We start from the raw sequence: 72,089 nt of genomic DNA, 5'->3' as shown, positions 1-72,089 counted from the left end.
TATCTAGCCATAAGAGAACGTGTTAAAGAAAAGAAAGTGGTTATTGAGCACATTAGCACTGAATTGATGATCGTTGATCCTTTGACTAAGGGCATGCCACCGTTGAAATTCAAGGATCATGTAATGAACATGGGACTTAGTTCCCTTATGTAGTTTTTATTGTACAAACTCTTATTATGATGTTTTCTCATATTGATGTGCACCTTTATTTAATTTTGAGAAAATTCAACTTCATTGGACCAAGAATGAACATAGGGTTTATTCATTAAGTAATATTGCCACATAAAGTAAAATGTTAAGAAATGAATACATTGTAATACATGGAAGATAACACTCGTTATATAGAGGATTTATCGCCATGATTCATATATTTGTTACTTAATGCGGAAAAATGATGATCTAAGATAGGACATGAGGTTAAAAGTGTGGACCAAGTGGGAGAATGTTATCAAATCACCCACGTTCCGTTGCCTTGAAGTGGTCTAACACTTGGCCACGTCCTTCATCATGTAGCTGCTGTTAAGGAGCACATTTCTCTCAACTGCTCATCGTGTGGCAAATCAGAGAAACGTGGCTTTGATGGGAAGCCACGTTTTCTTTGTATTTTAAAATATCGGTCTTGGTCCCGAGCTCCTCTCTCATGCTGCTGAAAATCTTAAGAAATTACACCATCCATAAGGAGAGATAGAGCTTTGGAAACCAAAGACTTTCAACCCAACAATGGCTGGAGGTAAGTATGGCATAAGTTATCTCAACTGCTCATCGTGTGGCAAATCAAAGAAACGTGGCTTTGATGGGAAGCCACGTTTTCTTTGTATTTTAAAATATCGGTCTTGGTCCCGAGCTCCTCTCTCATGTTGCTGAAAATCTTCAGAAATTACACCATCCATAAGGAGAGATAGAGCTTTGGAAACCAAAGACTTGCAACCCAACAATGGCTGGAGGTAAGTATGGCATAAGTTACATTCTATATGCATTATGAATTGCCTATAGCTATATGAAGTGCTACTTCATTATCACAGAATAACATTGCTGGCTACTTGTGTTGAATTCAAAAATCTTGAAGAAGAGAAATTAATCAAACTAGGACACAAGTAACATTAGTCATTGCTTGATACTCTGCTTATACAATGCTTTGCTTCTTTGATTTCCATGAAATCAGTCTCTCTAAGAAATACACAAAAACCATTAGTTGATCTCCTCGTTTCTTTGTACGCAACCCAATATGAATCCGCAAAAGCATTTAGCTGAACTGTTGAAGAAGAAGAGAAATAGAGACCCTGCCCTACAGTTCATTTGATATATTGTAAAACAAATGTATTGCTTGAAGGTGAGTTGTCCTTGGATTTACATAATACTAACTAAGCCGATTCACTGCATATGACAAGTCTGGCCATGTAATTGTCAATATAAAAGCTTTCCAATGAATGATTTGAGGATGACTAAGTGAAACCTTTCTTCAATAGCACACTCGAAAACTTGGCAAATCATTGTCTTGAAGTTTGTTTGAGGCCATAAATCGACTTGTGCAACCTGTAAACAGTGTTAGGAGGAGAAGTCTCCTCCTCACGGTGATATCCTTGAGGTAAGCACATCTAAACCTCTTCAGTTAAATCACCATGAAGAAAAGTGTTGTTAACATCCAATTGGATGAGATGCCACCCATGAATAGCTGCTAAAGCCAACAAAAGTTTAATTGTTACCAATTTAGCCACTGGGGAAAATGTATCTACATAATCCACACCTTCTTGTTGATTATATCATTTTGTAAGTAAGCGTGCTTTATGATGCTCAAGTGTACCATCATATCAAAATTTTAATTTGTAAACCCATTTACATCCCACAGCTTGTTTATCAGGAGGAAGGGTGGTTAAGGACTATGTATCATTCGCCTTAAGAGCTTGTAGTTTTGTCTGCATAGCTTGCTGCCACTTTGGAATTTCCATAGCTTGGGTGAAAGAAGCAGGTTCAACATGTGAAGAGATAGCATGAACCAAGGCACAATGATAAGATGAGATTTTATCATAACAAAGCACATTGGAAAGAGGATACAAAATAGAAGTGGGTTGTGAAACATTGGCATAGCAGTGGTAATCTCAGAGATAGGAGGGTGGCTTTGTGACTTGGGAAGGACGAGAAGGAACAGTAACAGGATTTTGCTTCAGAGAAGTAGGAGCTGAATCATTGACCAAAGGGAAAGGTGAAGAAAATGTGATCCTATGTGCAGAAGGAAGAACATTGTTAGAAAACAACTCATAAATATAAGGTTCCTGGTTATTTGTTTGAAAGAAAACAAAGCTTCATGAAAGACTACATCCCTGCTAATATAAATTACATTAGTATTAAGGTTTAATAGTTTGTAGCCTTTATAACCTGGAGGATAACCAAGGAACAGAAGCCGAATTGCCCTGGGAGAGAACTTATCATGATGAAGAGTGAGTGTAGATCCATAGCATAGGCAACCAAAGTAAGAAGAGGACCATAGGAAGGAACCTTATGATATAAAGCTTCAAAAGAGGTTTTATTAGATAAGACAGGGGAAAGTATCCTGTTTATGAGATATGCAACAATTAAAATGCGATCACCCTAATATGCTAATGGGATATGAGATTGAAACAATAGAGCTCGGGCTACATTCAAAAGATGCTGGTGCTTTTGTTTCACAATAGAGTTTTATTGAGAAGTGTCAACACAAGAATGGAAAGACATTATTCCTTTGTCACGAAAGAAATGTGTGAAAGCTAATTCAAGTGCATTATCACTACGAACTGATTTGATTTTGACACCATATTGTGTGTGGATAAGATTATAAAATGCAGGAAAAATGCTAGCAACATCAGATTTAGCTTGTTGGGATTTTATTTCTCCTGCATCTTCGGTAATAAACCAAAGACGTGATTCGGAACGTGGTCCACATCATTCCATCGATTTAGGAATGAGGATTCATGCTCCAAACCACGTTCATATCACTACCCCATGTTCTGTGCATGTTCCAGGTAGACTCAGTGACAGAGAGAGTCTTTTAAAACGAGGCAGAACACTAACGGGAGGGTACCTTAAGCCTGCAATCTCTTTTTCGTTTTCAAAACACCATCTAAGTGGAGATTGTGAAAGTTTAGAAGCACCTGAAACCCGAAAATAGCAAAACCCATTTTAACCTGTAGAATGGCAATGGCGGGAGGTATGTTTTCCGATCAGTCTATAATTCCATTTATGATCTAATTGTCATTTAATGGTTTTTATGGCATGTTTAGATTATTAATTAAATGTCCATCAGTTGGTATTAGAGCCTTGTATGCCTTTGCCTTGTTCATTTTACAATCTGCATTTTTCAATCAAGTGAGTTTTGGTATTTTTGAGTTTTTGGTTTTAAAAGTTTTTGATGAAAAATATTGTTAGAAATCATTAGGAGATGAGATTTCTAACATTTCGGTGTTTTTAATCATCATTTTGGTGTCTGGAATACCTGGAAACAGTCGGGTTTCATTTCGGGTTGCAGATGGGTCAAACAGACCCGGCTGAAGGCAAGGGACAACTACAGGGGCTTATCGTTTTGACTGTCAATAAGATTTAAATAGGTAAACAAGTAATCAGAAAAGGGGTAGTAGCCTAGTTGGTCATAGTCTTGTCCTCATTCATTCATTGCACAGGTTCGAGTCCTCCTGGCAGTAGCCTATAAACTTTTTTTTTTTTATAATCATCTGGATTTAGTGAATTGTAATAATAATAGATAAAAAATCATAAAATTTAGTGTTTTTTAAAATATGTTAATTTATGGATATTTTATGTGATAGATTATTTATTTTTGCTAGTTGAATGCATATTTTTATTTTTAATGGTTTATTGTGCATACAACATTACATTAGATAATTTGCACATTAAATTTATTCTTAAAGGCTTTTATGGTTTTAATTTTATATATTAATGTGCTTATAATTTATACAATTTCAGAAAATTTTCACATTGATATTGAGTTTTGTGTAAAAATTGCTTATGGCTTCATGCAATTTATATAAGTTTTCTTGTGAATTAATTAAATGTCAAGTGATCCATATAATTTTATTTAATTAAGGAGTAGTCACAACATCTTTAATTATGCAAAATTATATATTAATTGTTTTAGGATCACATATAGGAAAATGACATTATGGGTAATTAATTATATTTGATATAATAAAATTTTATCCCACAGGAATGTTTTATTAAATTTGTATAATTAATTAGGGTGGAATATCAAATTATATTTCTTAATTACCCACAGGAATTAGGAAATGAAACATAATTTGCTAGTTTTATCATAAGGTTTTACATGGATCTAATTGAATCAGAACTTTAGCTCACAGACAAGTTTTATGTCACTAGATTCATAATTTTTGAACATGAGTTACATTGGTAAAACATGATATTTGTTCATTAGTCTCAAATTTGAATTATAAGCAAGTATGTTTAATTTTTGTGCAGTCATGCAACCTGAGAATTTCTCTAATATAAAATGTGACATTCCCGAATTGAAAGGTGATAACTATAAGGTTTGGAAGGAGAGAATTCTCCTTCATTTGGGGTGCATGGACATTGATTATGCTATCAGGAAAGACAAGCCAACCATTATTGACACCAACACTACAGCAGAAAAGGCTCTTTATGAACAATGGGAGCGATCAAATCGCCTTAATCTGATGTTCATAAAGACCAAAATCTTTGATGGTATTCGTGGTTTTGTGGATCAGCATGACAATGTCAAGACATTATTGAAGGCTATTGATGAACAATTTGTGACTTCAGATAAGGCACTTGCCAGCACCCTGATAATGAAGTTTTCATCTTTAAGGCTCACCAATGAGTGGTGTGTGAGAGCACATAATGCAAATGAGGGATATTATGGCACAATTGAAAACACTTGAGGTTGAAATGTCTGACTCCTTCCTTGTGCACTTCATTTTAAACACTCTTCCACAACAATATGGACCCTTCAAAATCTCCTACAACACACACAAAGATAAGTGGTCAATTAATGAGCTTCGGACCATGTGTGTTCAAGAAGAGGGAAGGTTGAAAATGGAATTGGGTGATAATGCATTAATGAAAATGGAAGGAAATGATCAAAATCAGGCCAAAAAGAAAGGGAAAGGTAAAATACTGCCCCAAGGTGGAATCAAGAAGGTTAATAGGTGCTTCTTCTACAAGAAGAAGGGGCACATGAAAAAGGGTTGCACCAAATTCCAGAAATGGCTTGAGAAGAAAAGTAAACCAATTTCATTTGTTTGTTATGAATCAAATATGGTTGATGTTATTTATAACACATGGTGGATTGGTTCTGGTTCTACAATCCATGTTTCGAATACCTTGCAGGGTATGCAAAATCTAAGGAAGCCAATGCCAAGTGAGCAATGCATTTATTCAGGAAACAAGATGCGTTTACATGTGGAGGCTGTTGGAACATGCAATTTAGTTTTAAGTAGTGGTTTTATTTTAAATTTAGAAAAGACATTTTATGTTCCAAGTTTCTCTAGGAATTTGATTTCAGTTTCAAGAATTGTACCTTTGGGTTATTCCTTTAGTTTTTATGAGACATCTTTCAGTTTGTTTTATAAATCTAATCTTGTTGGAAATGGTACATTGTCTAATGGTCTTTTCTCTATCAATTTGCAAAATGATACCACTAATAATACTATGCATGTTCACTTGGTACAAAATGATGTGTTATGAATGAAGATTCCTCTATGTTATGGCATCGGAGATTGGGACATATCTCCATACAGAGAATTAAGAGATTAGTAAATGATGGAGTACTTAGTTCTTTAGATTTTACTAATTTTCACACTCGTGTGGACTACATTAAGGGAAAGCAGACCAACAAGTCTAAGAAGAGTGCCAAGAGGAGCACAGACATATTAGAGATCATACATTCTGATATTTGTTGTCCAGACATGGATGCGTATGGTCAGAAATACTTCATCTCTTTCATAGATGATTACTCACGATACATGTATATCTACTTGCTTCATAACAAGAATGAAGCATTGGGTGCCTTTAAAGTTTTTAAGGTTGAAGTAGAAAAACAATGCGGAAAACAAATAAAGATTGTGAGAATGGATAGAGGTGGAGAATATTATGGTAGATACATCGAGGATGGACAAGCACCTAGTCCCTTTGTGAAGTTTCTTTAAGAGTATAAGATAGTTGCTCAATACACCATGCCTGGTTCCCCAGACCAGAACGGTGTGGCTGAAAGAAGAAACCGAACATTAATCGACATGGTTAGGAGTATGCGTAGTAACTCCAAGCTTCCTGAATCCTTGTGGATTGAAGCTCTTAAAACGACAGTGTATATATTGAACCGAGTTCCAACAAGGGTTGTCCCCAATACGCCATTTGAATTATGGAAAGGTTGCAAACCGAGTTTGCGACATATACGCGTTTAGGGATGCTCGTCTGAAGTAAGAGTTTACAACCCACAACAGAAGAAACTAGACCCAAGGACCATTAGTGTGTATTTCATTGGATATGCCGAAAGGTCTAAAGGGTATAGATTTTATTGTCCATCTCACAACACTAGAATTGTGGAGTCAAGAAATGCTAAGTTTCTTGAGAATGACTTGATTAATGGGAGCGATCGATTTCAGGACATTGTTTCTGAAAAAGATCATATAGATGCTCAACCATCCACTTCAAGTGATAGATTGATTGTCATTCAGAACGCCCCTCAAGTTCAAACGGGTGATAAACAACCAATCATTGAAGCTCCACAAATTGCGAATGACAATCCAATAGATCAAGTTGTTCAAGATTCGCCATAAATTGTTGAACAACCCGTTGAGCAACGTGATCCTCAGGAAAATGTTGATTCAATATTAAGGAGATCTACAAGAGTGAGAAAACCAAAAATACCTAGTGATTATGTTGTGTATTTGCAAGAATTGGACTATGACATTGGAGCCAAAAATGATCCTGAAACGTTTTCACAAGCCATAAGTTGCAAAGAGTCTAATTTATGGTATGATGCTATGAAAGATGAGATGAATTCTATGGCATCTAATGGAGTTTGGAATCTTGATGAGTTGCTTGATGGTGCAAAAGCCATTGGATGTAAATGGGTCTTCAAGACAAAGAAAGATTCATTGGGCAACATTGAAAGATATAAAGCGAGACTCGTTGCTAAAGGATTCACTCAAAATGAAGGAATTGACTACAAGGAGACTTTTTCTCCTGTATCTAAGAAAGATTCTCTTCATGTCATTATGACATTAGTTGCACATTTTGACTTAGAGTTGCAACAAATGGATGTGAAAACGACATTTCTCAATGGAAATCTAGAGGAAGAGGTTTACATGAAACAATCAGAAGGATTTTCTTCTAGTGGTGGTTAGCATTTGGTATGCAAGCTTAAGAAATCCATATATGGATTGAAACAAGCATCCCGTCAGTGGTATTTGAAGTTTCATGATGTTATCTCTTCATTTGGTTTCGTGGAGAACATTATGGATCAATCTATATATCAGAAAGTCAGTGGGAGTAAGATATGTTTCCTTGTTCTGTATGTGGATGACATTTTAGTTGCAACCAATAATAAAGGTTTGCTACATGAGGTGAAACAGTTTCTATCTGAAAACTTTGATATGAAGGATATGGGTGATGCGACTTATGTCATTGGCATTAAGATACAGAGAGACAGATTTCGAGGCCTTTTAGGTTTGTCTCAAGAGACCTATATCAACAAGGTTATAGAAAGATTTCGGATGAAAGATTGTTCACCAAGTATAGCTCCCATTGTGAAGGGCGATAAGTTCAATTTGGACTAGTGCCCGAAGAATGATCTTGAGTGGGAACAAATGAAGAACATTCCTTATGCTTCTGCTGTTGGAAGCTTGATGTATGTTCAGGTCTGCACAAGACCTGACATTGCATTTGCTGTTGGGATGTTAGGGAGATAGTAGAGTAATCCAGGTATGGACCACTAGAAAACTGCAAAGAAGGTGATGAGATACCTTCAAGGGACCAAAGACTACATGCTTATGTATAGACGGACTGATAATTTGAAAGTGATTGGCTACTCTAATTCGGACTACGCTGGCTGCATTGATTCATGAAAATCAACTTCAAGATATGTCTTTATGCTAGCCGATGGAGCTGTTTCTTGGAGAAGTGCAAAGCAAACTTTGATTGCAACTTCCACTATGGAGGCTGAGTTCGTGTCTTGTTTTGAGGCTACCTCGCATGGTGTATGGTTAAAGAGTTTCATTTCTAGGCTTAGAGTTGTGGATTCAATTTCTAGGCCATTGAAAATATATTGTGACAATTCAGCTGCAATTTTTATGGCTAAGAACAATAAAAGTAGCGGTCAAAACAAGCACATCGACATCAAGTATTTAGCCCTAAGAGAACGTGTTAAAGAGAAAACAGTGGTTATTGAACACGTTAGCACTGAATTGATGATTGCTGATCCTTTGACTAAGGCATGCCACCGTTGAAATTTAAGGATCATGTAGATAGATTGGGACTTGGTTCCTTTGTGTGATTTTCGTTGTAAGAACGAATGTTATTTTCAATGAAACTCTATTTGTATGTTTTCTCGTATTTGATTTTCTTTGTGTACACTTTTATTCATTTATTGAGAAATATCATTAATGTTTGGACTTAGAATAAACATAAGGTTTATTCATTAAGCCATATGGGCTAGTGTTTAAGAAATATGATGCATTGTGATACATGGAAGATAATACTCGATATTAGAGGACCTATCGCCATGATTCATATGTTTTGTTTCTTGCTATGATGAATAATGGAATATATGGACCAAGTGGGAGAATGTTGGGATTTTATTTCTCCTGCATCTTCGGTAATAAATCGAAGATGTGATTCGGAATGTGGTCCACATCATTCCATCAACTTAGGAACGAGGATTCATGCTCCAAACCACGTTCGCATCACTACCCCATGTTCTGTGCACGTTCCAGGTAGACTCAGTGATGGAGAGAGTCTTTTAAAACGAGGCAGAACACTAACGGGACGGTACCCTAAGCTTGCAATCTCTTTTCAGTTTTCAAAACTGGAAATTGTGAAGGTTTAGAAGCACCTGAAACCCGAAAATAGCAAAACTGTAGAATGACAATGGCGGGAGGTATGTTTTCCGATCAATCTAGAATTCCGTTTATGATCTAATTGTTATTTAATGGTTTTTATGGCATGTTTAGATTATTAATTAAATGTCTATCATAGCTTTCAACAAATACTCCCAAGTTAAACAAGTAAAATCATCCAGAATGGTAAGGAAATAACAAAACCCATCATGGGTTGGTAAATGGAAAGCACCCAAAATATCTAAATGCAACAATTCAAAAGTTGAAATTAACACAGAAGTAGAATTATGAAATGGTAAACATTTCTGCTTTGCTAAATAACAAATTGAACAATGAGGTGTTTCATTAATGAGTTGTTTAGAATGCAATACATTTTTTCAGAACATTAAGTCTAACATAAGAGGGATTTCCTAAACGAGAATGCCAAACTTCATGTTCTTTCTTAGAGACATTATTACAAACACCTGAGATAGGAAAAAGGTTGGTTGGGTCCAAAATGTAAAGGTTGCCCCTGCGTTTACCCAACTCAATCATCTTCCCCTATAAATGGTCTTGAATAAAACAAGATTCAGAATCAAATTGAACAAAACATCTATGGGACTGAGTGAGGGCACTCAATGAAAGCAGGTTGAATCGAAATTGGGGAACGTATAAGACATTCTCAAGCACAAAATGATCAAACAGTTTTATGGATCCTATACGGGTAATGACTACGGATTCCCCATTAGGAAGAGTGACATTGGAATTAAAAGATGGAGAAGTAGATTTGAATAAACTTAGAGTGCAACAAACATGGTGGGTTGCCCCGGTATCCATGACCCAAGAAATAAGAGGAATTGTACTTTGGAATTTTTATATTTTATATCCAATTTATTGGTATTTTTAATTTTTAAAACAAAAAGTAGACCAATGCATATCCACATGATATTGTACCTTGGAATAAAGTCCAAAATGTGAAAATCAAGTTTTTTCATTTGAACCATGTCAAGCAAAGTACCAAAATGGGAAAGGAATAAAGAAAAAAGATATATAAAGAGAAAAAATATATATATTCTCTTAGTTATATTCATATTCTTATGTGTAAGCTTTCTTTCTTACACGTTTCCTAAAAATTAGCACCTAATTTTCCTAAAAATTTATTATGATGTTTTTTTTTTTCTTTTTTGAGAAAAAAAGAAAAATGAAAAAGAGAAAACCATGTCTTAAAAAAGTAGTCATATTTTTGGAAAACCGAGCATTGATCTTCCACTATTCTACAATCTACTATTGTGAAAATAAATCATATCTTTTCTAGGAGTTATCATATACTTTTAGTTGAACTATTAGTTGCAGGGGAGTAGATTAGATTTTTCTCTCCAAAATACATTTTCTATGCAATTTTCTTGGCATCCAACCATAATTTTCTTTCCAAACTCATTTCACTGATTTTTTTTTCTCTTCAGTATAAAGATTAAATAATTTGAAAGGATATAAAATTTTAATTATTTTTTAATGATATTCACTTTATTTCCTATTTTCTATATATATATAGTTTCCTTTCCTTAATTCTTTTTTAGAACCAAATATATTTAAAGTTTTCATAGCATAACAAGGAATCATGTGCTTATCTCCGCAAGTGGATTGAGATTTTCATGATTGTTAGGTCTACAATAACGAAGCTATTGAATGTTTCAACCCACATAAAGGCATTTATTTGTTACCATGTCATATTGCATGTCTCACATTTTCATCTCGTTGTTCATGATCATGAATGTTGTCATGACCAATCCATTTTACAATTTCAGCAATATATAGAGAGAATTTGCCAACATCTAGGAAGTATATGGAGACAAATAAGGCTAATATAGAGGACCCTCAAGAAAGAAGAGGTGATACTCCTCAGAATCAAGGTAATTAACTGTTCCACATAAGCATGAGAATTGAAGGCTTATAAGAAAATTTCACATTTTTTTTTTCAATATGAGTCGGGTTCAAGTGTTAACTTATTCTACCCAACCCCCTTAATTAAATAAAAGGGTTGCCTTTTGATTACATACATAATTGAATAAAAACTATTTTATTTTTATTTTTTTGTTTTTCTTCTTTTTTTAACATATAAAATACAAAAATTTACTTTCCATAAAAGTAAATTATAAGATTTATTTATTTTGTAAATGATATTTACTTTTAATGTGACTTAAGATTTAAAAAATAAGTAAAATTAAGTGGGATGAGGCAATTAAGGCAACTAAAATTTTCATACTTGCCCCAACCCTTCTTATCCCATTGATTTTTTTTTTCCCCATTTTTTTTATAGGCAGGATGGGATTATATCTAAATAATTTGGATGGGTCAAGAAGGGAATGACATATCTTGAACCCCTCCTATTACCATCCCTAACTATACACATGTGATATGCAAAAGTGGATCAAAATTTTAAAAGAAAAAGGATTTTTATGCTCTAATAGGTATATAAAATAGCTATCTTGAATTAACTAATTTACAATTTTTGAAGCATAATAAAATTATTAGAGTATTCTACTTAGTTTTTGATCTCTCTTGAAAATTAAAATGTCAAATCTCTTATGAACAGCTATTTGTTATATATTTGCTATTCAAAATTGTAACCTTCAAAAGATTCTATTAGTATTATAAAAGTTCAATTAAATATAAAATAATTTTTTGTTTAAATAAACATGGAGCTTTAATAAAAAGTAATATTTTTTTGACTTTTATATTAAGTTCTTTGTTTTTTTTAGCCCTAAACTCTTTTAAAAAAATTGAGTTTAGAATACCTTTTTCACTTCTCAAAAGTTACTCTCTAAACAAAGCATGAATATTTGTTCCGAATAGTTGTTTACTATTTATTATAAAAAAACTTGAGGAAAATTGAGATAACGTGCAATAAGATTATAATATTTAAAAAAATATGATGAACTTCTTATTTTCATTCCTATATAAAAGATTAAAATACATTTTATTTAATGTTAGTCTCATGGTATGAAATAAAATGTATTTTAATCTTTTACTATTGAAAAAGTAAAAAGTTAATTATATTTTTTTTGAATATTTTTATTGTGTTACATCTAAAACCAATTTCCCCGCAAATTTATTCCCAAATAAAGTACTGGGCTCACTCAATCCATTTTCAAATATAGGCAAACGATCATGTAATATATAGCTGATGATCATCAAATTTATATCTAGATCGACAATGTTGTTCATTGGTGGATTAGGTATGCCAGCATCCTACTTGCCATCCCAATTGTTTGCCATATAGTTTGGAAGTATGTTAACGTGTATTTTATAGTGTGGTTGTTCAGATCAAGAGAGCTAAAGAAGATGTGAGCAAAGAAGGAAAAGAACAAATGATCTTTAGAGATCATGGACTTGTTGCTACAAAAATCTGTCTCATACGTATGATAGTTATGGTGGATGTAAACTAGGGCCATTCTTAATGCCTAGTCAAATAGAATATTTTCCTAAATCATGACATGATGTAACAAAGTTAGACATGAATTTATATCCAATCCCTTGTTTGTCTTCATATTTATTTAAGCATTTAGACTTGCATCACTTGTATTTACATGACTTGGGTGCATTAGAAGTTGTATAAAAAAATCCAAGTCATAGGTTCATTGCAAGTTGATGAATTCTTCGTATTTAGTTTATGGATTTAGGAAATCTATCGGAGTTTAAAGTGCACTATCTTCTAATCAAAGGAATGACTTATCGTGGTCATCAAATGGTGAATATAATAATGTGTGTGGTTACACATTAGATAGGACCTATGGTGAATCACTACATTAGCTACTAGGTAGTCATGATTCACGAAGTTACAATGTTGCATGGGGACTAGACCTTGAGAGAATATTGAGTTAAAGCTAAAGTCTTCAATAACTTTAACCTACCAATGAGATCTTAAGGTGGTCATATATTCCCTATGAATAGGACCATTGTCGATTAAGGCAAATGACAACAAATATTCTCAAGATAGACACTATGATACCTTATGAGATTGAGAAAATGTGTTCCCTTGGGTGATCCTAAGAATATATGATCATAAAATCTATGGTTGTAGTAATTCTTCAAGTGGAATTTTACATATACTCTTGAAGAGTTAGAGTATATCAATTAATTACATAATATGAGAATTTGAGATTTAAGGATTATAGAGGTAATCTTTAAAGGTTGATAATATTCGCTTTGTTAGATTATGAACACTAATTCATGGGGGAGTTTGCATGTAATTGTTATCAAGTCCCATACCTGAGTATTCTATCTCGATTTAAGATCATAGGATACTAGAGTGGAGTTGGCTCTTTGTAATGAGATTTGAATCAACTTCAAAATTGGATTTTGAAGGAGATAGTATTTTCCTATGAGTCCTAGTGGTCTCCATTCAAACTCATATTCTTAGGTGGCATATTACTAGAGGGATATTTGAGTTCTTTATTCACATATGTGCATAAGCGTGTTTTGGTAAATAAATAAGATTACATAAGAGCTTGTGAATGATTTCTCTAGACTAGGCTAATAATCAATTAGAACCTAATAGGACTAATTAACTAATTAAGAACCAAATGAGCTTAATTAAGAGACCTAAACCCAAGATGGGTTCAAGTCACTTTAAGTCTATATAAACCCCCTTTAGAGTTTTTGTTTTTGTTTTTTTTTTTTTTTTTACTATTCAAGAGAGAGGAACCCTAACCTCCACCCCTTTGAGAGGGTTCCACCATCCTCAAGTGCCTAAATTCAGGATAGATTCAAAGCTCGATTGGTTGCTTGTGGCTTTACTCAAGTACTAGGTTTGGATTTCTATGAGGTAGTCCGACCATAAAACATACAACAATTAGATTGATTCTCTCACTTGAAGTACCCTTACAATGGACAATGAGGTAGCTAGATGTAAAAAAAATGCATTCTTACATACCTCTTGGATTCGTAAATGAAGACTTTCCTAATAAGGTATACAAACTTAACTGCTTTCTCTATGGCTTGAAACAAGCTTTGAGGGCCTGATTTGATAGCCTCTCTCCATTCCTTCTGCATCTGGGCTTTTGTTGTGGTAAAGCAAACCCATCCTTATTCATACCTTGAACAACTCATTCCATTGTTCTAATGTTTCTAATGTTCATTTATGTTGATGATGTTATAGTCACATGAAATGATAAAAATATCGTTGATAGTCTCATTAGTACATTAAGTAAAGAGTTTTCCTTAAAGAATTTAGGGTAGCTTCATTACTTTCTAGGCATGGAAGTTCGAAATTTTTCTAGAGGTACTTTTATTTCCCAGAAAAGTACGTTGAAGACTTGCTCGATGGGGTAAAAATGCTTGAGTGTTCTCACTTAAACACGCCCATAACAATCCAACCGATAGTTACATCATTTGATGTGATAGTCTAGTTGATCTAACTCTTAATAGGTAATTTGTTGGGTCCTTCCAATATTGCACATTTACAAGACCGGATATGGTACATGTAGTAAACAAAGCTTGCCAACATTTACAAGCTCCCACTGAAGCAGATACACGAGCTGTGAAACGTATTCTGAGATATTTAAAGGGAACTATGGATTATGGAATTAGATTCCTTAAATAAATTGCACTATATTTAACAAGATCTTGTGGTGTTAATTGCGTTAGGTGCACTGATACTAGGAGTACCTTTGGTTTTTGTATTTTAACTTGGAGTAAATTGTGTATCTTGATCATCTAAATGACAACCAATGGTCTCTAGGTCAAGTATAGAAGCTGAGTATCAATTCTCTTTCTTCAGGTATAGAAGCACTGATACTAGATGCTTAGTTGAAAATAAAAGACATTTAGATTCTTATTTTGAAATGTAAATATAAGTATAACAAAGAGAATAAACACTTTGCCTCTTCTAATTTTTTTTTCTTTATTCCATTCTCACAATATGATCATACTTTGCTTGATCCGGTTGATGAAATGAAAAATCTTGATTTTCATACTTTGAACTTTTTTCCAAGTTACAATATTTGTTTGCATTAATTGAGTGCTAGTTTGGATATACTTTCTATTTTTTAAAAAAATAAAATAATAATAGTAACTAAAATTTAAAGTACTATAAAAAGGTTAAAAACAATTCAATTTATATAACTTTTTTTTTTTCTGAATAATTTCTATCAAATTCAGATGATTATCTATTCTTCGTTGCTTCTTGAAGTGGTAATATTTTTTGTCCCCAAAGCTAAAGCAAGGTATCACTTTTCAATTTGTGGTTGCATTGGCCTTTATGTATGGCCAGAAATAGAGCGGTAGGTAATTGCTTTTCAAAATACCTTCCTCGTAGGTAATACTTTTTAGAGTTTGAGAGACTTTAAGCTTGAAGAACTTTGAATTCAAACTAATTGTAAAATTGTAAAACTTATTCATTCGATAGTAGCCCCCATTCTATTTTTTTTTTCTTATTTTTCAGTCTACATTAGTTTCCTTTATTTTTGTTTGCTATGTTTGGTTAAAATTAAAAAAAAAAAAATGTTAAGCAAAATTATTTTTTCATGTGTTCAATTTTAATGTACAAATTGCAAAAATAAAAATAAAAAATAATCAAAATTAGTTAGAAAGTTACACATTTTGAAATTATTTAATCTCTTTGTAGAAAAATTATTGAGTTTCAAATAACATATAAAAATAATTTATTAACTTTCAATCTTTTTTTTTTTTTTTTAATTCTTTTTACCCTTTTTTTTTCCTTTTATTTTCTTTCCCTAGCATTTTCCTTCCGATTTTCCAAGAACCAAATATTGCAGTAGTCTAATTTTGAGCTTTATAGTATATTGAGTATTTAATAATTTACAGAAATAAATTTGAAATAACATGTAATAATAATCTATTTTTAATTTTTTTAAACTCTTTCTTTCCCACTATTTTTTCTTTCCCTCACATTTTCCTTCCAATTGTCCAAGAACCAAATATTGCGGCAGTCTATCTTCTGGTTTTATGCTATATTAAGTGTTGAATAGTATACCAACATGCAAAAATGCAGCATGATATGAGGGTCCATACTTTGGCTCTTCTCCCAAATCGAAAGCATGGTATCAATTCTCAATCGGTGTACAGAAAATGAGGTCTGGTTACTCTCTCTATGTCTATATATATATATGGTGGTGCAAACACATCTTCCAACAATCTTGTAGACGTGCTTACTAGCTAGTTGTGATTGTTGTTCAGTTGTTGTAGGAGGAGAAGGAAGAGTTCATTAATGGAATTTCTGGTTATGGAAGAAGTCAAACAAGAAATGTTAAATCATGCCATGGAAGGCAATTGGGAAGATGTTGTAGGTATGTATGAGAAATATCCATGGGCTCAAAATGCGAGGCTCACTAGATCAGGGGAGACAGCATTGCATATAGCTGTGTTCGAAAGCACAGAGGATACAGTTAAAAGGCTAGTTAACTTGGTTGATGCTGAAGAAGAAAAAGCACAGCATGGAGAGAGCAGCTCGGAAGCTGAAGCAAAAAACCCTCTGATGATAGCAAATGATCGAGGGAATACCCCACTCCATCTAGCAGCATTAATTGGAAATGTGAACATGTGAACATGTGCGAGTACATTGCTACAAAGCGTGAAGAACTGGTAGGCCTTCGTAACATTGCAGGGGAAACGCCTCTCTTCTTGGCTGCTCTCCATGGTAAAAAAGAGGCTTTCCTTTACCTCCATAGTAAATGCGGCCCTGCAGGCACACACAATCACTACACTCGAAGGGATGATGGCCAAACCATTCTTCATGTTGCCATCTCTGGAGAGTACTTTGGTTAGTATTTAATTTTCATATCTTCCTTTTGTTTCAATATTGCTTGCATACTATCCTTGTTTTGTATTGTATAATGAACTCTTTCACTTCACAGATGTGGCATATCATATCATTTGTAAGTATGACCATCTTATCTATTGTGTCGACGAGAATGGCTACACTCCGCTCCATGTCCTGGCCAGTAAACCAGCTGTATTCAAAACTAGTCTTCACCTGGCCCAATTCAGCAGATTTATTTATAATTGTAAGAGTCGCTTAATTAACAATAACTTAATCATCACCTTGTATCTCTATTATATCTCCTATATTAACTTTGAGACTTTATTAATTGTGCTTATATATGTTTTGCAAGGTTTACATGTGGACGAACTCACGAATGAACCAGTCCCTATCAGCAGTTCCATGCCAACTTTCAAAGGAAAAGAGAAGCCTGAGAAACATCCAGAGAAGTACAAGACGTGTATCAATTTTTTTCAACCATTGCTGAAAATGCTGAAGAATATGATTAAAAGACCAGGTGGGTGAAAGAAGTCATTTTCTCTATACCCAAATTTAGTGTACTGTACAAAAAAACTACACCAGTCTTAGGTGATAAAATTTTTAATACATAAATTTATTTAATAATTTTTAAAAAATTATTATCATTTTAACATAAGTCTCTAAGAGTTATTACATCGCTATACGAAAATTACATTTATTTTAACAATGTATGATTATTATTATTATTATTATTATTCTGGTTTTTTTTCTTTTTTCCTTTTTGTTATTGTTGCTTTTATAGGTTGTAATTACATGGGAAAATTGTGTGGCATGACATTTTATCTCACCCTCAGTTTGGTTCTTGCAAAATTTGAGATAAAATATGAAGGGAAGAAAATAGAGAGCAAAGACAGAAAAAGAAAAGTGAAAAAATAAAATAAAATATATATTTAAAATTAACAAATTATTTTGATATGTTTATTCAAACTTATTTCACTTATTTTTTTCTCTCTGGTATAAAGATTAAATATTTTGAAATATATGAAAATTTTATTTCGTATTTTCTACATATATAGTTTCTTTTCCTTTAACTCTTTTCTAAAACCTAACATATTTAAAGTTTGCATACTATAATAAGGAATCATGTGCTTAATATCCTCACAAGTGGATTAAGATTTTATGATTGAATGTTTCAATCCACATAAAGACATTTATTTCTTATCAGGTCATATTGCACGTCTCACATTTTCATCTCTAGAGAATTTGCCAACATCTAGGAAGCATATGGAGACAAATAAGGCTAATATGGAGGAGGACCTCAAACAAAGAAGAGGTGATACTGCTCAGAATCAAGGTAATTAAGTGTTGAGAATTAAAAGCTTATAAAAAAATTTCATAATTATTTTTTAAAAACTTGAGTTGGGTTCAAGTGTTGCCTTATTCTACCCAATCCTTTTAATTAAATAAAAGGGTTGTCATTTGATTACATACATAATTAAATAAAAACTATTTTATTTTATTTTTTGTTTTTCCTCTTTTTTAAAGTATAAAATACAAAAGTTTACTTTCCATAAAAGTAAATTATAAAATTTATTTATTTTTTAATGATATTTACTTTTAATGTGACTTAAAATTTAAAAAACAAGTAAAATTAAATGGGATGAGGTAATTAAGGCAACTAAATTTTTCATACCTACCTCAACCCTTCTTATATAGTTGATTTTATTTTTTTCCTTTTTTTTTTTTATAGGCAAGATGGGGTTATAGTTAAATAATTTGGATGGATAAGGAAGGGGGTGACACATCTTGAACCCTTCCTATTAACATCCCTAACTTTACATGTGCTATGCAAAAGTTGATCGAAACTTCAAAGGAAAAAAGGATTTTTATGCTTTAATAGGTATATAACATAGCAATCTTGTACTACTAATTTAGAATTTTTGAAGCATAATAAAATTATTAGAGTATTCTACTTAGTTTTTGATCTCTGTTGAAAATTAAAATGTTAAACCTCTCATGAACTTTCTTTGGATAGCTATTTGTTATATATTCGCTATAACTAAAGGTTGAAATGAAAGTCAAAGTTATAACCTTTAAAATACTCTATTGATGTTATAAAAGTTTCATTAAATATAAAATAATTTTTTGCATATAAAGAAAAAATAAAACTTCTACAAAAAAGTAATATTTTCTTGACTTTTATAACAAGTCCTAAGATTTTATTTTTTAGCCATAAACTCTTTTAAAAAATTGAGTTTAAAATAGTTTCTTCACTTCTCAAAAGTTACTCCAAACAAGGCATGGATATTTGTCAACAAAATTGGAATATTTTAAAAAATATGAGAAACTTCTTACTTTTTCATTCCTAAAAGATTAAAATACATTTTATTTAATGTTAATTAGTCTCGTTGTATGAAACAAAATGTATTTTAATCTTTTAGGATTGAAAAAGTAAAAAGTTCATTATATTTTTTTCAAATATTTTTAGTGTAACATCTTAAACCAATCTCCCCAAAAATTTATTCCCAAATAAAGTTCTGGGCTCACTCAATCCATTTTCATATATAGGGAAAAGATCATGTGATATGAAGCTGATGATCCGCAAATTTATATCTAGATCGGCAATGTTGTTCATTAGAGGATTAGGTATGTCAATCAGCATCCTACTTGCCCTCCCAACTGTTTACCATATAGTTTGGAAGTATGTTAACGTGTATTTTATAGTGCGGTTGTTCGGATCAAGAGAGCTAAAGAAGATGCGAGCAAAGAAGGAAAAGAACGTATGGTCTTTAGAGATCATGAAACTGCTGCTACAAAAATCTTCTTCTCATACGTATGATAGTTCTGGCGGATGTAATCCAGGGCCATTCTCAATGCCTAATAAATCTCCTCTGCTTACCTACCATACTTCTACCGCACGTCATCCCCAGCCATTCTCAATACCGATGGAAAAAGATCAAATGGATTGTTTTTCTAATCCGGACAGCACGAATCAAAGTATGTAAAGCTCATTCCTGTCTCTTATTTCTAAGCAATAATTAAGAAAATCTAGAAGGGATAAAATAAAGTAAAAACTAAGACAAACTTTGCTAGACTTATTACCAAAGGAGTTGATTAAGCAAATAATCTTCATAAGAATAAAAGTAATGCTCTCATAAACATTTAATGACGTTAGGGTTGTTTCTCTTATGGTTTTTATTGCTAAATTTGTATCTAATGTTTTTAAATTGTAAAATTTGCATTTATATTTTAAAGAATTAATTGGTTAAAAGAGATGAAATAATCCCCATATTTGTGAATTTATCCCCTCTCATGTTTTTGTTGAAGGGTAACCAATTTTTGACATAAATACCCTTAACTATTTGAAGTATTTACAATATATTTTAAAAGAAAAATTTATTTTTACAAGAAAACAATGAGGTTACTTTTGTCAAAATGAGGTCAAAAAAGGATGAAGGGTTAAATTCCAAAATTGGGTTTCCAATGACCCTTTTAATCAAATAACCCTATTTTAAAATATAAATTAATATGTTAATAGTCACTTTTATATGCTTTTGGCCTATATATGGTTGCTTTGGTGGTTTGTTTACCACTTTCTTTTATGTTGCTGTCATTTATGCATGTTATAGTTGCTAGTTTGATTACATTTTCATTTAGAAGATTATTAATTTTCTATTTTAAGACTTCTGATCATTTGGAGACTATATTTGATTGAGGGATTGATATTTCCTCATTCACCTGATAGTTTGACATATTTATGTTTTTGGCACTTAGTTATCATTTCAACTCATTCTATTATTCTTATGTTGGGTTTTCAAGCTTGACATATGGTTTGATCATGGTGCTTTGGCTTTTGAATTTGAGTAGTCATAGAAATTTGTAATGACATGACTCTCTTATATGTCAATATTGTTCATTTTTGGCCTAAGGCTAGATTAAAGCCACTCAAATCTTAGGCCCAAAGTAATTGATATTACATGTACACAAGGGAGTTGGTTATCATAGATGGTTTTAGAGTAGCTAGATATAGGAGTTAATCAATTAGCTAGATCATCAGAAAGAAGTAGGATATTGTGTCTACATGGAAATGATTGTGAGGTCTCACATAATTTATGAAAAGAAGTTTTTGTTACTTTGTATGTAATAGGCTTGACTTAACTCTATTGAAGCATGCATGCATTTTAAAATCACGAAAACCTTACACTCAAAGTGGACAACATCTATACACAATGATGTTATCAATGTCAATCCCTAACCAAATGTGGAAGTTGGTCATTCTATTTGATCTCACAATTCCATGGGATATGATGTCTAGCATTGGAGGAACAAATTGTTATGGATGATATCATAGTAGATTGACAACCGAATGTGGAAGTTATTTAGTTTTTATGGCCTTGTAATCACATCAAACACAATGAGGATGTTGTGCCTTTTAACCATGTAGAAGCCCCACATTGGTTTGTCTTTAATCGACATTTAGGAGTGGGACCAGGGCTTAACACTTCAAGAGTCACGAGTTTGTCTTATCTATGTAGATGCATTTTAAAGTTGCGAGACACTAAAATTACTAAAAACAAAATGTTATTATAATATGAAATATCTTAGTGATATTGTTATAGTCTATTACTAAGCAAAAGATTTATTTTACCTTTTTTCCCCTTTTTTTTTTCCTTTTTGTTGGTAATAAACAAAATAATAGTTTTTTTTGTCAAAAGAGTAGGGTTGCAACTTGGGTAAGTTGGTCAGGTTGATGACTAATCCAAGTTCAACTCGAGTTAAAAAACAACCAACCCAAACTCAACCCAACCCGACCTATAACCCGAGATACTCAACCTGATTTCTAACTGATCAGGGCACTCAACCCAACCTCATTTCTCTAAGTTTTGGTAGAGTTTGGGTTAGACTTGGGTTGGTTGGGTTGATCAAATTGCATAATTCAAAATTCATCTATAATTTAAAAAATTGTTTTTTTCTTTATGTTTATTTGAAAATTTAAATAGTAAATAAAACAAAATTTTAAGATAAAGATAAAAAAGAAAAAAAAAATTATATATTTTTATAAGATAATGAAAAAAAGTATGATATAATATAATATAATTTGATATTTTTTCTTAACAATTTTTTTTTTTTTTTTAAAAAAAACTGAATGTATTATATAGGATAATATACATATAAACATTATAAAAAATATTAAATTGGGTTTGGGTTAAGCTTGGGTTGCCCAAACCTTGGCCCGAACCTAACCTAAATTGAGTTTGGAGTTGAAAAAATTTAACTCAAGCTCAACAAGAGTATTGAAAATGATTATCTAAGTCCATCCAAATTTCAGGAAGGTTGGGTTCATGTTCAATTGGGTCAATTTTATTGGAACCATACAGTTCAATAATCAATATGGTCAGATTTTTACACTCTGGTGGCATGACACTTGACCTTCAAAACCTATGTGACAGGAAGGGAGACACCAATACTACTTGCAGCAAAAAATGGTATAACCGAAATGGTTATGGGAATCCTAAAGTTATCCCCCACTGCCATTCTGGACAGGGATTCTGCGAACAAGAATATAGTGCATTTGGCAGTTGAAAATAGGCGAACCAAACTGTACGAGAAATTAGCCAAGAAGATCAGTATCTACGAAGGTGCATTTCGTGCTGTTGACAATAGAGGGAACAGTGTGTTGCATCTTGCTGCAACTTTAGGTGATCATCGGAGTTTTCCATTTGCAACACTGCAAATGCAGTGGGAAATCAAGTGGTACAAGGTATGTATATTAATTGTTTAAATATTCTAGTTTTTTTTTTAATTTGTTTACCTTTTGAAAAAGCATCCAATACTTTAATGAAGTAGTTTATCATTTTTTTATTATTTATTTTTTATTTTCATGGTATAGCATGCATATGATTTTTCACAAATTAAATTAATTGTCGTGGTGAGGTGTTACTATTAGCTAATTCAATGGCACTACTTGGAATTGACCGCAGTACGTGAAGGATTCTGTACCACGAGATTTCTTTATCAGTCGCAACAATGAAAACAGGACAGCAAAGGAGATGTTCAGAAAGTCACACGAAGTATTGGTAAAAGAAGGAGGCAAATGGCTAATCAGCACCTCCAATTCATGCTCTGTTGTGGCAACAGTTGTGACAACCGTGGCCTTTGCCACAACAGCTACCATACCGGGCGGGATGAAGGAAGACAGCAGCACACCAAACCTCGAGCATGATCCGGGTTTCATTGTCTTTGCCATTTCATCTCTAATTGCTCTCTCATTTTCTATCACCTCTGTGAGCGCATTTCTGGCCATTCTTACCCCAAGACACAGCCCAAAGGATTTTGAAAGAAAGTTGCCGAAAAAGCTCTTGTACGCCCTAACATTTCTTTTTATATCGTTAGCGGCCATGTTGGTTAGTTTCTGTGCAGGCCACTTCTTTCTGGTGAGGGATGACTTGCACCGTAAAGCATTTCTGGTGTATGGAGTAGTATGTCTGCCAGTAGCATATTTTGCTATGAAGCAGTTTCCCTTCTACATCGATCTTGTACTTGATACCTTTAGGACGGTGCCGCGACATATGCCTAGCTAGCTAGCTAGCTCATACTTAAGGGCTGCCCATGTTTTCTTTTTTCTCTTTCCTTCCTTTTGGTTGGCTGGTTTGTGGTTTGTGCTTTTAATTATTTTCTTCTGTATTTGAGCAAATGAAATTGAAATTACAATACTGAAAATAACCATTCCTCCTTGCTTAATTCCTTTGTGGTCAAATTTTCACAAATTTGGCATGGCATAGTGCTTCTGTTTAGGCAATTGGTCTCTATGAAAATTCACTCGGAATTGTACACAGAAAATAATTTGCTGCTTAATGTTTTTCATCTTCGGGAAAAGAAATTGAAGCTATTATTGATTCCTCCAAAATACTAAGAAATTTAAATCCATAAAAAATGCGAGGGAAAAAAAAAACTTTTAAAATAACATTTATTTATACTTTTTTTGTACTTTTTATTTTTATTCTAATTTTTTATTTTATTAAGAAAAAAAGCAAGTTTTATAATTATATAATAAAAATGATGATTTTTTTCATATATATTTTTTAAATTTTAAATTGATAACTTATGTTTTTGTATTAAATTTGAGGAAGATAAACTATTTAATTTTTCTTTTGCATTATCTAAAAAGAATAAGAAAATGATAAAGAATGTTTAATCATTTTTTTTATTTTTATAATGAAATAATTTTAAAAAATTTATATGATTTTTCTATATTTTTTTCCTTTACATAATATTTTTTTATGTGTTAATACAAATAGAGCATGGATAAGCATATTTAAAATTATTACTTTTGTAATAAAATATAAGTACAATATAAATGTATTATACTTACAACACAAATACACTAACGTTCCAATATATTACAACATAATTTAATTTTTTTTATGTGCTATATTACCTAATGAATAGTTACATGTTATTCCATTGAATTATTGTGTGTTATTCCATTGAATATTTGTATGTTAGGTTAATAAAGCTGTAAGATTAAAATAATAAATTTAAACAACATCAAAATATTTTTTAGAAGTATTTTTGTTTTAAATAGTAAATTTAAATAACAAATTATACTATTATTATATATAATAACGATAAGGATTAAACCCAAAAATTTGATTTAAAATTTAAATATCAATAATTAGTCCACGCATCATAAATATCTTGACAAAAAATGCTGAATGATTTTCCTCCAATTTTCCTTAAAAATAAAGATCAATAAAGTTTCAACAAAGTACATTTTTTCCCTCCACAACTAAATAAGAGAAAAACTTGACAAATTTTTATTACCTTTTCCATTTTTTTTTTGGGATAATTAAAATTGATCATAATAGGCTGAAGGTCCACAAAAGATCTAAAATTCAATTTAAAGATTAATAAACATTTATAAGTGAGCCAAAAGATATAATGTTCGGATAATGCCACAAATACCTGAAGGATATGGAAATGGTATAAAATGAATTTATATTTTGTGACTATATATTGTAACATTTATGATGTGTCCTACTTGTTATTTTTGTTTTTTTAGGCTTGTAATTCTCGAGCGATTTATTTATTTATTTTTAAATGATAAAAATAAATAAATAAAACTTATGTACAAAGTAAAATCTTGATTTAGAAAGTTTATTTCAATATAAACTTATGAATTTAAATTATTTTTTTAAAATGTTGGGTATCTCATTGTGACCTTGCCTAAATCCCGGAGAGGCTATAAAAAAAAAAAAAAAAAAGTGACTGACAATGGGGCTAGCAAGAAGAATTTGAAGAATTTGTTCTTCAAATTGATGGAGATATACCTATTAATCTAAGGATGACCAGCATTGCCCTGCATATAAATTTAATAGTCATCAACTTGATGCTCATGTGACAATTTGGGAGAAACAGTTGAGGTCCTTCATCAGCTTCAATATTATCTGATCTTTTGCCTTTATATGAAAACGGATTGAGTGAGAGCAGTACTTTATCTGGGAATAAATTTTACTAAGGAGAACAAAGGAGCGTTATGTTAGGGATGTGGAACATAGGTGTAGGTGTTACCCATTTAAGACCTTAGGGAGTAGACATATTTGGTTAAATACAATTGTGTATCATCTTCTTGTATTTAATGAATCATTGAGGTTAAGAGACCGCTCATTTTTATTACACCCAATAGTTTGTTGGGTGGTTAATTTTCCAATGTTGTAGAATTGATAGCCATGAAAATCTCATGTTATGCTATACAAACCTTAACTACCTTTGATTCTAGGAAAGTGCTAAAAGAAAGGAAAAAGAATGTACAGGAAAATAATTTTTCTCTCTCTTTTTTGTTATATTTGGTTTATCATGGATGATATGAAAGAAAATGAAATATAATTAAAATCACTTAAAAAATTATATATTTTAAATTTTTATATATAAGAGGAAAAATATGTTAAATGAGTTTGATAAATTATTATATAAATAATTTATTAACTTAAATTTTAATTTTCTTCACTTTTGTTTGATCTTTTATTTTATTTTTCTTCATATTTGTTCCAAATTTTGCAAGAACCAAACATAAGGTAAGATAAAAAAAAAAAATAAAAATAAAAAAATCATACTATGCAATATTCCTATGCAATTACACTATAAAAATGACAATAACAATAACACTAACAAAACCAAAAGGACCATATTAATAATAATACACCATTGGTCTCTTTAATTAATCCATCTTTATGCACAATCAAGCATACAATGATACGTTGTTTGAATACACTACTTTTTTTAAACAGAAAATAATAACAAATCTTATATAAAATGTAACAACTCTTAAATATTTATGTTAAAATGATAGTAATTTTTTAAAAATCTTTTTAAAAAATAAAGATATTAAAAAAAATTATTGCCTAAAATTGGGTGTAATTTCTACTACATTAAATTTGGCTATAAAGAAAAAAATTCCCTTCACCCACCTGGTCTTTGAATCATATTCCACAACATTATGAGCAACAGTTGAAAAAAATTGATACATGTTTGGTAGTTCTTTGGAAACTTCTTGGGTGTCTTTTTTCTTTAGGGCTATGTTTGGTAGTTCTCTCGAAACTTCTAGAAAGTTTGAGGGAAAATGTGAGAAAAAGAAAATAAAGATGAAAAGAAAAAATGAAGAAAAATAAAAAATAGATTCATAGGCAAATAATTATTTTTATATACTACTCCATACTTTTTCATGTATTTAAATTTTCTACATAAAAATTAAATAATTTAAAAATATACAAATTTCTTAATAATTTTAATTATATTTGATTTTCTTTCATATTTTCCATAGTAAAACTAAACATAAGAAAATCATTTTTCTCAACATTTTTTTCTTTCCCTAATACTTTTCGGGAACCAAATATAACCTTAAAGTTTGCAGGAAACTCTTGATAATTTTTGACATACAAACCTTGCAAAATATATATATAAGTGATTAATAAAATCTCAAAATTCAACTCAAAACTTTATATATATATATATAGGCTTTGGGAGAACCAAGTATGGACCCGTGTATATAAAGCATGCAGCATTACTGTTCATACTTAGCACCCAACAATGGAGCCTAAAAAAAGGAATAACTCCGATAATAAGAAAATTTGAAGGAAAATGTGAGGGAAAGAAAATAAAAAGAAAAATAAAAGGAATAAAAAGTAAAATAAAATAAAAAAATAGATTAAAGTCAAAATATTATTTTCATATATTATTTTAAATATATTTTATTTATTTTAATTTTTTTTAGAGAGATTAAATAATTTAAAAATATATAAGTTTTTAAAAAGTTTTCATTATCTTTATTTATTTTTTGGGGGGTTTTCATAGTAAGACTAATGATGATTAAATCAATTTTCTTGGTATTGTTTTTTCTTTTCTAGAACCAAATAGCAAACAAAATAATGTAGAATGAAAAATATTAAAAAATAGAATGGGGAATGCTATCAAATGAATAAGTTTTATAATTTTAAATTTAATTTGAATTTAAAGTTTCTTAAAGCTTAAAGTCTCACAAATTCTAAGAAATATATATGAAAAATTCTAAGGAATTATTTTAAAAAAGATTAATATAAAATTTGAATGTTTTTAACCATTTGATAATATTTGAAATTTTAATTATTTAAAGGATTATGGTATAGGACAAAAAAAAAAAAAAAAAAAAAATCATGTCCTTAAATGTGATTGACTCGTCAAATTATTAATCTTAAATTAACCAAAAACAAAAATGGAAAAGTAAAGGCTATCTCTTGTGAAGCTTAAGCTTTTCAAAAATTTCAAGAATGGTTAGATTGTGGAAGAAAGGTAAATCTATCTAGGACAAATTCCTTTTGTTACCAAACACAAGTATTGTATTATGAAAATCAAATGAAGAAATGTATATATATATATAAGTTCAATATGTGAAACTCAAGATTTTTCATTTCAACCAAATCAAACAAAGCACCATACTGTCATAATGGAATAAAGAAAAAAGACACAAAGAAAAAAAACCATTAGAAAGCTAAAGTGATTATTCTCTTTGTTATATTTATATTTTAAAACAAGTACCTAGATGCCATTTTTGGTCACCTAGGCATTTATCTCTTTGGAAAACAAGGAACATCATAATTTTTCCATTGTGTATTTAGTAAAGGGAAGACATGCATCGGAAGTTGATGAGAGTGAAAAAAAAAAAAAAACCCTAAGTATAGTTTTGTTGGTGATACACTACCTATGTTTTTTTTTTCTTTTTTAAAAACACATTATCTTTTACTCCTTTAAGAAAACTTCTAGTTATTGAAGGTTGAACTCCAAAGAACCTTGACTTGGAAGGCCTATCCCTCCCTGTTGAGGCCTCGCGTCCCTGTGATCCACGTTGCTGCTGAATGGACGCACGATCTCAACCAATATTGAGTTATGGTTCAGTAGTCCCTGCAAAAGATGTCCGGACAGGGTGTCCGGACACACCCTCCGATGGTTTTGTCAGCCATGTATTTAGAGAGATAATTCAGTTGGCCTTTTACTAAGTATTGCAAGCTTACCTTCCTCCTTGTGTGAAGGTTCATATATATAGTGATAGAAGCTCTGCTTCCTTCTTTAATGGTGAGGAGACTTCTTGGCTCGTCATGATGCCTCTAGGTGGTGGCAGGGCCATCATCACCCTACGGGCGGTTGTCAGAGATCTTTGGAGGTGACTTGGCTGTCACAGATCGTGGGAGGTGACTTGCCATCATTCCTGTCCTTTCGCTCTGCAGACGACGGAATGTGGGCTGTGGCAGGCTGTCGGAATGACGTAGTAAGACTTGCTTACTTTGGTTAACGATCCGGACAACAATATATCCGGATAGGATATGGCGGTCGTCTGGATGTGATATGGGGGTCGTCCGGATGTGGTGTTTGCGAGTGCCGTGTGCTTCTCCCTGAGGGAGTTTGGATAGGAGAAGCGCACCATGTGTCCTCTTGGGGGAATCCAGATGGAGCTGATTCGGATAGAAATGCGTGCCACGTGTCATCAGGGGGAGGGGTCCCTACACTCCCCACTAAACCAATTGTGTTTTTACTATGTATATGCTTATAAATTAATTTTAAGTATTATATTGTCTTTTAATTTCAAAATAAATATAAACTTATAAATAAATTTGTCAGCATTTTTACATTAATCACTACTTGTACCTATATTATCATCTTTATTGTATCCTTGAATAGATCCAAACTTAATATACCATTATTTTAGGGGTAAAACGTTTTCAAATTCTATGTATTATTGTCTAATTTTATAAATTATATCATATTTATTTTTTTTTAAAATATTTTTTATGAGTTTTGATCTATTTCAATCTCACCATTTTTTTTTTTGGTCAAAATTTTTGCTGATGTTTCTTGATATTAATTTCAATATTTACATAAAATCCAACTAACAATGCTTCTGTAAAAAACAATATTTTTATCCTTAACTATCCTATCAAGTGTGTTGTTTGATTATTACTACTTAATAAGAAATGCAAAAGACATATAGGAAACTTCGAACAAAAATATATTCTAGTGGATATGAGAATTCAATATATATATATTAATACAAGGAATTGTAGAAATTTCCAGATGACTAAAGATTGAGATGTATCATCTCAAATATATGCATGAGTGACCTACAAAATGAAACCTTAGCTACCTGAATCATTTGTTGTTGGTATTTCTATAGACCCCAAAATTTGTTCTAATTTTATTTTTACTTTAATTTTGAGCCCAATTTTGTTCTTAGATTTAAATCCCGATTACATATGATATTTTTGGCCCACTCACCTTTTAATTCTTAGTTTTTATTATTTTGTAAATTGTTTTATTTTTATTTTTATTTATTATATATATATATATATATATATATATATATTCTCTTTCTTTTCTCTCTCCTCTCTCCTCCACCTACCCCCCATACCTATGCCCATACCCCCCTACGTCCAAGACCTACATTTTTGTTTTCTAGATTTTTCCTCCACCACTCCCCACAGCCACAAGACTTCGACACTGGCAGCTGCATCACCTCACAAACACCTCAATTATTCTTCCTTTTTTTTTCCTTCCCTCCACACGGCCACTCATCGGAACACCCACATGACCCCCCAATTTTTTTTCCTTTTTTTTTTTTCTTCTTCTTCCATTCTTCATCCACTAACTTCCATCAGCACACACCACTCCCACACACATGACCCTTCATTTTCTCTCCCATCTCTTCTCCCATTTTCTTCTCCCCACTTTCTCATTATCTTCCTTTTCTTTTTTGTTTTTATTTTCGTTTTTCAAAAAAGACATCAACCCTCACGGTTGCCAACAGGACTACTAGCCAGTCGTCGCCGGTGAGCCACTGTCGGCCACCCATCCCTACAAGTGTGAGGAATCATTGCAGGCCATGGCCTTCCTCTTTTCTCTCATTCCCTCACTTTCCCATCACACCCATTTTCCATTATTATTATTACTATTTTCCTTTATTTTTCTTGATTTGATTTTAATTCTTAGTTTTTATTATTTTGTAAATTGTTTTATTTTTATTTTTATTTATTATATATATATATATATATATATATATATATATATATTCTCTTTCTTTTCTCTCTCCTCTCTCCTCCACCTACCCCCCATACCTATGCCCATACCCCCCTACGTCCAAGACCTACATTTTTGTTTTCTAGATTTTTCCTCCACCACTCCCCACAGCCACAAGACTCCGACACTGGCAGCTGCATCACCTCACAAACACCTCAATTATTCTTCCTTTTTTTTTTTTTCCTTCCCTCCACACGGCCACTCATCGGAACACCCACATGACCCCCCAATTTTTTTTCCTTTTTTTTTTCTTCTTCTTCCATTCTTCATCCACTAACTTCCATCAGCACACACCACTCCCACACACATGACCCTTCATTTTCTCTCCCATCTCTTCTCCCATTTTCTTCTCCCCACTTTCTCATTATCTTTCTTTTCTTTTTTGTTTTTATTTTCGTTTTTCAAAAAAGACATCAACCCTCACGGTTGCCAACAGGACTACTAGCCAGTCGTCGCCGGTGAGCCACTATCGGCCACCCATCCCTACAAGTGTGAGGAATCATTGCAGGCCATGGCCTTCCTCTTTTCTCTCATTCCCTCACTTTCCCATCACACCCATTTTCCATTATTATTATTACTATTTTCCTTTATTTTTCTTGATTTGATTTTAACAGTAGTTGTAATTTGTGAGATTTGAATTATTGAATTAATATGAAATTTGAGTTTTTTTTTAATTAATATGGAATTTGGGTTAATTTATTATTGGATAATTAATATGAAATTTGGGCTAATTTATTGTTGGTGAATTAATTTGGAGTTTGTTAATTTGGGTTAGATTAGTTGATAATTTATATGTTGTACTCATTTCAATTATTTAATTTGGATATAATATAATATTGTGGTATATTTTGGATGTGAGTCTGCATATTAAATTGGGTTGATTTTAGTTGTGAATTTAGGTTTGCATATTAAATTAGACTTGGATTATGAGATATTAAATTTAGGCCTAATGAGATTTATTTTAAGTTATCATGTTTTGGGTTTGATTAATTGAGCTTATATTTAGGTTATTAATTTGAAAATTTTAGATTAGGGTTTATGACATGTGAGATATTTTTGTTGGGTTATATTTGCTAATTTGGGTCGATTTTGATTGACGAAATTTATTGAACTAATTTGAAGTTTGAATTTGGGCTTGAATATTTGTTTTGGGACTTTGTACATTTTTGTATATTTACATTTGGGCTATTTTTGTTTTTGCATGGGCCTATTCTGCAATTTTGTTGGCTGAGTATAGATTTATGACACGTGGAACATGAAATTTCATGGAAGAAAGTGAGAATAAAAAAACTATAGGAAGACATTGAGCCTATTGTAAGCTTATTTGGATACACATTTTATTTCTCACTACTATTTGGTTTTATTTTCATTAGTTTTTGTAAATATTTGTTTGTATATATTTACTTGTTGTGTATAGAATTGAACATCGAACAAACAAAAAATTTTGTTTAAATAAGAATAAAAATTCAATAAACATGTTTTAATAAAATAATAGTTCAAAAATTATTCTTCTTAATAAAAAAAGGTGTTTTTTTTTTCCTAATAAAAATTCAGAAAAGTGTTTTTAGGAAAATCTAGAAAATTGTTTCTAATAAAATTAAAAAAAAAAAATTGTTTTTTAATAAAGTTGTCCAAAAAAATGCTTTTTAAATAAATTATTTTTCCTTAATTAAAATAGGATTAAAGGTAAATTTTAGAAATAGAGGATTTTTTTTATATATTTTTTTAAGAATAGAATAAAAGTCATTTTTGCAAATTGAACTTGTAGAAATCATTTTTCTTGATAAAATTGGATTGAAAATATTTTCTTTGTAAAGAAATTAATTCCCTTTGAATAAAATCAAATTGAAATACTTTTGTAAACAAAGTTGTAAAAGTTCATTCTTTTTCTAGTAAAAGTAAGTAAAAATCTTTTCATTGTCAAATTAAGATTTTTTTAATAAATTCTTTTAACAATAATAATTGTAAATAACTTTTTTTTGAAAGTCGAATACAAATGAAATTGAATAAATCACTTGAAGAAAATATTTTGTAAATAAATAATTTGAAATCATTAATTTAAAATCATTTTTAATAAAATCCTTTGAAGTTTCTTGAAAACTATTTTTTTTTTAATATATTTTTTTATTTAGTTCAATAAATCATTTTACATAATTCTCTTGTTATTTATTTTGTGTATCTTTATAATTAGATTTCATCATTATTTTTGTGTATATTATAATTACATAATTTATATATTATGTAAAACTAAAAATAATTGTAAGAAATTACATATATATATATATATATATATATATATATATATATATATATATATATATATATAATTTTAAAATTTAATAATATTTCATTTTTATATTTGACATATCAAATTAAATTATAAAGATAAATATAATATTTTAAAATTTATTAAATAAAATATGTATAATATTTAAGTATGAAGATATGTTTAAGATGAAAAGAAAATTATAGCATTTTATTTTATCTCCTTAGTATTTTAAAATTATTATATTAATTACTTATAATATTTTCATAATAATTATTATAAAAATAAATATGAATGTAATATTTACATTTATTCAAATGTTTTATATGAAAAAAAAAATTTAAGAAAAACATTAAGTTTACTATATATTTAGTTTTATAGCAATTATACACAAAGATAATATTTAGCTTAATGGCTTAGCTCTTGAATCAAATCCCACATTGAAGTGTTTTCCCTTACCACTTGGAATAAAATTCCACGTTGGAAGGACATTGACTAAATGTAGGGTTAAAATACCTTGCAACACCAATAACCATAGGAAACTGAATGGTCTATCCAGTTTGATGATTCAACATTGGTTTGACATGAAAACGGTTCTCTAGGACAATCTATACTACTCTTGAATCAAATCCCACATTGAAGTGTTTTCCCTTACCACCTGGAATAAAATCCCACGTCGGAAGGGCATTGACTAAATGTAGGGTTAAAATACCTTGCAGCACCAATAACCATAGGAAACCAAATGGTTTATCCAGTTTGATGATTCAACATTGGTTTAACATGAAAACGGTTCTCTATGATAAACTAGACTAGAACTGGTTTAAAATGAAAACGGTTCTCTAGGATAAACCATACTAGAAAATTCATCGATTGATAGTTCGACTGGTTAGACCAGTCGGTCCAATCTAGTACTTTTCAAAACATTCCTAATTAACCAATTAAGACCTAAAGGAGCCAGTTTAAGTGACCCAAGCCTAGGATGGTCTCAAGTCACTGAAGCATACTGAAAGCCTATACAAACCCCCTTTAAGGGTTAAGGCTTCACTCTTAACAATCTAGTCTTCCTGTTCATTCTAGAGAGGAGAACCCTAGCCACCAACCCTCCTCAATTATTATACCCTTTGCATGTCACCATCCAAAAAAACCATTGGGTGGAATGCTATTGAGTTTATGAGATCTATTGTGATTTTGGCACATGCTCAACAATAGGATATAATTAATATGAGAACATCATGATCTAAGGTAATACACTAATCCTTTAAACCTGAAAGTTTTAAATGCTTGTTTGCTTTTGTTGCTAGGATTTAGAGAGCTTTAGGAAAGATTTACATGCACCCTAATAGTCCAGGGATGGGAATAGAGTAATCTAACTATTTGTCCTAAATTAGAATTTAGCATGCTAAAATCTTTTTAAGATGTGCTAACTTTGTTTTTCATGGTTATGTTATTCACCCCTTGGCCCTAAGGGATGGACGAATGATTATTAATATCATTGAATGTGGATTGTATGTGGTGTTTGATTTTTTGTATACTCCATAAAGAGCATAGATTACAAAAATTTGTTTTTATATTCCTAGAGATGGGTAGTATGCTATGATTTGAAGGGGCATGGGAATTTTATTTTATTTTTTATGTAAAAATTCTGTTTTTTCTTATCCATCTTTTCAATATAAGAGATGCATGGAAGCAATCTACACATTCAAAGGCATCCATGGCGCGAAAATCCAAATAAAAAGTTAAGTGCTCTGCAGGAGAAGTTGTTAGAGAAGTAGAAAACTCTTTCTCAACTTTGAAGTTGTATCAACAATGCTTGAGTGCCCATATTAGTGCTTGAGCTGCCACCAATGCTCAAGTACTCCATTGAGCACTTGAATGGTCTTATAGAGTTAGGGATGGCAATGGGGTAGGTTTGGGATGAGTCGCCTCCATCCCAACCTCGCCCCATTTATTCAAAATAATTTCCATCCCTGTCTCATTTAAAAAATTAAATGGGACGGGGCGGGTATGATAAATTCCTATACCAGCACCGTTTAACTTTTTTTGAAATTTTTTTAAAATTACTTTAAATTTTTTTAATTATATTAAAATAAATATATTTTATAAATAATTAAATTATTATATTTTTTGTAACTTATTTTATTAAAAATATTTTATTATTATCTCTATATTAAAAATAGTAAAATAAAAATCAAATTAAATTAATTTTAAAATTTAAATTAAATTAATTTTATATATAATCGGGATGGGACGGGGCAGGGCGGGGCGGGACAAGGCAATACCCGAACCCCCCCTCCCCCCCCTCCCCCCCCCCCCGGGTTTTAAAAAAAATTCTCAAACTCGTCCCAAACCCGTTTATTAAAATTGAACCCCATCCCATTAGGGGCAGGGCAGGGTGGGTATTCGAAAAAACCCACTCCATTTCCATCCCTATATAGAGCTCAAGCGCCCTTTCATCATTGCAAGCAGCAGAAGAGTAGTTATTCTTAAAACGAATTATTTTTTTAGAACAAATTTGAAGTACTTTTATGTATTTATTATATAATATTATGAAAAATAATTGAAAATACGAAGGATGCATCAGGATCTTTTGTGTTGTCCACAAGTGGAAAGTAACTAATTCATGGAGAATAAGCCCAAATTTGTGATTCATATTAGATTCCTTAAACAAAATTGTATTCTTGAAAATAACTAAGAAATATTTGAAAAAAAAAATGAAATTTAAGATAACATAATGAGGTTCCCTTGCTATTAATCCTTGAGCAAACCAAGAATTCCAAGGTATAAAATGAGAGACTTCATGATTGGGAGGTAGAGATTGTGATGACTTCATTAAGATTTGAGCAAATCCTTAACGGATTCAACATTAAACTAGCATAATTTCAATTTCATCTTAGGATTGAACTATGAAAGACTATCAACTTTAGCAAACTTCACTGAGGCGATCCCACAATTCTAAAAACTAAACCTCAATGTATCACCCAAATAAAAAGCCTAGGGCCAAAAGGAACTACTTTCATTCAAATCAACTTCTTGTTTCTCTTTTGATGTTGAGGCCAAAATATCTTAGGAATTATTTCTTCCAACAAATTGCTGGACACAAACAACAATTAAGGGTCTATTTAGAAAATTTTTTGAAAGCAATTCTCAATTGTTTTTAAGAATAAAATTCTATTTAAAAACTCAAATATGAAAAATAATTCTCTACTTTTTTTCAATGAAGATACTATATACTTATAAAGCAAAAGTTTCCAAAGTATTTTTTATTTTTTAAATTGTCATTCAAAAAATTCTACAAAAGACCATAAATATTTATTTTCAAAACTAATTCTCAAAAAATTGTTTTGTATCAAAAGTTTGCCAAACACATTTTTTTCCCCTTTCTTTTAATTTATGTTTAAACTATTTTTAAGAATAGTTTCCAAATAAACCCTAAATCTTTTTAGAAGGGTTTTCACTATAAAATTTATTCATACTTTAATTGCCATAAAAAAAAAATCATTTAAGCTGATCTCTACTATTTCCTAAATTCACCTCGAATACTCAACCAAATAATAATAAAACCTTTCTTACAATAATTTAATTTAATTATTCTGCCGCAGTTTTTTCCCCCCTTTTCTTAGTTGGTTGTACTATAAAAAATATGAAAAAAAAAAATTAAGTTAGAAACTTATATAGTTTCAAATTATTTAATTTTTAATGGAGGAGTTAAAATAAGCTAAATGAATTTGAAGTAATATATAAAAATAATTTATTGACTCTAAATCTATTTTTTATTTTCTTCACTTTTTTTTTTCTATTTTTTTCCCTTATATTTTCCTTTAAATTTTTTAAGAACCCAATATAGCCTTAGTTCCTCCCAATCGAATCCCTTGCTCTTGCTGAAGATGAAATTAAGAAGCAAGTTATCTTCTTCTTGTATGCAATTTGAGTGAACTTTCATAGAGGTTAATTGCACACTCTAAACAAAAGCACTAATTAGCCATGCCAAATTTGTCAAAAATTGACTACAAAGTATACAAGGAGGAATGGTTATTTTCAATTTTATTTGCTTAAATACGCAAGAAAATAATCAAAAACACAAACCAACCAGAAGGACAGAAACAAAGAAAAGGAAACATGGCCAGCTCTTATCTAAAAAGGCGCCTTCTTAAAGGTCTGGAGTATAAGATCAAGGTAGAAGGGAAACTGCACCATAGCAAAATATGCTACCGGCAGACATGCTATTGCATACAGCACCAGATATGCAGTATGTTCGAATTCATCCTTAACCAGAACGAAGTGGCCTGCACAGAAGCAAACCATCATGGCTGCTAAGGATATAAAAAGAGATGTCAAAGCCAACAAGAGCTTTGTTGGCAAGTCTCTTTGAAAATCCTTTAGGTCGTATCTAGACGTAAGTATGGACAGAAATGCGATGACGGAGGTGACTGAAAATGAGAGAGCAATCAGAGATGAAATTGCAAAGACAAAGAAGGCTGGATGCCGCTCGAGGATTGGTCTGCTGCTGCCTTCCTTCATGCCGCCTGGCACGGTGGCTGTTGTGGCAAAGGCCACGGTTGTGATCAATGTTGCCACTACCGAGCATGACTTAGAGGTGCCGGCTAGCCATTTGCCGCCTTGTTTTACCAACTCTTCGTGTGACTCCCTGAAGACCTCCTTGGGTGTCATCTTGTTGTTGTTGAGACGCGTAAAGAAATCTCGTCGTACAGAATGCTTTACGTACTGTGGTCAATTCCAATTAATGCGATTTAAGCTAACAGTATAAAATTAAACAGCTCACCATGGTAAATGGCAGATTATAAATGGGAATGGGTGTTAATGTGGATACTTTTTCCAAAAATTAAACCAATAAAACAAGAAGAAAAATATGAATATACCTTGAACCACTTGATTTCCCTTTGCATTTGCAGTGCAGCAAAAGGGTAAGGCCGATAATCACCTAACGTTGCAGCAACATGCAATGGACTGTTCCCATTATAATCAACTGCACGAAATGCACTTTCGTAGGCACGGACATCCCTGACTAATTGCTAGTACAGTTTGGTTTGCCTATATTCGACTGCCAGAAGCACTATATTCTTGCCAACTGAGTCGGTGTCCAGAATATCCGAGGGGAAAATCTCTAGGATTTGCTCAACCATTTCAGTTATACCATTCTTCGCTGCAAGTATTATTGGTGTCTCCCTTCCTTTGACAGATGGTGTCTCCCTTCCTTTGAGAGAGGTTCTCGAGAACATTGATTTTCCTTCTACCATTGGAGCGTAAAAATTTTAAAATGTAAGACCATTTTTAAAATTTGAAGGACCAAATTTATATTTCTCTAATTCAATCTTGTCCATATATGGACAAGAATTTATAATCAATGTATCTATATAGTTAAGAGAAACATAACAAAGTGTCAGGAACTTTTCTCCCTAGCCAATATGGGGTCTCACAATCCCTCCATAAGGGCATGACGTTCTCATTGTGTTTTATGAGATTGAGAGGTCATACAAACTATATGACTTCCATATACATTTGTGGATTTATTATGATATCATCCATAACAATTTGCTCTGATGCTACACATCATATCCCGTGGTATTGCCAAATCAAATAGATTAGTTGGCTATCACATTTGGTTGGGAATTGACTCTAATACCGTCACATGTATAGATATTATCCATTTGAGTCTAGGTTTTCTATGATTTTGAAATACTTTTATATAGATAAATGAAGCTTACCACATAAAAAGTAACAGAAACTCCTTTTCCTATTCGTTGTGAGACTACATAATCTTTCCCATGACATTACTAGGTCAAACCAATTGATTGACTCCTAAATTTAGCTAGGGAATTTGGATCGAGAACCAATGACAATGACCAATTGTCTTGTGTGTAATATCAACTCCTTTGAGCCTAAGGTTAGAATGGCTTTAATCTAGCCTTAGGCCAAAAATTAACAATATCCACACACAAGAAAGCATGTCATTACAAAATTTATATGACAACCCAAATGAGAAGGACAGAGCAACTTGATCAAATCATATCTCAAGCATGAAAACCCAATATAAGTGTTAGTGCATTACTTTAGTGAGATTAAGTCGACAATCTTATTCCATTCATCCTGATTCAATATTCTTTATATTTTCATGTGACTTATCCTCCTTTGAAGACTTAAGGTTGCTACAAGATTAGTTTTGAGATAATACATATAATTATTGTTAAGTTAATTAGGAACAATAACATAAAAGACATAAAGTGAACTTGTATGGAACTCAAGAATAAAAGAAAATTGAAAACAAATGTAATTTGAGAATTTATTTTGAGAAAATAAGTTCAATGCTTGCTCTTTTTTCTCTCTTTTTTTTTACCATGAATCCAGTGATGCTCTGTTTGATTGTCCACAAAAAGGGGAATGAAAATTTGAATTGCTTACCTCCTTTTTTAAAGTTTATGGAGAAAACAAACAAAAGTTGTGTGGCAAAACTTTTGGAAATTTTGTGATTGTACGAGATTGATTTTTGTTTTGCTTTTAGAGATTTGTAGGAAAAATCATTGGATATTTGTCTTGTTTATTTGCGGGAATGGCTAGTCAAGCGGGCTCTTTAATTTTGTTCTTATCTTTAGCTGGGGCTTGAGTTTTGTGAGCTTGTTATTAGTTCAATTCTCACATCTTGTTGGAGATTATACAAAATTATCAATCATTTTGTTTTAGAAAAATTAAATTTAGTGCTTTCTCTTTTTTTTTTTTCCCTCTTTTATTTTTTTTAACACAAATCTAAATTATCTAATGATGCTATGTTTGGTTATCCATAGAAAGTGGGAGAGAAAAAATTGGAAGCATTTCATGCTTAAAAGTGATCTTTTGCCACAAATATTTCATAGAAAAATTTATTATTTATTATATTTGGGTTTAATATATATATATATATATATATATATTTTGCCATAAAAATTATTTTGATGATTAAAAATAATTAGTCGCAAACCTGTAGCTGCGAAGATGCCCTAAAAAATTTTTTTGGTAAAAGTTTTTTTGGTATATAATATCTTCTTTTTGCTACAACATGCTTCATGGCCAAAAAGTATATTTGTTGTAGTGAAGGAAAATATTTTAAAATTTTTTTGAACTTAAAAAGAGTTTTTTTTTACAAATCTTTCTTTGATTCTCTAAGTTTCCTAAAATGTTTTTTTTTTCTTGGGTAAAATATGATTTCTAAATTGAGTCTAAGTCCCCTAGGTTTCTTTAATATAAATATGCCTCTTGGGGGAGTTTTCTTTATAACTCATGTTCCTAAGTTTTTAAGTCATTATTATTCAAAATTAATGGATTATAACTCTGTGTGGTCTCCCGGCTCTATTATTTTTACATTTGTAAAATCTATGAAGGGTGTTGTGGGTTATTTTCCACTAAATTGCTTGAGTACTTATGCAATTGAAAATCTTGGTTTAATTAGTAATTGACTATCTAATTAAAGAAGTCATTAAAAAAAATAAAAACAAAAATCTGTAATCATTGGGCTAAATTGAAAAAGACTTATTCACCCCATTTCTAAGTAGTTTCGTGGAACAAGATCTTAAACTCTCAATAAAAATAATCCAATGAGCTAAAATGATAGCCAAGTGCCAAAAACACAAATGCCTAGGTTGCAGCTAAATTAAGAAATATTCTCCCAATCAAACATATTCTTTAAATCAGAAGTCTTTAAATAAAAAATCAATAATCTCCTAAATAAATTAAAATGTAACAAAAATAGCAACTATTGGATGTATGAATGACTACAATATCAAAAGTCTATATTCCCTGTTAGAGTCTTTGGTTCATGTCTATATTATTTACTATTGATGCAAACCTTTTCTTATCCTTCATTTTTTACTTTATTTGATCCCTTTCAGATTTTCCTAGTTAGTGTTTAGAAAGAGAGAGGGAGGGAGCTTTACATACCTTCATCGATTTCCTCGCGCAGATATTCGGGAAAATCATGGCTTGACCCTGGATCACCTCCCTTAGAACTTATATTATAGTTATGGTGAGAAGATTTACGAAGCATGAGGTCCATGATCTGAACAGACCATATGTTCTTTTCTTTCTTTGCTAGCATCTTCTTTCTCTTATCTCTTAATCCGAACACCCACACAATTAAACGCACTGAAATAGTTCCAACCTAGATGGTTAACATATATAACATGTTGGGATGGTAAGTAGGATGGTGATATACCTATTAATCCAAGGATGGTAAGTATGATCATGATACTTGTGTGATAATTGGGGGGGAAAAGTTGAGGTCTTTCTTGAGCTTCAATATTGCTTGATCGTTTCCCTACATATGAAAATGGATTGAGAGAGGGCATTACTTTATTTGGGAGTAAAATTTTTATAGTGAATAGTAAATAGTAAACAATTCTAAGAAGTGAAAAACTCTATTCCATGTTCAGTTTAAGTTTAGCTAATTTTAATAAAAGATTTTACGATTTAAAAATAGCTCAATATGAAAGCCAAATATAAATATATTAGAAATTATATTTCTGTTGATTCAGGAAGCTATTTATATTTAATGAAACTTTATAATATCAATATCACATTAAGATTATAAAATTGACTTCAACTTCAACTTTCAGTTACAACCAATAACAAAGAGTAATCCTAAGTAGGCTTGGAATTTGAATTTGAATAGTAGACACATGGTTAGCTTGAGAATGACTGAAAACTGTGGAACACACTTAACAATTTTATTATGCTTCAAAAGTAGCAAATTAGTTAGCCCAAAATCACTATTTTATATACTTACAAGAGGTAAAATTCTTTTTCATATGAAGTTTCACTTTAGTAGATATCTTGTACAACATTTAATTACCTTGATTCTCACGAGTATCATCATATCTTTCTTCAGGATCTTCACAATAATTAGCATCATTTGCCTGCATATGCTTTTGAGACATTGGCGAATTCTCTCTACGAGTTACTGAAATTGTACAATGCATCATAAACAAAGAGATGAAAAAGTCATGCATGCATGCAATATGATACGGTAATGATATCATATATATATATATATATATATATATATATAAATTAAGTGCCTTACAATGGGTTGAACCAATAGCATGGGAGGAAACTTTGCACAATGATCCATTATTATTAATGGGTAACTTCACAATTTCTTATGGGCACAAGCATCCCAAGTAATTTAGTCTTGTGGTTCTTCATTATCTATGTATGATCTTGACCATTTTTTCTTAAGTGCTCATTTTATATGGGTTTTTAATTTAATATTTCTATATATTCAGCAAGTGTGGTCATTAGGAAGAATTTATTGAATCCATCATTTGAACTCACAATAAATCAAAAGTTCCTCTTGCTTCCCAGCTGAGAGCCTCGAGTATTGTGCAAGCACGTGTATATATATTAGTTGTCTTGTTTGGAAAAGAAAAAAAAAAAATTATTTGAAAAATGATTTTTACCATGTTTGGCTTATCACAAAAAATATGCTAGGAAATAAAATATAATTATAATTAAAATTTGATTTTAATTATTTAATCTTTATATGAAAGAAAAAATATAAGTGAAATTTGTTTAAAAAACATGTAAAAATAATTTATACTCATAGTGTAAGGTAAAAAAGTCATACTATGTATCCTTATACATGGTTGGCCCCTATAATTAATCCATCACTATGCACGAACAAGCATACAACTATCATGTTGTTTGGATACATTTGTTTTGTAATATTAATTCTTATATAAATTAATGTAATTACTCTTTTGAAACTTACATTAAAATGACAACACTTTTTAAATACTATTTTCAAAATTAAGGCTCTAAAAAATTTAATCACCTAAATCTGGTGTAGGTTTTTTGGATACACTAAATTTGGGTATAAAGAAAATGACTCCTTTCACCCACCTGGTCTTTTGATCATGTTGTGCAGCATTTTCGGCAATGGTTGAAAAAAATTGATACATGTCTTGTAGTTCTCTGGATATTTCTCATCAGGCTTCATTTTTCCTTTGTAATCGACAGGGACCCGTTCATTCGTGAGTTTCTCCACATGTAAGCCTTGCAAAATATATGTAAGCACAATTAATAAAGTCTCAAAGTTAATATAGGAGATATAATAGAGATACAAGTTACCAGCTCCAATAAGAAATGAAAAATTTACTCGTTGCTTTTCATGGTAATGATTAAGTTATTGTTAATTACGCGAGTCTTACAGTTATAAATAAATCTGCTTAATGGGCCCAGGTGAAGACTAGTTGCGAATACAGCTGGTTTTCCGGCCAGGATATGGAGCGGAGTGTAGCCATTCTCGTTGACACAACCGATAAGATGGTCATACTTACAAATGATATGATATGCCAAATCTGTGAAGTGAAAGAGTTCATTATACAACACAAAACAAGGATAGTATGCAAACAATATTGAAACAAAAGAAAGATATGAAAATTTAATACTAACCAAAGTACTCTCCAGAGATGGCAACATGAAGAATGGTTTCGCCATCAGCCCGTCTAGCGTTGAAATTGGATGTGCCTGCACGGTTGCATATACTATGGAGGTAAAGGAAAGCCTCTTTTTGACCACGGAGAGCAGCCAAGAAGAGAGGCGTTTCCCCTGCAGCGTTGCGAAAGCCTACCAGTTTGTCATTGTTTCCAGCAATTGACATGCACATGCCAACTTTCCCAAGTAATGCTGCTAGATGGAGTGGGGTATTCCCTCGATCATCTGTTATAATCAGAGGGCTGATTGCTAGAGCTGCCGAGCTCTCTTCAGCCTGTGCTTTGTTTTCTTCATCAACACATGTAACTAGCGATTCAACTGTACTCTCTGTGCTTTGGAAGACAGCTATATGCAATGCTGTCTCTCCTGATCTAGTGAGCTTTGCAGTTCGAACCCATGGATTTTGCTTATACATAGCAACAAACACTCCCCATTTGCCTTTCATGGCATGATTTAACAACTCCTCTTTTAACTTCTCCTGTTCCTCTGGAAGTGCCATTAATTAACTCTTCCTTCTCCTAAAACAACTGAACAACAATCACTACTAGCTAGTAAGCACGTTTACAAGATAGTTGAAAGATGTGTTTGCATTACCATATATATATATATATATAGCCGTAGAGAGAGAGAGTAACCAAGCCCCCTTTTCTGTACACCGATTGAGAATTGATACCATGCTTTGGGTTTGGGAGAAGAGCCAAGCATGGACCACATATGCTGCATTATTGCATGTCGGTACATTATGTAACACTTAATATAGCATAAAACCAGAAAATAGACTGCAGCAATATTTAGTTCTTGGAAAATTGGAAGGAAAATGTTAAAGAAAGAAAATAAAGAGAAAAAATAGAGGAAAAGGAGTAAAGGAAAAGAAAGATTTTTCATTCCATCAAGCAGATCAAGCAAAGTATCATATTGTAAGAATGGAATAAAGAAAAAAGTTAGAAGAGCCAAAGTGTTTATTCTCTTTGTTATATTTATATTTACATTTCAAAATAAGAATCTAGATGTCTTGTATTTTCATCTAGGCATCCAGCCTTTGTAAGCAATGCTTTAATTCTTTTTCAACGTTCATGTTTGAAGCTTCTAGCCTTATACAGCATGAATATTGAGCTTGTACTAAAGTTAGTAATGGTTTTGACCTACAAGTAAGATCCAAAGCTGATCCCACTATTGATGAAAGCCAATAACAATAGGTTTTCTCAATAGAGACACTATAATATCTCATGAGATTGCACTACAACAAAAATAATTTATGGTGTCACTATTTATGGTGTCACTTTTAAAATAATGACACCATATGACTGAAAATTCATAAAGGTGACACATCATATAAAATATTTTAATTAGGATAGATGATATTAATTTTAAGTTTAGTGTCAGTTTTAAAAAAGTGACACCATATAAAATAAAATTTTAAAATATTATAACTAAATGAGCCCACTTTGAGAATAATGATAGTATATAAAAAAAAACTCATTGTTTCCACATTCCCACAATCCAAAAAAATCTCATTCCATAACCCATAACCATAACTTTCTTCTACCTCTCTTCTCACACCTGTAGTTCACACACAACTGCTCTTCTCTACCTTGTGGACTCTCAGGTAACCCAAAATCTCTTACATCCATCATTTTTTTTCTTTTTTTTAATTAATGCAAAAATCTTTATTAGCACAACTTATTTACATTCATTGATTTGGTATATTTGTAATGTAAATTGTGTAAATAATGTTTTTTTTTATTGAGTTGCAGGAAAGTAAAAATTAGGTTTAACATTCCACCATATCTTTTGTTTCATTATTTTTACCTTCTTTTCTTATTGTTTTTATATGCGTTCACCAAAATTTAGAGTAATTTGAGATTAATGATGAAATTTCCATTTCAAGGTTAAAAAATTTCTATAAAATCCTTTTATTACATAAATTTTCCTTCCATAAATTTTTTTTTTTTTTTGAAAAAGATATTTTATAAATTTCTTTTGATTTTCTATGAAATTTCCTTTAATTTGTTTATTTTCTAAGAATATTATAATATGTTGTGATGAAGATATTGGTTGGTAATATTTGGAAAATAATTTTTGAGAAAATTATTCTCAATATTGTCATCTCCCTTAAAAGGATTCTAAAAATTTTGTTTTATTTTTGTCTTATTTTCTTATTGTTTTCATATGCATTGACCAAATTTTGGAGTAATTTGAGATTGATGATGAAATTTTCCTTTCAAGGTTAGGAAATTTCTATAAAATCCTTTTATTACAAAAAATTTTCCAATCCCTTCCATAAAACTCTTCATTTTCTTCATTTTTTTTTTTTTTCTGAAAAAGATATTTGATAATTTATTGATCTAAAGAATATCAAAAGTAAAATTTAAAATATTGAATATCTTTTCCTTTGATGTTTTTAATCTTTTATTATTTTTATTTGAACATATTTTTCATATCTAGATTTTTTATTAATTATTTTAATTAGAAAAAATAAATATTAATGGGAGTTATGATTGAAAAATTAATAATTTTTATGAAAGGTTCTTTAATTATTTCTCATACTAATTTTTCTCTTAACATTTTTTAATAATGAATTAGGTTTTTTGTCTTATATACACAACCTTCAAGCTTGTTATAATATCATGTCCTCTCATATTAGTAGTTGAAAACATTTTTATATTTTGTTACTAAAATTTTATTTTATATAATCGAGATGAAATTTAATGGACATTGTTATTTCACAAAATGAACATTAAAAAAATATTGAAATTAAAAAAATCCTTCCAAGAAATAAAAAAATATATAAAAAGAATTAAATGTTAAAAATGATTTTTATAAGCACAATGAATTATAAAAAAATAAATTTAAAATGTGCAGATTTTAAGTGGAAGATTACTATTTTCTAAAATTTTAGATTTAATTTTTATTTTCTAGTTTTGCTTTATTTTTTATTTTCTTGAACTGTTTTTATTTGAGTTCAAATGTGACTGCTTTGTTATGAGATTCATTAAAGAGATAATTGTTGATTCTACAATTACTGTATTAAAGGTTTTACTTATTTAATGAATTGTACTTAATTTCATACTTCCAATTATTATGATATTAATGTTATTCTCATTTGATTTCAGTTTTATGATAAAAAAAAAAAAAACATATTCTCAGGTAGAATTTGATGAAATTAGAGGAGAATTAACTTCTTTTGTGTTATAACTAATCATGAATCATATTGATAAATCATGATCATGCATGGTGAGTCCCTTAGTTGTTATATGAATTTTCCATTAGTATTGTATAACATTACTCATTATTTACAAACTATTTTTATATCAAAATGGGAAAAAGAAAAAAGAAAACATTAGTACTTAGATTTGTTTATTTTTTATAACATCAATTAATTTTTATTTTCAATAAAACTCTAAATCTCATTAAAGTATGAAATGCAGGTATACACTCTTGGGAAGACATTATGAAGAATAAAAAGAAAGGAGAAAGAAACAACAACATTTTGGGTTTTTAGATGTGACTCTTATGCCATACATTATAGGACATCAATGTTACTTTATTTGGTATTGAGAATTTTGGGTTTTTGGATGCAACTCTTGTGTCATTTTATGATTAGCCGGTTTTATGCATATGAAATGCAGGTATACATGAATGTTGGAATGCTTAACATTTCTAAATCATATTTTAATATGTATCCACTTTTCATTTTTAGTTTCGGTGGGTTTGATGTACTATCATTTTGTAAACATTTGATATACAGATATCATTGGATGATGTAATGTATTACAGGTTAATCCATAAGCATTACGAAATATAAGTTAAATGTGATATGATTATTATATTTATGGACAAAATATACACAAGTTGATCTTATTTGTTAATAAGCATTACAAAAATCAATAGGCTAATTAATAAAAAACAACCATATCTTCCATAATCATTTACAATGATATGACACCATAGCTCAAAGGTGATGCATTTAACATGACACCATAACTAAAAAGTGATGCATTTAATATGGCACCTTATATATCTCATGCAACGCTATATCAAATTAAGTATAACTAAAATATATGGTGTCACTTCTGAATGTGTCACCATTTATCTGCTTTGGTGTCGCTTCCAAATATGTCACCAATTGGTACCCTCTATGGTGTCAGTGGATAAGGTGACGCTATGTTGTAGCGACACCCTATGTTTATAGTGACTCATTATAAATGTCATCATATCTCTTTTTTCTTGTAGTGTTGAGACAAAGTATCCTCTTGGGTGATCTTAAGAAGGTATATTTATGTAAACTATGGTCATAGTAGTTCCCTAAGTGGATCAACTTGACATAAGCTATGTTAATTGAGCACATAATGGAAGGATATGTAACTCAAGCATAGTAGAGGTAGTCTTGAAAGGCCAACAACTTCACCTGGTTACACTAGTGACACCAATTCATGGCAAGACTATACACAATGAATAACAGACCACAGACCCAAGCACTTAGTGTCTCATCATTATTTACATAAGGTACTAGAGTGTAATTGATTCTCTATAGTACAACTTTAGAATTAGATTCTAAGGGAGCCAATACTATCCCATGGGTTCCAATAGCCCCCACTTGAGTTCATATACCTTAATGACATGATTTACGAGGGTCGGGTTGGCTCTTAGTTCACTTATATGCATAAGAGCTTTTTGGTAATTATGCAAGGTTGCATAGGGGTTAGTGAGAAAAGTCTTTAGATTGGGCTAATTGGTGAGTTAGATGATCCTATTAGGTTAATTAATCAATTACGACTCATTTTGGGCTAGATTAATCATAAATACCCATTTATGGGTTAGGGTTTTAAAGTTAGTCATCTTCCACCATCCAAAGAGAAGAAAGAGTCATAACCTCCACCCTCCTTAACTCTCCCACCAATTTTGTGCCAAGATTAAGGGAGAGCCATCAAGCAGAAGATCTTGGGTCTACAAGACTTTTGGAGGATTCAATCTTCATCTACATCGAAAAGAATGGATTTGGGATCGTCTAAATATGAGGCAAGCACACTAAAGATAATATCTAAATCCTAGTAAAGTTTTTATTTGCATGTTTCCACTGTGCATAGTATTTAGAGAAAGCTTAGGACGATTCACATGTACCTAATGTGATTCAGGTATAGGGAATGGAGAGATTCAGGATTCTCTACAATTGGTATCATAGCCATAAGTTAGAAACATGGATTGAATGCTCAAATCAATGTCAATACACAGAAAGGATAGCAAGAGGATGATTAAGTCTAACTTTGTTACATCATGTCTTCTTTTTAGAGACTCAATCCCAACATGGGAAACTCATCCCAATGACCAACCCAAGTCATCCCTGTAATTAGGAGTTAATGCACTATAGATTACCTAAGTTCATGAATCAATTGTGAACAACTCATCAATCTTACTGTAGACCCTCTATTTTGTCTCAGTAGCACACGTTACTCTATGTGTTCTCCTTTACTTCTCATTGCCTTGTAATCGTCCTATGGTGGTCCATTGTCACTTGATTGGTATTATTTTTTAGCCACATTTGGAGTTTCTTTGTCGAGGGATTTTTGTGGATCCCATTTAAGATCTTAGTTGCACCTTATTTAGTACACTTAGCTGCATTTTTAGGTTTAGTTCACTTAGATGCATTTCTTAGGTTTAGTTTACTTAGGTGCCCCTTAGGTTCAGCTTACTTAGCAAGACTTCAGCTCATTCTAGCTCACTTAGTTGCACTTTAGCTTAGTTCTCTTAATTTAGTTCACATGGGTGCATTTTATGAATTTTCTAGTTCATTTTAGTTAAGGGGCACTTTAGATTAGTTAATTTAGATGCATATTTAGTTTACTAGAAGTTCAGATAAGTTAGTTTTTTTTTTTTTAAATGTTTTAATATAATATTTATAATGTGATGTATGTAAATAGAGTTTTGGTAAGTTAATTTTTTAAAATGTTTCAATATAATATTTATAAGGTCATGTATGTAAATAGAGTTTTGGTAAGTTAACTTTTTCTAATGTGTTTTAATATAAAATTTTTAGTGATATGTCCATAAATAGAATTTTAGTAAGTTATTTTTTAAAAGTATTTTTAATATAATTTTTTAATGTTGTGTGCGTAAATAGAATTTTGATAAGTTAATTTTTTGAAATGTTTCAATATAAAATTTTTAGTGGTATGTATGCAAGTAAAATCTTGATAAGTTTTTTTAAAAGTGTTTCTAATATAAAATTTTTAATGGTATGTATGTAAATAAAATTTTGGTAAGTTAATTCTTTAAAAATGTTTTTAATATAATTTTTTTAGTTTCATGTATTAAATCTTGGCAAGTTATTTATTTATTTGTATTTTTGAAGTTTTTAAAAATAATTTTTTAATGCCATGTATTGTTTTGGTAAGCTATTTTTTTTTCGAAAGTTTTTAATATAATTTTTTTATTGGTCATGTGCATAAATTCAAATACCAATTTCCATATAGAATTCAAAGACTTTTCCATAGAAAAACCAACGAACAAGCATAATGAAAAAAAAAAAAACAAAAACAACCATGCACATAGTAGGCTGGAGATTTTTCCCAAAGGCATCCACACCACGAACCACTTGAACCACTTTCCTTGGGAGGTTTTTCAACCCACGCGTCCATCATGGGTAGCCACGCATCTTGGGGGAGTTTTTATTCTCCACACACAAACATGCAAGGGCCATGTAACGACATAGACGGTTGCCATAGAAAATAAGAAAGAGGTTTTACACGGCGCCCAAAGGATCTCTTCACCACCCATCAAGTCTTCCATGCACACGGCTGCAGATTTTGGGAGACTCTCCTGTTGTACATTTGTATCTCGATGTCTAGGCTGAGCCAATGCGGGGCCCGAGATTTTTGGCTCTAGTGCCAAAGCCACCCAAAGTGGCCTCCCCAGGATTCGAACTCAAGACTAAGATCTTTTGCAGGTTGATTAGAGCGAGTATCATCTTCAGTTGAAAAGGCGCGTCCATCTGGCAACTGCGGTGGCCCCGGTGACGCGAGGCTTCAACACTAAGGTCTTTGTGGTTGCCCTCATGGTACCATCTGGGCTACAATGTTGAAGCCTCGCGTCACCGGGGCCACCGCAATTGCTAGATGGACGCGCCTTTTCAACTGAAGAAGATACCCGCTCTAAACTGAAGATGATACAAAAGAAAATTGATTTTCAACCATTGTTTTAAATTTGATGAAGGCCAATAAGGCTTGATCTTTTGTATGTAGAGAATATATCCAAGAAAATCGGGGAAAGTCATCAATAAATAGAAGAAAATATCAACGACCAGTTGTAGATGGAGTTGGGGCAGGTCCCCATAGATCAGTGTGAATTAAAGCAAGAGGATGAGAAACTTTAGAATTTGACTAAGAAAAGGGTAATTTGTGACTCTTTGCAACTGGACAAGCAAAACAAACATCATGTTTGTTTCTTTGATAAGCAATATTACAATAATTAAGAGCTTTAGGTGGTGTTTGTTTTTTTACTTAATTCTAAATAGAACCTTAATACTTAATAGTATTAAATATTAGACTGTTTGTTTTTGTAGTATTTTATTTCTATTAAGTATTAAAAAGTAAAAAAAATCATTGTGTTATTTTTTTTATTTAGAAAAAGCCACATATTTTGGCTTTTTCTATTTAGTAAAAAGTTTATAATAAGTCATGAAAAAGTAAAAAAACAAACAACCTAAATTCTAAAACTAAATGGTTTTCAGCAAAAAGCCAAAAAAACAAACACCATCTTAGTCAGAATATCATCAGCTAGATGACTAAACTTGGAATGCCAGAGGCTAGAGGTGGTGTTTGACGTTGTAAGAGTGTAGAAGACTGTAAGGGCATCGTCAGTCAAAAGAGGGAATTCATGTAATTCATTCTTAAGTTATCCTTGAAGAAAAACTTTTCTTGAGACCGGATCTTTGACAAGAAGAACTTTGGATGAAACTAAAAAAGATGTTATTATCACTATAGAATTTGGAAACATTAATTAGATTAGTAGTGAGGTGAGAAACATGGTAGACTTTCTTTAAATGAAAATTAGATCTTTAACTCAACTCCTCTAGTAAGCACGTCTACAAGAAATAGATGAAGTGTTACACCGGTCACCATATATATATATATATATATATATAGAGAGAGAGAGAGAGAGAGAGAGAGAGAGTAACCGGGCCCCATTTTCTCTACACAGCTTGAGCACTTGATACCATGCTTTAACACTCAATGTACAGTAAAACATGAAAGTAGACCAACTTTATGCTTGGGCGGAGAAAGGACATCCATTACCACTTCAAGAAACAACCAAGAGGATATTACCACCTCAATTTGATATAAATTATTTGGAAAAAAAAAAGGTTAATGTAAATTGAAATGTTTTTTACCTTCCGATAAGATTTTAAATTTAATTTATTTAAAGAATTTTTAATTAAAAATACTTTGTGACAAAAGAAAAAAAAAAAAAAGTTGTATTTCCTTAAATGACGTCCATGACACGAGAAATTATTAAACTTAAATTAATTAAAGAAAAAGGTAAGTATAAGATTAGCCAATATTGAAGAGTAGGGTAAAGGTTATTTTTAGTGAAGCACATGTTTTCCAAAACATTAAAGAGTGGTAAGATTATAGAATGAATGCAAAATCCATTTGTTGATGAACTCTAGGAAAGTATCATATTATAGAAATCAAATAAAGAAAAAAAATATATACATCATTTTTAAATAAGGCCTGGTTTTAATACATTTCTTATTTTCTATTTTTAAAAATAAAAACTAATAATAAATCTAATAAAAAATCCAAGAACCTTGGTTTTTAAAAAGAATAAAAGATAATTTCATTTATTTAAGAGTTTTTATATTTTATATACAAGTTATTAGTATTTTTAATTTTTCAAACAAAAAATAGATCAATGCATATCCGCATGAACACTAAATTAACACAAACAGATATTGTACCTTGGAATAAAGTTCCAAATGTAAAAATCAAGAATTTTCATTTCAACCACATCAAGCGAAGTATCACATTGTGAGAATGGAATAAAGAAAAAAGATATATAAAGAAAAAAAAAATTAGAAAAGCTAAAGTGATTATTCTCTTTGTTATATTTATATTCACGTTTCAAAATAAGAATCTAGATGTATGTGTTTCTTCTCATAGATTTAGGGCCTGTTTGTTTAGTGTTTTCAGGAACTGTTTTCTGTTCTTGAAAACAAAAAACACCAAAAACTCGTTTGATTGAAAGAGTTGTTTTTGTTTTTGTTGTTCCCCGTGTTCTCAAAATGGCACTGTTTAGAGAACAACAAAATGTTGTTTTCCCCGTTTTTTTACTGTTTACAGAACAAAATTAAACAACAAAAAAACCATATGTTCTTCGTGTTTTTTTTTTCTTCCCGTTCTCATCTCTTCTCCAGCACAGTCGCATCGCCTCTTCTTGATTTTTCCCGTTTCTCAGTTTTGATTCAGGGTTCGTGAAATTTAAATCCAATGGCACAATAGCAAAGAGACCCCTAAAACGGATCCAGAAAACACAGGGAGCAAAAGAAAATCAATTTTTTTGGTTTTCCTTGGGGGTTTTGCACGGATTTTCTCGGAAATCAAACGAGGATGAATTTTCCCGGAAATTGAATGGGGCATGGATTTTCTTGGGAATCAAATGGAGGTTGAAAAAAAATAATAATAACACTATTAGATTAGTACCTGCGAGGATTGAGAGTGGCAGAGTGAGAGAAGGGCCTTTTTAGGGATTTTCCCGACTGGAGGGCAACTTCAGAAAAGGGCTTCTTGATTTAGGGATTTTCCCGGCTGGAGGGCAACTTCAGAAAAGGGCTTCTTGATGCCCGAGTGAGAGAAGAGGGTGGCATTTTGAATTTTAGATTTAGTAGAGATAAAAAAAAAAATTAACAAATCACAAGAACAATTTTATCTCAACATAGAATATGCTATAATTTTTAATAAAGTTAAAGATTAAATAAAAAAATATTAATAAAAATGATTTTATTATGTTTGATTTATTTTAAAAAAATATAAAAAATATTTTTATTTTAAAATTAATAAAATAAATAATTTTTTAATTTAAATGAACTATATATCTAAAAATTATTTATAAATTTATAATATAAATTACTTGAAGAAAATATTTTATTAATTAGAAAAGAAAAAAAAACATCTTTCAAATGTGTTTTTTGTTTTATATGTTCTAATTTTTTTTTTATTAACTCAACCAAACATGTTTTTTTGTTTTTGAGAACAAAAACTGTTTTTCAAAATTCAATTCCCAAACACAATTTTTTTTTAAAAAACACCAAAAACTGTTCTTAAAAACTATTCTCAAAAACTGTTTTTCAGAACGGTTTTCAAAAACAGTAACCAAACAGGCCCTTAGTTTCTTTTTCAGGGCTCATGTTAATGGAGAAATGCTTTCATCATAACAAGAGTTGGATTTTGCTATAATTTCTCTATGCCACGTGCATTATTGTAGTCCAGTCTTTTCTTCTGATCGAATATCACAAGTGTTTCTAGTGTCGGTGGTTTAATTTTTCTTGCAAGTTGTCATACTTGGTTTTAACGCTCGTTTAGACATCCTTGATGCTTCCACTTTCTATACCCGAAGTTCAGAGAAGACTTGCATTTCTAAACCTTAGGGGTGTAAAAGGATATCAGTATCTTTCTCAATAAGTATTAGATTGCATTTCAACATCCTGATTGTGGGATCCCCACTAAAAGTGCTACGTGTCTCTCTCTCTTTTTGCCACGCGGACGATCCCCCTAGACACGTAGCACAGCTAGTTCCACCCGGGATGTCTCGCAGCCGCCATTATATCCGGCTGACATTCCACCTTAGCCGGATATCTCATATCCGGATCTGGGTGACGTTTCACCTTCTCCAAGTATATCTCATTCGGCACCTTCCACCGGATGGGAAAGGGAAGACGATTCAACTTCCCCGGATCTAGACGATGTTTCGCCTTCTCCAGGTATATCACATCCGGCATCTCCCACCGGATAGAGAAGGAAGACGATTCAACTTCCCCGGATAGACATGTCCAGCTACTCTAGTGACAGCATACCCGGACAGCATAGCTCGTTGGATATTCGCAGAATCACCGGATCCACTTCCGCCCGCATATCAAGAAGATAACTCTGACAACACTAACGACCAAGTCCACTGAACTGTCACTCATCATTAATGCAAGATACATTCGACAAGACATTTCCAAATCTTCTCAGGTTTCCTGACACACTCCCGATATTTAAAAAGTCATAAAGTGCGGTGACGTCCACCGCCTAAATACCTTCCTGACAACCGCCTTCTGACACCAGAAATGTCATGATTGCTTTGCCTATGGGCCACAATCATGACAATGGGACCCACTAGCCAAGCGATGTCATACTTTCTGACACTATATAAAAGAGGCTTCACACAAAGAGGAAGGTAAGGTTTTTTCCCTAAAAACCAACCTGAAAGCTTGATCTCTTGAGCCATGGCTAACAAAACCATCGGAGGGTGCGTCCGGACATCCCATCCGGACGCCTTCTTGCAGGAAGGAGGAAGGACTGATACTATGCGTTGATCGAGATTTCGTTGCTGATTGACAATTACTGTAGCAGGGAAATTTCGCCACCAACACTGGCGTCGTTTGTGGGAACCGACTTCTCTTTCAGTAAATCTTATATCTTCCAATTGTAAAGATGGTTTCACCCTCAAGGAGTCGTGCTTCAGCCAAAGGTGTCAAAAGTCACTCCGAGTGGCGGGACGCCATGGAAAGACGACAACGAGAGAACGAACGGCAGATGCAAATTCTGCTCCAAGAAACAAGGAAACTCAGGGAAGAAAATAGTGTCTTGAGGATTCGAAGCTCTCCTCAAACTCAGCACTATCAACGGGGGCAGGACCCCTGCCATAGCCAGGAAGTTCCACTCCCCTGAGAAGCAAGCCTAACCCTTGGGCCGTAGGAAGCAGGGCCTAGTCAAACCCCAGTGCATGCTCACCATGTCCGACGAGACGAAAGTTCAGGCTCTACTCGAGTCTCATCCAAATCACGACGTAAGAGGAGGCCCCAAATATCTAACGCCATGTACGCGCGTCTGGGACCCCAAATACCCTACAAAAACAGGCCTCATGTCGCCATACCACTAGATGCATACTCCGAGCCCTCGAGCTCACCTATTCTATAAAGACGTGTTGCCCACCCCCTAGTGGTGCAGGGTGGCAAACTTTCCTCGCGTACAGCCCCTCTGGGCTCTATTAGCAGGCGCCTAGATGACATGCTCTCCACACCTTTCAACTCTCGTATCGTTAAATATGAACCCCCGCGAGGGTTCATTATCCCGAAATTCTCCACATATGACAGATCCAGCGATCCCTTTGATCATATAATGCATTACCGGCAGCTCATGACCCTTGATATGGGGAATGATATGCTGTTGTACAAGGTTTTCCTAGCCAGTTTGAAAGGACAGGCTCTTTCATGGTTCCACCGACTGCCCGTAAACTCGATCGACAATTTTCGGGATTTGTCCGAGGTCTTCGTGGGGCAATACTTATGCTCAGCCAGACATAAGCAGAATATCAGCACCCTGCAGAACCTCAAAATGCAAGAAAATGAAACTTTGAGAGAGTTCGTTAAGCGATTCAGACAAGCTGTTCTACAAGTCGAATCGTACAGCATGGACGCAATCCTCCAAAATTTTAAGCGGAGCATATGCTTAGGAACCCCCTTCTTCGAGTCCCTCGCTAAAAAACCTCCCACAACCATGGACGAGTTATTCCGGCGTACGAATAAATACTCCATGTCAGAGGACGACATCCGTGACGCTGCACAGCAGGTCCTGGTAACTGGCCAAGCCACTAAAAACGAAGCCACCATAAGCTTCAAAACACCCAGCCATTCTGGGACATCCAACCGGAGGCAAGACGAGCGGCGACCACCACTCGTTCAAACACCTCTCACCAAGTCATACGAAAAACTGCTTCTTATAATCCACAATCTACCCGGATTCAGATGGCCAGTGCCAATACGATCTAACCCCTCAGAAAGGGACCGCAATAAAAGATGTGAATACCACAAAGATCACGGGCACACGATTGAAGCATGCATAAGCCTCCGTTACATGGTGGAGGATCTCCTGAAGGCAGGACACTTGAAACAGTACATCTGAACAATTCCTCAAGGTGAAGAATCTTCCCGTAGTCGAGGCCCACGCGCCCCAGTAGCTCCTGTTAGGGCAATGATCAACTACATATACGGAGGACCCTTGGATGACGAGTACAGTTCCAAAAGGAAAAGACAGAGGCTGCTGCGGCGAGCAGCTACGGTTCGGGAACACGTGAGCTCCATCAAACCAGGATTAGCCAATGGGAGCACCCATCCCATAGATGGAACCATTGTCTTCCCCGCTATAGATCCAACCCAAGTGCTGCAACCGTACCGAGATGCTCTCGTCCTAACAATAGAGGTGGGAGACTACGACGTGAAAAGAATCCTGATCGACCCAGGTAGCTCCGCGGACTTGTTGCAGGTGGCAGTCATTAAACGAATGGGCTTCGAACCCTCCAGCTTAGAAAATCCCGGAAGAACCCTGTCCGGATTTAATGGTTCTTCCACAACCTCGCTCGGAGATGTAATACTGCCGGTTCATGCTGGGCCAGTCATCCTAAACGTTCTGTTTTCTATGGTTGAGGATTTATCCCCTTTCAATGCCATCTTAGGACGTACATGGTTACACGGAATGAAAGTCATTCCATCCACTTATCATCAAAGGGTCAGCTTCATTACCCGAGATGGGCAAATTAATCTTTACGGAAGCTAGCTTGCTGCTCGAGAATGTTATCAGATCGCTCACGAAGCCGGATCCAGTACCAACTGCGAACATTCCTCCAAAGGAGCAACTGCTTTTGACCAATAGCAGTTACGGCACTCGGGAGAAAAAGATCCCCCTGTAGCAGATCCGTTGGAAGCTGTCCGGATATCAAAAGAAGGTGAACACTTCACGTACGTTAGTACCCTCCTGCCGCCAGTTGAGAAATTTGAACTTCAAAAAGTGCTCCAACAAAATCGAGATGTTTTTGCTTAGGCCCACTCGGACATGCCTGGAATACTTCCGAGCGTCGCCTCTCACCGGTTCAACGTATTAGCCACCTCCAAGCTTGTTCGACAAAAAATCCGTCGATTCCATCCGGACAGGCAGAAAGTCATTCAGGAAGAAATGGAAAAATTATTGGAGGCTAGATTTATTAAGGAGGTAGAGTATCCAGAATGGTTAGCAAACGTAGTAGTGGTCCCAAAGAAGGGAGGAAAATGGCGGGTGTGCGTAGACTACACCAATCTCAATGACGCGTGCCCTAAAGACAGTTTTCCACTACCGCGAATAGATCAAATAGTGGATGCAACCTCTGGGCATGAAAGGCTATCCTTTTTAGATGCTTTCTCCGGATACCACCAAATCCCCATGGCTCCGGATGATGAAGAGAAAACCTCCTTCGTAACTCCTCATGGGCTCTACTGTTATAGAGTCATGTCGTTCGGACTCAAGAATGCCAGTGCTACATATCAGAGGTTGATGACCAAGATTTTCAAGCCGCTAATTGGCGATATTGTTGAGGTGTACATTGACGATGTGGTAGTCAAAAGCAAAACCCGAGACGAACACACCCAGCACTTACAGGAAGTTTTTCATTTATTGAGAAAGTACAGCATGAAGCTTAACCCAGCCAAATGCGCGTTCGGAGTAAGCTCAGGGAAGTTCCTAGGGTTCATGGTTACCCAAAGAGGAATCGAAATCAATCCAGATCAAGTGAAAGCAGTCGCCAACATGCTTGCACCAACAAACAAGAAGCAGCTACAACGCCTCACTGGCAAACTCGTCGCTCTCGGACGCTTCATAGCTCGATTCACAGACAAGATGAAGCCCTTCTTCCTGGCACTCAGAGATATTAATAAATCCGGATGGGCGCAAAACTGCCAAAATGCATTTGAGGAAATCAAGCGGTATCTTTCTCAACCCCCCATTCTGAGCAGTCCGCAACCTGGGGAAAGACTATACCTGTATCTAGCAGTTACCGATTGGGCTGTGAGCGCAGTGATTCGACTCATGGTAGCTTAGCTTTAAAGGCGTATCAACAAAATTTATACCTTAAATAATATTACTAAAGTAGCAAAGCTACTATAGCATAGTGGTTCTAGGATCGTTCACTGGGAAGGGTTTTTGCAAACACAAGTGATATTCAAATTAGGAAAATAGGTGATTTTCTTATCGATGTTAGCTTTAAAAGAAGATGTAAATGTTTTAGAAAGATTTAAACTAATTTAAGCTAACATTAAAGACTAAAATGAAAGGGTGTAAAAACAAGTTTCTCAAAGATAGGATAGCTATGCTCTGGCTCTTATGCAAATTGGAAATCTCAGGATAGGCTCCTCGCGTTGGGGTTGCAACTATGGTGATGCTTGCTTCCCAAACCGGTATGGATTTAGCAAATCAAGTTTTAATCCTTTAAAATGGCAAAACAGATGGTAGTGGATTTCATCAATGGTTATTCACCTTAGACTTCCTTTGAATGGCTCGTAAGAGATAACTAATAGTCTAAAGCTAAAAGCTTACCAAATATTGGCAACTCAAAGTCATTCCAAGTGATAAACTCACCTTTCAATGGCCATTGAAATTGGTTCTAACGGATTAATGCAAAACTTGGAATTGAAAACCTCACCTTCCAATAGCTCGTAGGAGATAACTAATGGATAGAAATCCAAAAGCTTATCAAGTATTGGCCGTTGGAAGTTGTCCAAAGGAAATAAAAACCAAACTTTGCATTAATGAACCATTAATGAAAAACGACTATCTTACCTTCCGGGTGCGAGAAATTTCCATGGGATTGCATCCAAGCCATCACATAACATCCATACTTTGAGAAACTTAAAAGGTTTTAGCCTCTCATCCTTGGGGATTTCATCCACCAAGGATGTTTGGCTACTAAGAAAATAGAAATGGGGAATAACCGGAGAAGAGAGAAAAAACAGAGCTTTATATATTTCTATATCTATATAATTCTATATCTCCATATATGTTACAACGGATGCAAGGGAATATAAATAGAGAAGTTTTTCCAACCTTCCTAGCTAAGAAATCTTATGATTGGTGGATTACAAGGAGAAGAATGGAAATTTATACAAAAATATCTAAAAGAAAATATCTAAAGTGGAGTCGGCAAAAACAGAGGAAAATTCGCACCACGCATGGGGTGTGCAAATTTGGAAGGGGGTGTGCGAGTTTCGCACACCATTCGCACAGCTGAGGGGGTGTGTGAGTTTTGCACACCATTCGCACAGCTGAGGGGGTGTGCGAGTTTCGCACACCATTCGCACAGCTGAGGGGGGTGTGCAAATTTCGCCCAAGCCTAGAGCAGTTGCCTTCCAAAGGACATATCTTCCTCGTTTCAGCTCCAAATCGTACACGGTTTGAAGCGTTGGATTCTTGACTTCCTGAGCTTTGAAATGGTATATAGCATGTAGAAAATGGACTTCGGGAAGTGCTCCAAAAGTGCAAAAGAAGACTAAAGCTACTGTCCTCTGTTTTTCTCTTTGCTTCTCTTTGTTTCTCTTTGCTTTTCTCCTTTGGTTGGCTTGTCTTAATGATCCAAAAAGCTGTCAAAACACTAAAACTAGCCACAAATATGATTAAAAGTCATTGCTAGGTCCTTAACATGCCAATTGGAATAAAGATGGAGAATTACTACACAAAAGTGCTTAAAACATAATGACTTAATGGTGTAAAATAGCACTTTTTGGGTAGTAATCACGCAGTCTTGCTCCGTTCCTTGTCACCTCGAGAGCAAAAACCCGTATATTTCATCAACAAAGCGCTTGCCGACGCAGAAAGAAGATATTCAAGGATGGAGCAGACTGCTCTAGCGCTGTGCACGGCTGCTCAGAAACTGCTTCCCTATTTCCAAGCTCATCCCATAACCGTTCTCACCAATCAACCTCTCAGGAATATCCTTCATAAACCCGACATAACAGGTAGGATGCTGCGATGGGCGATAGAGTTGAGCGAATATGGAATAGGATATCAACCCAGATTATCTCTGAAAGGGCAAGTCATGGCAGATTTTATAACAGAATTGCCCGAAGCAAGCACACCGGATAAAGAATCAACTCCAGATAATTGGTGGTCTCTGTATGTTGATGGAGCCTCCCGCTCGTCCGGATCAGGGGTTGGACTCCTTCTCAAAACACCAACCGGAGAACGGGAAAATATAGTATGCTAATTTGGAATCCCTCAGGCAATTGTAACCGACAATGGCCCTTAGTTTGATAGCTTTGTCTTTAAAAGTTTTTGTGCAGAACTTCACATCAAAAATTTGTATTCCACGCTGTGATACCCTCAGAGCAACGGTCAAGCGAAAGCAACCAATAAAACCTTACTGAATGCGTTGAAAAAACGGTTGGAAAAAGCCAAAGAAAAGTGGGTAGAAGAGCTACCCGGCGTCCTATGGGCCTACCGTACCACACCCGGAAGGCCAACAGGAAATACCCCATTTGCCCTTGCATACGGAACAGATGCTGTCATCCCAACTGAAGTGGGTATGCCAACAGCCCGGACTGTTATCCAAGGCCAAAGAAATGAAGACGACGAGCTTGCAAGGCACTTGGATTGGGCAGATGAGGCTAGAGAGGCAGCATCCATCCGGATGGCCGCATATCAACAAAAGGCGGCTGCGTACTACAACAGGAAGGTGCGACCTCGAATTTTCAAGAAAGGTTCATTAGTACTTAGAAAAGTTTTTGAAAACACGGCTGAGAAAGGAGCCGGAAAACTTCAAGCCAATTGGGAAGGTCCTTATATGGTGTCAAAAGCCAACGAAAATGGATCATACCATTTGCAAACCTTAAGTGGAGCCCCTCTACTTCATCATTGGAATGCAGCCAACTTGAAGCAATATTATCAATAAAAGAAAAATGGGAAGACAATGTGAATAAGTATATTTCATTAATAATTGTGAAATGTTATACAAAAGACATCCGGACTACAGATACAAAATGAAGTAGCAGTAAAAGTTATAAAAAGAAAAGTTCTCATTGGGAAGGCTTGCGGCGCAACTTTTCCTCCTCACCCGGAGGAATCAAGGGAACATCCCGCTTGATACCGTGTTTCTTCATGCAGCAACGGTAGCAAAAAAAGTACATCTCGTCTACCTGCTTCTGATAATCCGCCTCGAGTTCCTCCCTTTGCGCAGTAAACTCAGCCTCGAGTTCCTCCCTTTGCGCAGCAAACTCAGCCTCCAACTCTTCTTTTTGCGTTAATAAATGCAACTGCAAGTCTTCTCTTTGCTTTTTCTCAATTGCCGCTTCCGTCCAGGACTGTCTCACCTCCCTCCTTAGCTGGGCCTCCTCATCCTCCGCCTCGTGCAGGCAGGCGTCTGTAGCTTCCTCAAGGCTCTTTACCTCTGCTAGCTCCAACCGGAGAGCTTCATTATCGTCCTAGGACTTCTTCAAGGCCTCAGCAGTCTCTTCAGAAGCCCTCCAGGCGGCGAATAGACTGGATTCAGCCTGCTCCAATCTTGAGCGCAATTCATCTTCATTGCTCATGCGTTGGGAGACGAAGGCTTTCATATGATCAGTAGTCCGCAGCAAGTCAGTAAAGAGATCGCGATGTTGAACCATACCGCGAATACTGCTCACCAGCTGCAGAAAAAACCCACAAACAATCAATTCAATACCAGCCATATGAAGGACACATCAATATGAAACCAAAACTCAGGAGAGATGAGCTATACCATTTCCGCCGCTTCGAACATCTTTATTGAAGGCAAAGTAACCTCTAAGCCAGAGGGAATTTGTTTCAGCATCTCTTGCAACTCCGCATAGCTGCTGCAAAAGCTGGCGGAGGTGCAAGTTGCATCATCAACCGGACGCCCCTTTGACGGGACGTTATGGTGAGGCTCATCCCTAAGAACCGGACCTTCAACGATCGCGGCTGATTGGATTTCCGGATGGGTCTCTTCGGGCGAACCCTCCTCCATAACCGGAACCGGATCAGTTGGACTTCTTTCTGCCATCACTGTCTCGGTCTCCGCCGGATGAACCTCCTGGGCGGATGAGCAACTGACCTCAATGGTTTCCCCAAGACGACCCTAAAGCCTTCCGCTGAGTCCAGACGTCAGGTCGTAAGCCGGTTGAAACCTCCCTGCGGATGCCTTCTTCATCGGTACAAGAGCGCGGGGACTTGGTTCACCAGGGGGCAAACCTTGGTCTTCAGGAACTGTTTCTTCCATTGGAGGCGCCAGGGAAGGCAACGTTTCACCACAAGAGGCTCCAATTGCGTCCTCATCCGGATGAGGAGAGCCAGACTGGCACACGGAGGCCGCTTTCTCAGCCAGAAGTGCCATCCGAGCATCCGATGCCAATGAAGGCCCCGAATGGTTTAGGCCCGCAAGGTGACCGGAGCCGCTTGAAATAGAAGGCGGGAGGGGGTTTTCTGGCTTTCTTATTGTTACTTCCTTTTCATAAGCTATAGGGGGTGGTACAAACTCCTTCGGAGGAGTTGGGACCTTTATTTTTATTTTCCCTTATTCAGAGTCTTCTTCTTCTTCTTTTTTGCTGGGGCGCCAGCAGGAGAAGAGGACGCAGGGCGTTTATCGCCGGGGGCCTTCCGTAAAGTTCCTTCCTGCTTCCTTTCCTCCCGGTCGCTAAGAAGTGCCTGGCGAGCCTGGGCGTCCGCCTCGCGCGCTTCCGCGTAGAAAGGAAGGTCTTTGAGAACGAAATGTTCTCCAGCCACCACCTCTTTGGGAAGCCGCCTGGGGAGGATATTGAGTACATACGGCTGAGGCTCCCGAGTAATTGAACAAAGATTCTGCGCGGAGAGAAGTGTTTCCCAATTTCTCTCATCCGCCGTAATCTCAAACATCTTGTTCAAACGGTTGAATGAGGCTTTTTCTACCCACTCCACCAGCTTCCTCCTTCTTTCTCTGCCCGCGCCCAAGAAAATAAAACCGATTAATCATCTTATGAAGCTCGCAACTACAAAAAGCAAGAGACAACTTATTCTTACTTGGGTGCTTCAGCGATCGATTGGGAGTAAATTTCTTGTCCGGATGTGCTGACGAACCCGTCCATGCACCCTCAACAATCAGGAAGGCCGGTCACCAGCTGAAGTGATGGAAAACTGGCAACAAAACTGTAGATATCGTTTTTTCCCTTCTTGATGGAGTAAACAAACAGTACCTCCAACAAGGACAAATCCAGGTTAAACAACATATCCAGGATGCTGCAACCCATCAACACCCGAATAATATTGGGGTGGAACTGCTTGAAGAGTGAAGGAAGCGGAAAGCGAAGACCCGCGTTAAACTACTCCTTGGAGAAGCAAATGGAATTATCCTCCGATTTGTCAGTCGACACGGCATCACCCTCTAACAGACGGACGGATACTTCGTTTGGAATACTGAAACAGTCTCGAAACTCCTTCTCGTTTAGGAGATCAGTAGGGTTAACTCGCCCGCTTGAACTACCTTGCTTGGTTGGACCAGTTGCCACATTTCCCTTCTTTGAAGACATCGTGAATTACGTGAAACCTGCATTACAGGAAAAATGACAGTCAAAGCGCATTCCAAGCGTGTCGCATTCCAAAAACCCTAAACCCAAAAACCCTAACTCGAAGACTATACTGACACCACTCAGTCCCGCCAGAAAAGCCATTTTCTCAACAACATCACATTCAAAGAAACCTATGAATAACCCTCAAAATACATTGGAAACCCTTTGTCAACCTCCAGCGCAACACTGACCTCTTCAAACCTCAAACCCTAACAAAAACCAACATATATCATTCGCTTCTACCAACCCAATCTATCCCCTCAAAAGGACAAACAAGCAACATCGCAAGCAACAAAGTGAAAGAGAAGAGAAGTGTGGAATAGCAAACCTCGCAAAGATTTCTGGAAAAAGTTGGAAAACAAGTTATCACGTCTTCAAGCTTGTTCTAAAGAATTTCTGGGAGCACTCAAGAGTCTGGAAAGGGAATGAAAAGTATCGACAAATGGTCCTGGGCCCCTACTTATGAAAGCAACGCCTCGAAAAACCCCCCCAAACGGTAGGAAACATAATGGCACCAAGTTCTGAAGTGACATACCGTCTGACACAATTTTCAAAAGTCAGCGCGCCTCACCAGCTCCCGCAAACGAGAAAGCGCCACGTGTCATCATCGTTCAAATAAAAGAGAAATTGTGAAAGGTAACATTTTTATCCCGCCTTTTCTACGAAGCCCGACAGACGGTATAAAAGGGGGCACTGTGGGATCCCCACTAAAAGTGCCACGTGTCTCTCTCTCTTTTAGCCACGCGGACGATCCCCCTGCGACACGTAGCACAACTAGTTCCACCCGGACGGGGGAATCATCGCTCATTCCACCCGGGATGTCTCGCAGCCGCCATTATATCCGGCTAACATTCCACCTTAGCTGGATATCTCATATCCGGATCTGGGCGACGTTTCACCTTCTCCAAGTATATCTCATCCGGCACCTTCCACCGGATGGGAAAGGGAAGACGATTCAACTTCCCCGGATCTAGACGACGTTCCGCCTTCTCCAGGTATATCACATCCGGCATCTCCCACCGGATAGAGAAGGAAGACGATTCAACTTCCCCGGATAGACATGTCCGGCTACTCTAGTGACAGCATACCCGAACAGCATAGCTCGTTGGATATTCGCAGAATCACCAGATCCACTTCCGCCCGCATATCAAGAAGATAACTCTGACAACACTGACGACCAAGTCCACTGAACTGTCACTCATCATTAATGCAAGATACATTCGACAAGACATTCCCAAATCTTCTCAGGTTTCCTAACACACTCCCGATATTTAAAAAGTCATAAAGTGCGGCGACGTCCACCGCCTAAATACCTTCCTGACAATCGCCTTCTGACACCAGAAATGTCATGATTGCTTTGCCTATGGGCCACAATCATGACAATGGGACCCACTAGCCAAGCGGTGCCATACTTTCTGACACTATATAAAAGAGGCTTCACACAAAGAGGAAGGTAAGGTTTTTTCCCTGAAAACCAACCTGAAAGCTTGATCTCTTGAACCATGGCTAACAAAACCATCTGAGGGTGCGTCCGGACATCCCATCCGGACGCCTTCTTGCAGGAAGGAGGAAGGACTGATACTATGCGTTGATCGAGATTTCGTTGCTGATTGACAATTACTGTGGCAGGAAAATTTCGCCACCAACACTGATGGCAGTATATATTTGATGAAACAATGTGTTAATGGGCTAAAGGGCTCTCAGAAGAAAGACACTGAAAGATGATGCACATCTTTCTTCATTATTTTGCTGATCTGCTAATTACAGGAAACCCAAGGATGGGTGTTGACTGGGATCCCATTCTCTATATATGGTAACATAACAGGATCTGGTAAATTCCTGCTGCCCTACAGGCTTGAACTAGTACAATATTAAGCTGCAGACTCTGAACCATCCACTGTTAAGCTGCAGACTCTTCCCAAGCTGGAAGAAGTCCTTAGCTAAATCTACAGTTCTAGAACAATCCCAGAGTGTAGAGTCTCAATGTTTAGAGAGGAACTAAAGGATCTTGTGACTATATGATTTTTAACAATTCAACAGCTCTTGCCTGTGCAAGATAATTCCCACTTGTGTTAATATTTGTCAAGCTTGTGGAAAGGACTTATGGGATAAATACATTGGATTAAAAATTTAAATTGAATCAAATTAACCTGGTGTCATAATTTCCATGCTTGGCTAAGAATATCATGAATGGATTTTGAAGAGGGAAGAATTTTGGATCAAATAAGACCTTCTTATCTGTGCTTTGGTGCCAAAGTTTACAAGTAAGTCCTTGATGACTTAAAAAAGGGTTTCGAACATCATTTATGTTCTTGAAGAGCATACACCATTTATGTTCTTGAAGAACATCATTTTGTAACTCAAATGGAACATTTCACAATTTGTTCACAGTTGGTGTCACTGCTACCATTATTTTGAGGCCGTGAAGGAGAGAATCTGTACACACATATCAAAGAGATTGATGAAATATGCTTGAAGTTTCAAGAGCAAACCATTACCATGTAGGAGACATCTCTTCAGAAGTTTTTCTCTGCACATAGGACCCAACACGTTGAAAAGGGAGAACCGATAAGAACTCAAAATCCTGCACAATCGTTTAGTAGATGAGGAATTTATAATAAAACTTAAGATTTGGAGCATCATTCAAAGATCTCAACTTTAGCTAGAAGGTTGGAGCAATTAGAAATTATGATCGAAGTGTGTGCTATGTGTGTCCAAAGAACACATCACAATTGAGACACCACCAATTGTTAGAATTAAGTCCTTAGATGCATAACATGATGAAATAATTGAATACGTCACAACTTACTCTTGATTAAAGATTTGAGGTTGCCTTTTAATTAATCGAACTATTAGAGACAAGTCTGGAAAGAGTTGAGTAAAAGCAAGTTAGTTTGAAAACGATTGAATAAGTTTGAATTGAAAGTTTTAATTGAGGTAAAATGTCTTACTTAATTTGGAAAGAATTTTAAATTGAGAATTTGGAAAGGAATTTTAAAAAGAAAAATCTTTCCTAATAATAAAAATACTTTGGAAAGGAATTTTATATCGATGATTTAAAATTAAGAATTTTAAATAGCAAAATTTTCACTATAAAAAAAACAATAAATAAATAAATTATTTCAATAAGTAATAAATAGGAAAATTTTCATAATCATTTTCAAATCTAAATAACTTTCTCTTTGTACTTAAATCATAAATGGGTGTTAATAAGGTATAATATATAAAAGTATTGGATGCTTTTTAAAGAGTAAAAAAAAAAAAAAAATAGAATATTTAAACAATTAACATACCTTATACCACTTGATGTCCCATTGCATTTGCAGTTTCAGCAAGATGCTATACGTTGTTCCTATCATTATCAATTGCACGAAATGCACTATCCTCGCGAGACTTCCGCTTGATTAATAGCTCGTCTAGTTGGATTTGCCTATTAGCCTAAGGAAAAGATCACGACCATTGAGAAATTTTGGGTGAGGTGGGCTGCCATTGGAGATACCCACAGCCACAAGGAGAGATGTTTTAGAGAGTTGGACTGCCACTAGAGACTTGGAGAATGGGGATCACACCAAAGAGGGGCTGCACATTAGATTTTTGAAGACTCGCACAAGCATAGGAGAAAAGGTGAAGTTTTTTAGAGGAAGAAAGAGACATCCACAACTTGGCCTTTGAGAGAGGGATTTAGGGCTGCCGCTAATTGATCTTGAAGAAAAAATTAAGCATCTTGAGAAGAAATGTTGAAGTCTTGAAGATCAAGAAGGCGAGACTCGGAATAGGGAAACAAGAAGAGAAGCAAGCTTGATCTTTTTTTGGGAGAAAGGTATTTTTTCTTTAATTTTCTTAATACCTTGATCATGATCATCTTTCTATCTTTCTATTCTCTTTCTCTCATGCTTGAATAATGAAATTATAGATGCTTTGGGGTGGATAATGAAAGCCACTTTGATTGTTGTTAAATGGATATTGTTGATGACATATTGATGAAAAGTTGATGAATGGTTGATTGATCTTATGTTGATTGATGTCTATTAAAATTGAGATAAGATTATTTTATTTTGGAATCATTCTCATTTATTTCAAGCCATTGGAAAAATCATGATAATATTGCCCTTGCATGAATCTAATTTTGGTTTGGTCCATTCCTATTTCAATTTCTCTCTTTAGGTAAATTGATGTTTGTGTTTCATTCCTACTGTCAGTATTTGTTACATTACTAACCACTGAATTGAAAAATTGAAATTAAATGACTTAGGGTTTTTCTAAAAAATATTTTGGATGTTTGTATAATATTTTTAGCCTTTTAAACTTATCAATAAAACTTTATATGGCTTAAAATCATTTTTCAATTGAGAGATGTAAATTGGTTTTTACATAAACCCCATTTTGATACTATTCTGGACACCTAAACTGATTTTGTAAAAATAAATTATTTTTTGATTTCCTTAATTTTGTTTTTTATATTTATTTTAATCTACACTTCTTGAAGTTAACTTTAAGACCTTGATTTATTGAAAACCGATCCCCAAGCAGGAGAAAAAAAAATCTTTTTTCCAATACCTACTATATCGACTCCTTTCTATAGATAGGGGTGGTTTGGCTTGATTTAAAAGTTCTCCTTGTGTGATTATTACATATTGTTATTTTTAATTTAAAAAAGACATAATAAAAATGTTATAAAAATTTTTTCTTGATTTTATCATGCATCTAGATAAGTAAAAAAAAAAGTCTTTTTGCTATGTTATTGAAATCTATCATATTTATTACCAATTTTCTTGTGATTAAATATGATATTAAATAGGATATGGTTTGATGATTTAGTATTTTAGGTTGTATTCTAGACACATAAGCAATGTTGTCCAATTTTTTTTTCATGGTGAAATTCCATCTCTAAATATTTTTTTAGGATTTATTTTGTAAGTGTCTCTGTTCTGACCCATGTTGATTATTCTATAAAGTGATCTTAATGTTATTTAATCTAGTATTGATTATATTTATTTTATTTTTTTCTTTTAATCTAGACACATTGAAGATGTTATCCATTTTGTTTTATTTTTATGATGAAATAACACCTCCAAATATTTATTAAAGATTTATTTTTAGAATGTCTGTGTTCTAACCCAATGCTAAGCTTTTTTAGAAGGCTTGTTATTTTCCTCACTTTATGCATGTTCTTTTTTTGCACCATAAACCCTTATTGGATATTTTAATTAAAATCATTTTAAATTTGCATGCATGTTGAAAGTGTATTGAATTTACATGATAATTGTTACTTGGTTATTTCTTTATTCCTTTATTTTAGTGGATGGATTATGTATGATGATAGATTTTTGGGATAATCGATTAAAAGGGACAAAAATCCCTCAATATTGCAAAACTAACCCCCCACTTATTTAAGTCTCAAAAATGACCCAACTCAGATAAAAATACCCCTCAACTATCTTTTCAGCCCATTTTCCCTCCAACTCCAATTTTTCCTTGTGCTATGTCTCTTCCTTACCCTGCAAACCCATTTATTCCATCTGTTAACCTGCAAGAAAGAAATCACGAAGGACTTTTCCGTTTATTGCAAGAGAACAAAAAGACAACACAACACAAGGAAAAAACAGAAAGTAAGTTTCACTATTTCATTCTTTGATTTCAGTTTTTCGAATTGTACATATGAATCTTCATCCATGAAATGAGAAGAAACCCTAAGTGTCTTATTTTGGTTCCTTTTATTTTTATTTTTAAATCAAATCCTATTTTTCATCTTTCTGATATTGTGTGTTGATTTAGTTCATGAAAATGGCGGAAGAAAAAAATTCGCTGATGAAAAATATGAAACAGAAGAGGTATAAAATTTTGGGAAAAAAGGAAAGTGAAACAAAGCAAGGTTTTGAAACCTTGTCATCGTTATTAGAAAATGAGAAGAAATCAATTGATTCAGTAAGCATTAATTTTCTACTTGAAATTTTGATTTTTTTTTTTTAATTTTATCCCTTTTAATCAATTTTTTTTTATGAATTTATTTTTCATGAATTGATAATCTAATTGTTGAAAATTTTCTCAGTAAGGTTATAGTCCAAGGTTTAAAGCAATATTTGAATGATTAGAAAAAATTAAACTTAACTATTATCAAGTTTACCATCAAAAGGTTTTGAAATTTTGTGTAATGAAGTTATTTGTTATACATTTATAATGTATTTGAATATAATTTTTATGAATTTATTTTATCCAAATATTTAGAATTTTGATTTAAATATATATGTTAAGAAAAAACTGAACTTAATTGCTATCAAGTTCATTGTCAACAAGTTGCAATTTCAAAATGGTTTGGTTTTGTTTCAAATTTCAATAAACACTATAATAATGTCTGCAATTTTTTGTAGCTGTAACTTAGTAAAATATAATAGCTTCAATTGCATTAGTAAAATAATATCTTTAGAATATTAGCATTTGACATGGCACCCTTAAATAATAGGAAAATAAAGTCTATGTTAAGAAGTAATACGAAATGATGGATTTAACATAGTTTGATAAGTTTGGTAATATAATTTTTCTCAATTTATATTGATATTTTTACAATTTGTTATTATCTTGGAGATTGACATTCCTCCTTCTCTCCTATCTTTTGTATCTAAAATACCTAAAGAGGAGTACTTTCTTGGAAAAATTGCATGTTTGTCTCACTTGGTAGCCATTGAAAATATTAAGAAGAAATTGACTGAACCACAATTGGAGATGTTTAGAAAATCATGTTTTGGTCATTTTTTACTCCTTCCCGAACTTAGATTTTCAGCCTAAATTGTTCATCAATTTTTGTTATGTCAATGTGAAACCAAAAAAGATAATGAAATATAGATTTTATTAAAGTCAAAGGGCTTAAGATTTAGTAAAGAAGAGTTTGCATTGATTACAGGCTTGAGTTTTGGTCATATTACAAAATGTGACAAAAAATCATTACGAATAAGGGACACATATTTTAAAGGAGAAAACAAGATGCGTAATGATGAGTTGGAGAAAGTTTTTCTTTCTTTAGGAGAGGAAAAAAAAAAGAATAAGAAAAAAAAAAAGAATTTGAAGATGAAGAGGTGATAAAGTTGGCACTTTTGTATTTTTTTAGAGCATGTTTTATTTGGGAAAGAAAGGAAAAATTTAATAGATATGGAATGGGTTGCTTTGGTTGATAATTTGGAGGCTTTTAACAAGTATCCATTGGGGGGAGGGGTTATGAGAGGACACTATTTGGTTTGCAAAGAGCTTTGGAGAATTGGGTATCCAAATACCAAGATAAGAAGAAAGCAAAGGGAGAAGTTGTAGTTGAAGCATATAGTCTTTTTGGATTTCCATATGCCTTCCAGGTTTGGGCATACGAGGCTATTCCACTTATTGGATTGAAATATGCCACTCATTTATCTGAGAGCTATCCTTGAATATTAAAATAGAGTGCAACAAGTGCTCCAAGGTCTACTGAGGTTGAAAAGGTCTTTCTAGAGCCTCATGTAAGTAATTCTTTACCTTTAAATTTTAAGAATGCAATTATAAATATTATTGTATTATTGTTTATTAATAATTATATTTGATTTGGACTTTGTAGTTAACTTTTCATTCGCTCTAACACCCACTTTAGAGGAGCAACAACAAGACTATTACAAGCATGTAGATAAACAAAGAGCTTCAACAGAAATGTTGCACCAATCAAATGCCTCACAATATGCCAAGAAGGATGACTTAAGGCATAAAAAAAAATTCATCTGACACTACTGCATATGTTGCTGTTGCTACTGCTGCAATGGCAGAAGAAACAATAAATGATGCAGTTGCCCCATCAATAGAGGTAACTTAACCTAAACTTAGCCATCATAAATAATGCATGCATGTTTTTTTTCTTTTTTTTTTGTACTTTATTTAATATAAGATGTTCACTCCATAATTAACATGTGGAACCTGACCTTAACTATTGTTAAGTTTATTATAAATAAACTTATAGGAAGTTAAGTCTGTAGGGATCATGAAAAAACCTAAATTTAACATGGGTGTTATTTCAAAGTGAACAAACTTATCATAATATATATATTTAAATGTTGTAAGTGCTAAATTTTTATTTCATTTATGTGCAATATGTGAAGAAATTATGGATGGAGTTTGTGAAATTCAGACAAAGCTCAGAGTTAAATTTCAATCATCTAAAGAAAGAAATTGAATGACTCAACTTGAAGATGGATGAATTGAAACAACTTTTATTAGAAGTTAGTGACATGTTTACTTGTTTATATTTTCTAATACTTCTATGTTTTGACATTTGTGTTTTCTCATATTTATTATTATTGGGTGGTGTATGCAATTTTAGGTTAAGAGTTC

At 33.5% G+C, this 72,089-nt stretch overlaps 4 protein-coding genes across 6 annotated transcripts; 3 read left to right on the top strand and 1 right to left on the bottom strand.

The window, feature by feature from the left end:
• Positions 1-16,616: 16,616 nt before the first annotated feature.
• Positions 16,617-23,465, top strand: LOC117932671. 2 transcript variants are annotated; one of them, XM_034853948.1, is made up of 8 exons: positions 16,617-16,836; positions 16,931-17,080; positions 17,189-17,353; positions 18,074-18,169; positions 19,384-19,461; positions 19,540-19,812; positions 22,266-22,576; positions 22,797-23,465. In XM_034853948.1, exons 1-8 carry the CDS (start codon positions 16,623-16,625, stop codon positions 23,394-23,396), a joined length of 1,887 nt encoding a protein of 628 aa, XP_034709839.1. In that variant the 5' UTR covers positions 16,617-16,622; the 3' UTR covers positions 23,397-23,465. The 2 variants fall into 2 exon arrangements, with proteins under 2 accessions (XP_034709839.1, XP_034709841.1); XM_034853950.1 differs by lacking the exon at positions 16,931-17,080.
• Positions 23,466-36,694: 13,229 nt separating this feature from the next.
• LOC117931828 lies at positions 36,695-43,716 on the bottom strand. Of its 2 annotated transcripts, none has more exons than XM_034852897.1 (8): positions 43,118-43,716; positions 42,874-43,023; positions 42,566-42,718; positions 41,517-41,624; positions 40,881-40,982; positions 40,607-40,810; positions 37,558-37,928; positions 36,695-37,402 (listed from the first exon to the last, which is right to left on the bottom strand). In XM_034852897.1, exons 1-7 carry the CDS (start codon positions 43,656-43,658, stop codon positions 37,711-37,713), a joined length of 1,476 nt encoding a protein of 491 aa, XP_034708788.1. In that variant the 5' UTR covers positions 43,659-43,716; the 3' UTR covers positions 36,695-37,402; positions 37,558-37,710. The 2 variants fall into 2 exon arrangements, with proteins under 2 accessions (XP_034708788.1, XP_034708789.1); XM_034852898.1 differs by having other exon boundaries at positions 37,558-37,925.
• An 11,709-nt stretch (positions 43,717-55,425) lies between these two features.
• On the top strand, positions 55,426-56,319 carry LOC117932071. The gene has a single exon (XM_034853109.1). The coding sequence runs from the start codon at positions 55,426-55,428 to the stop codon at positions 56,317-56,319; it is 894 nt and encodes a 297-aa protein (XP_034709000.1).
• Positions 56,320-56,388: 69 nt separating this feature from the next.
• LOC117932070 lies at positions 56,389-56,970 on the top strand. The gene has a single exon (XM_034853108.1). The coding sequence runs from the start codon at positions 56,389-56,391 to the stop codon at positions 56,968-56,970; it is 582 nt and encodes a 193-aa protein (XP_034708999.1).
• The last annotated feature ends 15,119 nt before the right edge of the window (positions 56,971-72,089 follow it).

The sequence above is a fragment of the Vitis riparia genome, chromosome 15 (assembly GCF_004353265.1).
Source record: "Vitis riparia cultivar Riparia Gloire de Montpellier isolate 1030 chromosome 15, EGFV_Vit.rip_1.0, whole genome shotgun sequence".
Taxonomy (NCBI): domain Eukaryota; kingdom Viridiplantae; phylum Streptophyta; class Magnoliopsida; order Vitales; family Vitaceae; genus Vitis; species Vitis riparia.
Note: the sequence above shows the minus strand (reverse complement) of the source record. Positions and strands in the feature narration are given on the sequence as shown.

Excerpts from the sequence above, each read along its gene's own strand:
- LOC117932671 (XM_034853948.1), top strand. The coding sequence starts at position 16,623 with ATGTGCGAGTACATTGCTACAAAGCGTGAAGAACTGGTAGGCCTTCGT. Across the intron at positions 16,837-16,930 it reads CATCTCTGGAGAGTACTTTG|ATGTGGCATATCATATCATT; the intron begins GTTAGTATTTAA and ends TTCACTTCACAG. Across the intron at positions 22,577-22,796 it reads GGGAAATCAAGTGGTACAAG|TACGTGAAGGATTCTGTACC; the intron begins GTATGTATATTA and ends AATTGACCGCAG.
- LOC117932071 (XM_034853109.1), top strand. The coding sequence starts at position 55,426 with ATGCTCTCCACACCTTTCAACTCTCGTATCGTTAAATATGAACCCCCG.
- LOC117931828 (XM_034852897.1), bottom strand. The coding sequence starts at position 43,658 with ATGGCACTTCCAGAGGAACAGGAGAAGTTAAAAGAGGAGTTGTTAAAT. Across the intron at positions 43,024-43,117 it reads CATCTCTGGAGAGTACTTTG|ATTTGGCATATCATATCATT; the intron begins GTTAGTATTAAA and ends TTCACTTCACAG. Across the intron at positions 42,719-42,873 it reads AAGCAGATTTATTTATAACT|GCTTACATGTGGAGAAACTC; the intron begins GTAAGACTCGCG and ends ATATTTTGCAAG.
- LOC117932070 (XM_034853108.1), top strand. The coding sequence starts at position 56,389 with ATGATCAACTACATATACGGAGGACCCTTGGATGACGAGTACAGTTCC.